At 43.2% G+C, this 64,704-nt stretch overlaps 1 protein-coding gene and 1 long non-coding RNA gene across 4 annotated transcripts; one reads left to right on the top strand and one right to left on the bottom strand.

The window, feature by feature from the left end:
- Positions 1–4,530: 4,530 nt before the first annotated feature.
- Positions 4,531–15,950, bottom strand: LOC135881443 (uncharacterized). Its single transcript, XR_010561542.1, has 3 exons — positions 15,921–15,950; positions 15,529–15,584; positions 4,531–4,614 (listed from the first exon to the last, which is right to left on the bottom strand). It is a non-coding gene; the product is annotated as an uncharacterized LOC135881443 (long non-coding RNA).
- Positions 15,951–16,084: 134 nt separating this feature from the next.
- CCDC51 (coiled-coil domain containing 51) lies at positions 16,085–47,506 on the top strand. Of its 3 annotated transcripts, none has more exons than XM_065408156.1 (4): positions 16,085–16,152; positions 26,069–26,415; positions 30,731–30,895; positions 46,143–47,506. In XM_065408156.1, the coding sequence occupies exons 2-4, from the start codon at positions 26,107–26,109 to the stop codon at positions 46,887–46,889; spliced, it is 1,221 nt and encodes a 406-aa protein (XP_065264228.1). In that variant the 5' UTR covers positions 16,085–16,152; positions 26,069–26,106; the 3' UTR covers positions 46,890–47,506. The 3 variants fall into 3 exon arrangements, with proteins under 3 accessions (XP_065264228.1, XP_065264227.1, XP_065264229.1); XM_065408155.1 differs by lacking the exon at positions 16,085–16,152 and adding an exon at positions 21,186–21,268; XM_065408157.1 differs by lacking the exons at positions 16,085–16,152; positions 26,069–26,415 and adding an exon at positions 29,987–29,999.
- Positions 47,507–64,704: the final 17,198 nt, after the last annotated feature.

Raw genomic sequence — 64,704 nt, 5'->3', positions numbered from 1 at the left:
CCCAACCCTACCCCCTAACCCTACCCTGACACCGAACCGTGACCCTAACCCCCACCCCCAAACCCTTAACCCTCACCCTAAACCCAAACCCAGCCCCCTAACACCTAGCCCACCCCCACCCTCCCCTAACCCTAAACCCAACCCTAACCCGTAACCCTCACTCCTAACCCCTCACCTCACTCTGACCCTAAACCCAACCCTACCCCTAACCCTAAGCCTGTATTGCAGTTATCCAACTAGAAGCTGGTTTGTGCCTTCTGTTGCACATTAGAGCTAAATTATTCAATATGCTTCAGCCCTCACCTGGCTGCTAGTCAGGTTCTCAAACTGTGCGTACCCTCAATGTCTTCTCCCTTGTTACTTGGTCTTAAAGTGCTCCTCAGACGGCAGTTCTACACTACAGGGGAAAGTTGATCTAAGTTACGCAATTTGAGTTATAGGAATAGCATAACTTAAGTCAACATAGCTTAAATCTACTTACCGCGGGGTCCACACTACGCTATGTCGACAGGAGATGCTCTCCCATCCACTCCCCTTACTCTTCTCATTCCGGTGGAGTACCGGCATGCGATCTGCAATCGATTTAGCAGGTCTTCACTAGACCCGCTAATCAACCCCCACTGGATCGATTGCCGCAGTGTGATCCACCAGTAAGTGGAGACAAACCCTGAGCATGGAGAGTCCTTAGGCTAAAGCACAGGTGCTCAAGTTAAGCCATCACCCTTATGTGCTGAACCATAAACCACTCCTTCAGTTGTACTTGACTTAAACTGTACTTAAACTGTTCTCCACTGCCGTCTGAGGAGCACTTTAAGACCATGCATTCACCCAAAACAGCTTCCAGTTTCCCTAACCCATTCCTTCCATGGTGCTCATTTTGTAAACTATTCCTGTCCCCAAGTGCTCACTCTGGACCCTTATCCTCGATCCGCACACACTAAAAACCTCCTCTTCTGTCTCCATCCTAAACTTTTTCTCCTGGTGTTTACTTAACCCCTCCTCCCCAGACACTTACCTTGAAGCATGCCCCAAAAGAGTGACATAAACCACTCTTTACATTTTATTCCTCACTTATCTGCTCCTCCCAGCATGCTTACTTACAAAGTGGCAGCCTGGGCATCCATCTTAAACCACTCGTCCCATATAGAAAAGACAAACTAGTCTTCCCTAGCTACTTGCATTAAGTGTCCTCTGGTTCCCAGTGCTCACAGCAAGTGGTCTCTCTCCCACCCCCCACATGCAAACCCTCAAACCCAACCCTAACCAGCTCCTCCCTTCATGCTCATCTTTAAATACTCCCTATGCTTCTGCTTTATAGTGGATTTTTTTAGCCTACTTAATACTTCAGGTATTAATCACTGGAAATTTTTATTAATTTAAAGAGTGTAACCAATCATAATAAATTTGTACAAGATACACAAATGTAATTTATTAAAATTAGAGCAAGACAAAGGTATTTCTTAGATAATACTCCATCCCTCTTCCACAAGCAAAGAGAGAACAGTGGGAATTTTTCAGGAAGCAGATGGGGAGGAACAGGGACCCTCAATGAGAAAGTCCGGTCACTAAAAATGTACATACAGGTATTCAAGCACCTCAGTCACAGCAGTACATGGGAGGCAGTCTCTCTGCTATCCAGGACTCAAGCACTGTAGAGCTGTATAAATCAGACACTTTGAATTGCATACAGGTATCAGCAGTGCAGAAGTTGAATAAGTTTGTTTCTGGAACTAAACACCACTACCCTATGGGCCAACTATAATTTCAAGTGGTCTTCAACTGTAGTCTCCTATGAAGTTCAAACCAGTAATGCATTTTGAAAGTCAGTCTACAGGGCAACACAGCGAGACACCACATCTTAACAAAACAATTTATTTTGACTGAGCAAAATGTACAAGGTGCTCAAATGACAGTGAATTTTCTTGACTACATGAATCTGCAGATCCATTGCATAGACAAGCAACCAATGGGAGCAGACTGCTTCTTCTACAGCATGTAACTACTTTTTGCCAGACTTCTTGATGCCACCACCAGCTGCCAAAAGAAAGAAAACCACAATACAGACATCTGAAGCCTATACAGAGGTTTAGTCCCACATGCCAATTTCTTCTACAACAACTTCCTTTATTACCACCTCCACTCAATCCCCCATCTAAGAACCTTCACCTCAACCACATTGTTTGTATTACATTTCACCTGACTTTGAGTTAATGTTTTTTGTATAGTTTATTACACTACTTTCTCAACTTCCTCATCAACACATGCTTTATTTTGCATTACAAGCTTTGCACTAAGACCCAATTCCTGTAACATCAGTTATGCACCTATTTTGTCAGCAGGACTATGTATCCAGAGACCTTTTGCATCCACTGAAGAAAATCCTCTACTTTGTCCTCTTATTACAGAAGATGTTAGCACTGTTTTGTGTGATGTACAACACTGAAAATCTGTTCATTCACCTCTCTGGCCCTGGTAACCACTGTGGGGTCACGTGGGTGTAACAGCAAAATTTGGCCCACTAAGTCAGAAAATATACTTGAAAGGCTTTGCCAACAGCTTTTTCAATAACAGATTTTTCTCCTCTCCCCCTCCCACACCATGTCCGGGGAGAAAAACTATACAGATTAACAAAAGTTCAGAAAGTTTGCTGATGAATTCTCAGAACAAATGAGCCCCCATCAATGGCTCCACTCCCTTGTCAAGGACCCTAATTAGTCTTGAGAAACCTTTTGGCAGAAGAGCAAATGCTATGTGGGTACAGCATGAGTGTCTCCTCATCCCACATAATCAAGGTGTATTTAAGGGTGTAAGAATACAGACAACAGCAACCTTCCAATAGCAACTAGAGGCCCCAGTCAGAATCAAGGCCTTGCTGTACTAAGAACTGGAAGGGGGGGGGGGGGCGGTGGCACATGGATCAGCATTCATGTCACACTTCCTATCAGTACCTGGCTGGGACCAAGGAAGCTAACGATCCAACCAGCAGACCAAATTCGGTGATGAATCCTGGTCATGTGCTACCTGAGGCATGTTGCGCATGCGCTAAGACTAAGTAATGTAGAAACATGAGAGATTGTAAGATCTTCAGGACAGGGACAATGTAGGGCAGACAGACAATAGAAGGTAGGGAGAAGAGACGGTGAATTTAAAAAAAAAAATGATTTTTTAAAAAAAGTCAACAAAATCATTTTTTGTATTTAAATACCATTTTTAAAAATAAACATTTAAAATTAAATTTGCAATTATGATAGATTACAGTATGTTTAGGCCTAAACATAGGCTATTAGAATCATGTACATTACATTAAAAAAAAAGCAGGACACGTTTGCTATCCAAGTATTAAAAAAAAGTCAAACCAATGAACTACTGGAAGTCAATGGTTAAGTACACAGAACCAGAGTTGGCTGAAGTGCTAAATTAGCTTTTCACAGCAGTAGCCACTTTCTGCAGATACAAGGAGAATAATTTTATCTCAATTTATTCATTCAGTTTAGTTCAACAACTAGTTAATTCAAAGTTAAGAAACTGATTGGTAGTTGAAAAAACTGGAAAGCTTGTTTCACTCTTCCAATCTGTGAGTAATAACATGGTGTGAGAGGATGAGACCTGGTAGTTCCAAAATCTTGAAGAACGTGGTGACCAGAAACAACCAGTTAAATTCACTAACTATAGCAAAACTGTTATATTAAAACAGTTTTAAATTCAAAACATGTTTGATGAACTTTTTCTTATGCATCCTGCACATTTAAGATAAAATTTTATTTTTATAATAAAACAGTGTTGGTGAGATGAAGTAGTAATGGGATTGTCAACGGGCACAGTTATTAGAATGGACTAGTTTGTGTCTGTCCAGGCAGACCAATGAATCTATTGAGCTAATTGATTGTAATAAGTTTAGTTATACTGAATATTGTAAATCACTCAGGACTGGTGCTCAAACAACTAAAACAGATGAAGTAAGAAATCTTAATTGAATCATTCTGGTTTCCATTTGTTGCTCACATATTCTTGTGTGTGTGTTTAATAACTTGAGTAATTTGCAATTAAAACCAGCTCACTTTGGAACGTAAAATAACGAAGGCTGTCAAGTGCAGGCATTAACTGCAATTAATTAACTGAAAGCAAAATTAATGCATTAACTTTTTTAACACATTAATTGCATACCTGGGGCAGGGTGGGAGACATTGGCGGCAGGGGGGCTGAAGCAGCCCCAACCCACAGCTTCCTGGGTGATGGGGGGGGACTGGAGCCCTGTGCCACAAACCCCATGGGTGGGAGAGGGAGACTGGAGCCCCCAGTCCCCAGCCCTGACCCTATATTTGAAAATATAGAAAACCCCCAAAAATATTTAAATAAATGGTATTCTTATATTGTTTAACAGTGCGATTAAAACGGCAATTAATCGCTTGACAGCCCTGAAAATAACCTAAAGTATAGTCCTTGTTATGTCAGTGTAGCAAAAAACCATAAAGATAATTCCTTAACTTTTCCTATCCTTAAGGCAAGCCAGTTATTGAGTGGGCCACTTACTAAGGGGGCCTTTCCCAGAAGCTTTTGTCTTCATCTCCTCAAGTTTCTTCTGCTCTTCCTTCTGTTTTTGCTTGAAGGCCAAATCTTCCTGAAGAAAAGTCAACATTTGTTAGCATCTTCCCTCCGACCACTGAAGTGAACTGACAAGGGTTTTGTGAAAAACAGTAAACTGGAGGTAAGCAACTGGAAATCGTAAAATTCCAGAAAACAAAGACCCCCAAAATTATAAATCTCTTCTAAAGAAAGATAGCCATAGAATCATAGAAATGTAAGACTGGAAGGGACCTCAATAGGTCATCTAGTCCAGTGGTTCTCAAACTAGGGCCGCCGCTTGTTCAGGGAAAGCCCCTGGCAGGCCGGGCCTGTTTGTTTACCTGCCGCGTCCACAGGTTCGGCCGATCGCGGCTTCCACGGGCTGCGGTTTGCCGCTCCAGGCCAATGGGGGCTGCAGGAAGCGGCGCAGGCCGAGGGACGTGCTGGCCGCCCTTCCTGCAGCCCCCATTGGCCTGGAGTGGCGAACCGCAGCCCGTGGAAGCCGCGATCGGCCGAACCAGCGGACGCGGCAGGTAAACAAACCGGCCCGGCCTGCCAGGGGCTTTCCCTGAACAAGTGGCAGCCCTAGTTTGAGAACCACTAATTTAGTCCATTCCCGTCACTCAAAGCAGGACTAAGTAGTAACTAGACCATTCCTGACAGGTGTTTGTCTAACCTGTTCTTAAAAACCTCCAATGACGGAGATTCCACAAACTCCCTAGGCCAACGGTTCTCAAACTGTGGGTCGGGACCCCAAAGTGGGTCACCACCACATTTTAATGGGGTCGCCAGGGCTGTTAAACTTGCTGGGGCCCGGGGCTGAAGCCAAAATCCAAGCCCCATGAAGTCCTCAAGCTTCGGCACCCCCCACGGTGGGGGGCTCAGGCTCCAGTCCCTCTCTCTGGGGTCTTGTAGTAATTTTTGTTGTCAGAAGGGGGTCGCGGTACAATGAAGTTTGAGAAACCCTGCCCTAGGCAATTTGTTCCAGTGGTTAACCACCCTGACAGTTAGGAGGTTTTTCCTAATGTCCAGCCTAAACCTCCTTTGCTGCAATTTAAGCCCATTGCTTCTTGTCCTATCCTCAGAGGTTAAGAACAATTCTTCTCCCTCCTCCTTGTAACACCCTTTTATATATTTGAAAATTGTTATCATGTGTGTGTCCCCCACCCCGCCAGTCTCTTCTCCATACTGAACAACCCCAATTTTTTTTTTTTTTCCCAATTTTCCCTCATGTCATGTTTTCTAGACCTTTAATCATTTTTGTTGCTCTCTTCTGGGCTTTTATTGGACACAGTACTCCAGTTGAGGTCTAATCAGTGCAGAGTGCAGCAGAATTACTTATTGTGTCTTGCTTACAACACTCCTGCTAATACATCCCAGAATTATGTTCCCTTTTTTGCAACAGCGTTATGCTGATGATTCATATTTAGCTTGGGATCCATTATGACCTCTAGATCCCTTTCCGTAGTACTCCTTCCTATGAAGTCATTTCTCATTTTGTATGTGTGCAATTGATTATTCCTTCCTAAATGGAGTGCTTTGCATTTGTCCTTATTGAATTTCATCCTATTAACTTCAGACCATTTCTCCAGTTTGTCCAGATCATTTTGAATTTTAATCCTATCCTCCAAAGCACTTGCAACCCCTCCCAGCTTGGTATCATCCACAAACTTCAGAAGTGTACTCTCTATGCCATTATCTAAATCATTGATGAAGATATTGAACAGAACTGGATCAGGACTGATCCCTGAGGGACCCTTGATATGCCCTTTCATATAATATTAAATACCCAAAAAGTAACAAAATTAAGGTTGCCCAGTGCTGCCATGAGCCCTACCAGAATATGGAGAGTGGCTAAACTAACCTCTGGAAACCAGGAAATAAGAAGTTAAATACGTACCAGACTCTCAATATAACCTTAACCCTGCCCTTTTTGAGCAATACCCAACATGCCAACAGCACACACAGCTCCTGTAAGGATGGAGTGCTGCTAAGGAACACTGTTACAGGTTGGCTAAAAAACAAACAAACAATCAATTTAACTTAAAAAAAATCCACCCCAAAGTGTTATTTTTAATTGAAATTAAATTACTTGTCCTTTTTAAAATAAAACCATTTTAAAATTAAATCTGAAGATATGACGACATATGTTAAGGGCTAAATATACTACAATCTATTAGAATCTTTTATATTAAATAGAAAGTATTGAACAGTATATGTCTGCTGCTTAAATGTTGAAGAACATCAGACTACTGAACTGGTAGAAGTCACCGATTAAGCATCTGGAATCAGAGTCTGTTGATGTGCTAAACAAAACTGACCGCACTAGCCTCTTCTGTAGGTGTAAAGAGAATATTTTTTTCTTTTCAGTTTATTCAACTAGTTCAGTTCAACAATTAGTTAATTGAAAGTTAAGAAACCGATTGGGAGCTGAAAGAGCTGGAAAGCTTGTTTTTCTCTTGCAGTCTATGAATGAAAAAAAAAAAATAGGTGTGAAAGGATGAGATCTACTAATTCTAAAATCTTGAAGGACATGAAGGCCAGAAACAGTCAGTTCAATTAACTAACTACAGTTACTACTTCCTTTGTTTAAAAAATCAGTTTGTTTTAAATGCAAATGCATGTTGTGTTAAACCTAAGAAAAAAGTATGTAGCCAGCACATTTAAGGTTGTTTGATTTAATATAAATGCATTTTAAAATGCAGTTTTTATGCATTTTAAAATAATTCTAATTTCCATCCAAATGCAGCTGGACACAACTCATGAGCACAAAATTAATAATCAAGTAAATGAGAAATGCATCATTTATGATTTCCTAGCATAATAAAAATGTAAAACTTAAGAATCTGAATAAATGCATATTAAGTTATGTAATTGCTTAAATAAGTCTGCATCAATAGTGTATCCTCCTTGTTAGCAAGAAGTATCAAGTTTAGCATAAAGGCAATACTTAGTTACAAATTAAAATCTTGTAATGGTTACCAACCAATGAGAATCAACTTTTTCTTTAGGAAAATAACCAAAACAACAAATGCAAAACAAAATTAAAATAAATTATTTAAATCAAGAATTCCTGCTTGCTGATTTAAACCACGATTAAAATCTGACTTGTACTGGTTTGATTTAAAACAATCCAACCTGAGAAGGGATGCAATATATTAGTAGAATGGTGGGTGACAAACATGTTAGTGATGCATTTTGTATTTTAAAATGATTATGCTCTTTAAAACAATCTCCATGACAGGACGACTCCTGGGCACCTCTATTGATGCAATCTATACAACTCAGCACTGAGAGGAGACATACCTGATCCCGCAAGACGCACATGCACTTCTCTTCACATCATAGCAACAACTCTGCCAAGATGCTCCAACTAATCATTCCACCATTTAATAGAGCTACACCTAACAGTGAACGCATGTGGAGTGAATGCAGATAAATGCTGGAATTCAAATTTGTGGAATACCACCAACCCAGTGGCACAGGCCATGTCTATACGTACAGCTGCACCACTGCAGCGCATCTGGTGAAGAAGCTCTATGACAGTGGCTCTCAAACTTTTTTACTGGTGACCCCTTTCACACAGCAAGCCTCTGAGTGTGACCCCCCCCTTATAAATTAAAAACACTTTAAAATATATTTAATACCATTATAAATGCTGGAGGCAAAGCGGGGTTTGAGGTGGAGGTTGACAGCTTGCAACCCCCCAATGTAATAACCTCACGACCCCCTGAGGGGTCCCAACCCCCAGTTTGAGAACCCCTGCTCTATGACAATGGAAGAGCTATCCTGTCGGCATAGTAAAATCACCTCCACAAATGGCAAAAGCTATGTCAGAAGGAGAAGCTCTCGTTCCACATATCTACCTATAGATTAACAGATTTTAAGCCCAGAAGCGAACCATTAAGTAGCCATAAAATGCTATTCATATCAGTGAAAATTCTGCTGCAAATCTGGATTAGAGTAGGGAGAGACCACTGTCCACAACTAAGGCTTGGTCTACAATACAAACTTATGTCAGTAAAACTACGTTGCTCAGGGTTGTGGATTTTCTACACCCTGAAACAACGTAGTTATATCAACCTAACCACTAGTGTAGACAGTACTACCACCTCTTGGAAAGGTGGAGTACCTATGCCAACGGGAAAGCTTCTTCATTCGCTGTAGCATCTTCACTAAGCGCTACAGCAGCACAGCTGCTGCAGTGCTCTAAACGTAGGCAAGCCCTGCTACAAGCTTGTCTACAAGAAGGCGACGTCGCAGACCAAAAAGTTAGTGAGTCTGGGATTTACAACAGCGGCAGCTGCTTAATGGCTCTATGCAGAGTCTCAGCACATTCCATTAGCCAGAGTTTCTCAAATGCGGCCACTGTGGCTGCATGCGGCCACAACAGCCTCCTGGGCAGAGATGGGGGAGGGGGCAAAGTAGTGGTCACTCCCTGCAGTACTGAGGGGCTCCGGGGCAAGCTTAACCCCCTTCTTCTCCCATCAGCCTTGGGGCTCTGGTGGCCGGCTCTGAGCTTCAGGCCCCACTCTCCCAGCTTCAGGGCTCTGGGCTTCACCCACCCCTGCTCCAGCCATAGGGCTCCAGCTCTGGGCTTCAGCCCAGGGTAGCAGGGTTTCAGCAGTGCCAGCCTTACCTGGTGCCGTGGTCAAGAGGCAAGCAGGGGGGTGAGAGGCCACAGAAGGGAGCTTGGGGTGACTGACTACGTATCTGTATTTCAATCGTGCTTACTCTGGGTGACACCCACAGCTAGCCTTTCTGGTACAAAAATGAAGAAGCCAGATGGTTTTGCTGATGGGCCATCAGCAAAGCCAATGGATCCTGGTAGAACTTAACCTTCCTGTGAAAGTTTTGGCCAGCCTGGAAGCAATGGCTGCTATAACACTGCAAGAGCATGTGACCAGACCACATGTCTCTGGATTCCATCTTGGGATGTCAGTATTTTTTCCACAAACCAGTCTGGGAATCAAGTTTTGAAACAAAGGGTTCCTGCCATATGCTAATGCTATATAAGGTAGGGACTGACATAGTCTGTTGTTCTTCACTCCCCACATAAGAAGACTCCTGGAAATACCTGAGGAACAAAGACCGAACTGGGGGAAGTGCTGGACCCAGGCTAACAGGATTTCTAGCCTGTATATCAGTGGTCACCAACCAGTCGATCGTGATCGTCTGGTCGATCCTAGAGGATCTCCCAGTTGATCGTGATCTCTGACAGCTCAGCAGGGCTGCCGCTAAGACAGGATCCCTGCCTGCCCCAACCCCACACCGCTCCCGGAAGTGGCCAGCGCAGCCCCGGGGGCAGGGGTCTCCCTCCACGCGCTGCTCCTGCCTGCAAGCGCTGCTCCCGCAGCTTCCATTGGCTGGGAACAGGGAGCTGCGGACAATGGGAGCTGCAGGGGTGGTACTTGCACAGAGCGGCAGTGCACAGAGCCACATGCCCCCCCGGCCGGGGCCGCAAGGGTGAGTTGGCCCCTTCTGGGAGCAGCGTGGGACCGGGGTAGACAGGGAGCCTGCCTTAGCAGCAGTCACGCTGGACCACCGACCGGGAGCTGCCGGAGGTAAGTGCTGCCCGGCAGGAGGCTGCACCCCAAACCCTGACCCCTCTCCCACAGCCAGCACCCCCACCCCCTTCCGCCCCCCAATACTCTGCCACAGCCTGGAGCCCTCTCCTGCACCTAAACTCCCTCCCAGAGCTTGCACCCCACTCACTCCTGCACCCCAACTCCCTGCCCCAGGCTCAGCCCAGAGCCCCCACCCACAGTGAACTCCTCAGCTCCAGCCCAGTGCCCACACCCCCTCCTGAACCCCAAACCCCTATCGCAGCCCGGTGAAAGTGAGTGAGGGTAGGGGACAGCAAGTAACGGGGGGGGGGGAATAGAGTGAGTGGGGTGGGGCTTTCGGTAATGGGTGGCGTAGATCCTGGGTTGCCCTTAAACTCAAAAAGTAACCTTGGGTGTAAAAAGGTTGGAGACCACTGCTGTATATGTAGACCTGAGAAACCCAAGCTCTAAAACTAATGCAGCTTGTGCCTTAAGAATCTAAGTCTGCCTGTACCATCAGTTAGGGTGAGAATCCGCTAATTCATATCCAATCAATTAAGCTTAATATACTAGATTGATGTGGGTTTTTTTTTATTTGCTAGGTAATCTGCTTTGATCTGTTTGCTATCCCTTATAATCACTTAAAATCTATCTTTTGTAGTTAATACACTTATTTTTGTTTTATCTAAACCAGTGAGGTTGAGTGAAATGCATGTGAAATCGTAGCTCAAGGGGAAAAGGCTGTTGCATATTCCTCTCCACATTGAGGGGGAGGTGAACTGGACAATAAATTCATAATGATTGGAGTTTGGACCACGGCAGGACAGTACAGCTCTGGGGTCCTAGGCTGGGAAGCTGGTGGTTATTTTGGCTGTAGCCTCTCTATTGTTGATTCACATGCAGTGGCTGGTCAGAGAACCTGCATGTAACTGCAGCTGGGTCGGTATGTCCCTGTGTGTATGCTGTTGGAAGTGTAAGACCGAGAGCGTGTCTGCAGCTTGTCACAGCAGCACAGTGTGAGAGGGAGCCAAGGCTGGTGGGTCAGAGGGCTCAGTGGCAACCCAGGGGGAACCCGTCACAGTGCATATTTGTTTTTCCTAAAGCTAAGCTCCTGGCCCTCAGAGACCATGTACGGGCTTTGGAGACCAGAGTGGCTGAACTGGAGGAGCTAATGGAGACAGAGAGGTACATAGATGAGACTTTCTGGGACACAGTAGATCGGTCCCACCCCTGGTCTGACAGCCTCTGTGCTGTTGAGGAGGATGAAAGTCTCAGGGAAGGAGAACATCCAACTGGAGCAGAGGGAAACGATCCCATAGTTGGGACCCAGATGATGATGTGGTATCCTCAGTGCACGAGGATACCTCTCGGGGGGAGGGAACTCCAGTTATTAGGAAGAGACAGGTAATGGTTATGGGGGATTCGATCATTAGAAATATAGATAGCTGGATTTGCGATGACCGGGAGAACCACATGGTGACTTGCCTGCCTGTGCAAAGGTTGCAGATCTCTCAAGACATCTAGAAGGACTTATGTGTAGTGCAGGGGAGGAGCCAGTGGTTGTGGTACATGTAGGTACCAGTGACATAGGGAAGGATAGGAGAGAGGTCCTGGAGGCCAAATTTAGGCTGCTAGGTAAGAGATTGAAGTCCAGAACCTCCATGGTAGCATTCTCTGAAATGCTTCCAGTTCCACGCGCAGGGCCAGTTAGACAAACAGAACTGCAGGGTCTCAATACGTGGATGAGACGATGGTGTAGGGAGGAGTTTAGATTAGGAACAGGGGAAACTTTTGGGAAAGGGGGAGCCTATACAGGAAAGATGGGCTCCACCTAAACCAAAATGGAATCCGACTGCTGGCACTTAAAATTAAAAAGATCAGAGAGAAGTTTTAAACTAAGGGCTGGGGGAAAGCCAACAGGTGCAGAGGAGCACATGGTTCAGACAGAGACATCCCTTAGGGGAGGATCTATTAATGGAGATTCTCTATGTCATAGTAAGGAGGAGAGGATGGAAGATGATAAAATACAGGTAGGATCTGATGAGAAACAGTCAAATGAAAAAAAGTCCCATTCAATTACATCATGTAATGGCAGACAGCTAAAAAGTGACAAGTTATTAAAGTGTTAATATACAAATACTAGAAGAATAAATAATAAGATGGGTGAACTAGAGTGCCTCATATTAAATGAGGATATTTATATAATAGGCATCACAGAAACTTGGTGAAATGAGAATAATCAATGGGACAAAGTAATATCAGGGGACAAAATATAGCAGAAGGACAGAACAGGTTGTGCTGGTTGGGGAGTGGCACTATATGTGAAAAAAAGCATAGAATCAAATGAAGTAAAAATCTTAAATGAACCAAAGTGTACCACAGAATCTCTATGGATAGTAATGCAATGTTCTAATAATAAGAATATAGTAGTAGGGCTATATTACTGACCACCTGACCACAATGGTGATAGTGACTTTGAAATGCTCAGGGAGATTAGAGAAGCTATAATAATGAAAAAAAAATTAAAAAACCCAAAAAAACAATAACAAAACTTGATAATAATGGGGGATTTCAACTATCCCCATAGTGACTAGGTGCATGTCAACTCAGGATGGGATGCAGAGATAAAATTTCTAGACACCACTAATGACTGCTTCTTGGAGCAGCTAGTCCTGGAACCCACAAAAGGAGAGGCAATTCTTGATTTAGTCCTAAATGGAGCACAGGAACTGGTCAAAGAGGTGAATATAGCAAGACCGCTTGGTAATAGTGACCATAATATAATTAGATTTAACATCCCGGTGGCGGGGAAAACACCACAACAGCCCAACACTGTAGCATTTAATTTCAGAAAGGGGGACTACACAAAAATGAGGAAGTTAGTTAAACAGAAATTAAAAGGTACAGTACCAAAAGTGAAATCCCTGCAAGCTGAATGGAAACTTTTTAAAGATGCCATAATAGAGGCTCAACTTAAATATATACCCCCAAATTAAAAAACATTGTAAGAGAACCAAAAAAGTGCCACCATGGCAAAACAAAAAAGTAAAAGAAGCAGTGAGACACAAAAAGTCATCCTTTAAAAAGTGGAAGTTAAATCCTAGTGAGGAAAATAGAAAGGAGTATAAACCCTGGCAAACGAAGTGTAAAAATATAATTAGGAAGGCCAAAAAATTTGAAGAAGAACAGCTAGCCAAAGACTCAAAAAGTAATAGCAAAAAAAAAATTTAAGTACAACAGAAGCAGAAATCCTGCTAAACAACCAGTGGAGCCACTGGATGATTGAGATGCTGAAGGAGTACTCAAGGATGATATGGCCATTGCAGAGTAATTAAATGAATTCTTTGCATCCGTCTTCACGGCTGAGGATGTGAGGGAGATTCCCAAACCTGAGCCATTCTTTTTAGGTGACAAATCTGAGGAACTGTCCCAGACTGAGGTGTCATTAGAGGTGGTTTTGGAACAAACTGATGAACTAAACAGTAATAAGTCACCAGGACCAGATGGTATTCATCCAAGAGTTCTGAAGGAACTCAAATGTGAAATTACAGAACTACTAACTGTAGTTTGTAACCTATCATTTAAATCAGCTTCTGTACCAAATGACTGGAGAATAGCTAAGTGATGCCATTTTTTAAAAAGGGCTCCAGAGATGATCCCTGCAATTACAGGCCAGTAAGCCTGACTTCAGTACCGGGCATGAACATGATTTGTTGGGGAAGAGTCAACATGACTTTTGTAAAGGGAAATCATTCCTCACCAATCTACTAGACTTCTTTGAGGGGGTCAACAAGCATGTGGATAAGGGGGATCCAGTGGATCTAGTATACTTAGATTGTCAGAAAGCCTTGTGACAAGGCCCCTCAACAAAGGCTCTTGTGCAAAGTAAGCTGTCATGGGATAAGAGGGAAGGTCCTCTCATGGACTGCTATCTGGTTAAAAGATAGGAAACAAAGGGTAGCAGTTTTCAGAATGGAGAGAGGTAAATAGTGGTGCCCCCCAGTGGTCTGTACTGGGACCAGTCCTAGTCAATATATTCATAAATGATCTGGAAAAAGGGGTAAACAGTGACATGGCAAAATATGCAGATGATACAAAAACTACTCAAGACAGTTAAGTCCCAGGCAGACTGTGAAGAACTACAGAAGGATCACTCAAAACTGGGTGACTGGGCAACAAAATGGCAGATGAAATTCAATGTTGGTAAATGAAAAGTAATGCGCATTGGAAAACATAATCCCAACTATACATATAAAATGATGAGGTCTAAATTAGCTGTTACCATTCAAGAAAGATCTTGGAGTCATTGTGGATAGTTCTCTGAAAACATCTACTCAATGGGCAGCTGTAGTCAATAAAGCAAACAGAACGTTGGGCATCATTAAGAAAGGGACAGATAATAAGACAGAAAATATCATATTGCCTCTATGTAAATCCATGTTACACCCACATCTTGAATATTCCATGCAGATGTGGTCGCCCCATCTCAAAAAAGATATATTGGAATTGGAAAATATTTAGAAAAGGGCAACAAAAATGATTAGGGGTATGAGTGTCTGCCATATGAGGAGAGATTAATAAGACTGGGACTTTTCAGCTTGGAAAAGAGATGACTAAGAGGGGATATGATAGTAGTCTATAAACTCAAAACTGGTGTGGAGAAAGTAAATAGGGAAGTGTTAATTACTTCTTCTCATAACACGAACTAGGGGTCACCAAATAAAATTAATAGGCAGTAGGTTTAAAACAAACAAAAGGAAGTGTTTTTTCACACAATGCACAATCAACCTGTAGAACTCCTTGCCAGAGGATGTTGTGAAGACCAAGACTATAACAGGGTTCAAAAAAGAACTAGATAAGTTCACAGAGAATAGGTCCATCAATAGCTATTAGCCAGGATGAGCTGGGATGGTGTCCCTAGCTTCTGGTAAAGAGAGGCTGGAAATGGGAAACACAGGATTCATCACTTGATGATGACCTGTTCTGTTCATTCCCTCTGGGGCACCTGGCATTGGCCAATGCCAGAAGATACTGGGCTAGATGGCCCTTAGGCCATACTGGGTCGGACCATTCTCATGCTTGCAGGGAGCCGCTGGAGGTGAGCACCCCCGCATCTGGCACCACAAGCTCCTCCTGCACCCCAACCCCCTGCCCCAAGCATTTCAGGAAAATTTGTCAGACCAGCCACCAATAAGAGTTGGTGGCTGCACTCTGAGGCCACCAAAAATTTTGTTGTGAGAACCCCTGCATTAGACCACAGCCTCACTATGACCACTTTACCAGTCAAATTTATCTCCACAAAACCCAGTTACAGGTGCCACTGCTCCCCCCAACCCTATTCCAAGGTGAGCAAAGTCCCCTCCCGGTAGCCAGACCCTCAGCCCGCCCACGAAGGGAAGAGCTCAGCACTGACTCCCACCTCGTCCATGTCCTTTGCCTGTTTCTTCGGTTGCTTCAGAGGTTTCTTCTTACCACCTACACCAAAGGAAAAGGAAACAGTGAGGCGCAGAGCCGGGTGTTCGCATGCGAACCCCCCACCCCCGGACCCTTTACGGGAGGAGGGAGAAAAGAGGCGAGCTGCACTCGCCCCGGAGCCCTCACGGGGAGAAAGGGAAAAGAGGGGGGGAGCGCGAGCGGCGCCCACTCCAGAGCCACGCACGAAGGGACGGCGGGAACACAAAACCCACAAGTCTCTGTTTCCTCTGGGACCGATCCGGGAAATGGGACGGGCTCAGCCTTTAGCCGCATTAAAGCGAACCCTAAGGGCCGGCAGGAGAAAAGGGAACACTAGCTTTCTAGAGACCCCGTTACCGTCTCTGCCCGACATAGCGTGGCTCAAGTCTCAGCACCCTCACAAGCACAGCGCTATCCCGGAAGTACAAGCCCGTCGGCTTATCACTTCCGTCTGACTTTATGCGGCCACCATACGGTTTCAGGTGCCCGCTTCCGAGTTCACCCGAGAGTGGTCAGCACTGCGCGTGCCCGAGATAGGCGAGACAAGGGTGTGGAACCGCGGCACGCGCAGAGAAGGGGAGCCGGGCAGGTACCGACGAGGGGTTGCAGGGAGATGGGTGGAACGCGCGGGGAGAATTGGAGGGAGGGGTGAGCCGGGGGGCGTAGAGGGAGTATTGGAGGGAGGCACGGAGGGGGTAGAGGGAGTATTGGGGGAAATGCTTATGAGATTAATCTCAATGGTCTGCATTATGCAAGAGTTCAGACTAGTTTGTCATGAATTACATGGAGATTTACATGTAAATCTCTTAGTTTAGAAATTGTATAAATATCAATAATTGCCTTTCTTTGAATTCTTTTTTGAGGTGAGCCCAGTCTTTTGACTCCTTCTGGCACAGTAGTTTTTAAGGTTTCAAAGTTGAAAATGGATTGAATATTAATTTATATCATGGTTTTTGTAAAATCTAAAGTCCTATTTGACATAACATGTGAAGATGAGCAACTGAATATTGCAACATGTGCAAGTGCTTATGTACAAGTGCTAGAAGTCTAAATACGAAGATTAGGGGTTAGGCCCCATCCGGAAGAGGCGGGGCCTCTCAAGATTTAAAGGGCCCGGAGCTCCTGTCACTGCAGGGAGCCCCGAGCCCTTTAAATCCCAGCCCAAGCCCGGCCGCCGGCTCTTGCTGGTACGCCGTACCAGATCGTACTGGCTTACTTTCACCTCTGACGAAGATGGGTGAAATGAGAGTAGTGATAATAAAGGCATCTTGGTAGAATGAGGATAATCAATGGGACATGGTCATACAGTAAAAGCTTTTTTAACTGGCATGCTGGGGGAACGAGGGGTTCTGGTAAATTAAAAATGCCAGTTAACTCAGAGGGAGGGGTTTGGGGTGGACTTGTGCATGGGAGGGGCTGCGTGGGAGGGAGTTTGGGTCCGGGAAGGGGGGGTGCTCACCTCCGGCAGCTCCCCGTCCCTGCTGCTCCTGGCGGAGGCACGGCCAGGCAGCTCTGCAAGCAGGTACACTGTCTCCATCTGCAGGCGCCACCCCCTGCAGCTCCCATTGGCTGCGGTTCCCGGCCAATGGGCTGGGAGCTGTGGAGTCAGCGCTCAGGGAGGGGGGGACAGTGGCAGAGTGCCTGCAGAGCCACCTGGCCGCACCTCCACCAGGAGCAGCAGGGACAGGGAGCTGCTTGCAGGGAGCCGCTGGAGGTGAGTGCCCCCCCTCATCCAGCACCCCAAGCCCTTCCTGTGCCCCAACCCCCTGCCCCAAGCCCCCTCCCGGACCCAAACTCCCTCCCAGAGCACGCCCCGCAGCCCCTCCCACACCCCAGCCCCCTGCCGGCCCCGCACCAACCACACTATAAACCGGACTTTCAGTGCAGATCAGAAATGCCAGTTTATAGAGGTTGCCAGTTGGTGAAGTGTCAGATAAAAAAGCTTTTACTGTCCCAGGGTACAAAATATGTAGGAATGACAGAGTAGGGTGCACTGGTGAGGGAGTGGCACTGTATGTGAAAGAAAGCATAGATTCAAATAAAGTAAAAATCTTAAATGAATCAAATTGTACCCTAAAATCTCTATGGATAGAAATTCCATGCTTGAACAATCATAGTATTGCAGTAGGAGTATACTATGGACCACCTGACCAGGATGATGATTGTGAAATGCTCAGGGAGATTAGAGTGGCTGCAAATGCAGGAAATGCAATAATGCAGGATTTCAACTATTCTCATGTTGACTAGGTACACTTGGAGCAGCCTGTCTTGGATACCACAATAGGAGAGGCAGTTCTTAATGTAGTCCTAAGTTTAGCATAGCATCTGGTCCAGGGGGTGACTATAGCTGAACTGCTTGGGGAAAAATGCCTAAGAAACCTACCACAGTAGCATTTAACTTCAAAAAGGGGAACACAAAAAAAAAAAAAAAAGTGAGTTAAATGGAAATGAAAAGGAACCATCACAACGGTGAAGTGCTTGCAAACTGCATGGAGACTATTTAAAAACACCATAACAGAGACTCAAACTAAATATATACACCAAAAAAACCAGTAAGAGAACCACAAAATGCCACCATGGCTACACAGCAGAGTAAAAGAGTCAGTTAGAAGCTGTGATGGGATGCCCGGTGTGCAACCTGGGACTATGGGACTACTCTGCTCCTTAACTCACCAATCTGAGTTGTCTCTCACAATGCATTACTGGTGACAAACAGCAAATCCCTCCAGGTGCTGTTATCACTCAGTACAACTCCATCCAGCCAGATTGCATGAATGCTCCCAGAGCCATTCACAAATTACACAGAGAAAGGCACCAGCCAAATCCCCCCAGCTGCCAGCCTTATACCACAGGGATGTACCGTCTTGCACCGCTCAAGATCCTTTCTTGTTCAACACTCGCCTTGGCATTGATTACCTCCCTTGTTGTCGTCTCTGGGGAACTAATATCTGGTCGATCTCCAACTCACAGCATATTTTAGTGACAACCGTACAACACAATCTCATAACTTCATATGTACTAAATGATATACATATTTAGATAGAACAATGGCTTTCAGCAGATCATAACCTTTCCCATGATACCTTACACATCATGGTTTATATGAAATATCACATTTATATACAAATGATGAATATGGAGGTTACAGGGTGCTCCCCCGAGGTATAGAGTGTCACAGAAGCAAAAAGGCATCCTTTCAAAATTGGAAGTCAAATCCTAGTGATGAACATAGAAAAGAGCATAAACTCTTAAGTACATCAGAAGCAGGAAGCGTTCCAAACAGTCAGTGGGGCCACTGGACGATCCAAGTGCTAAAGAAGCACTCAAGAAAGACAAGGCCATCTCTTGTTATTAGTTTAGCCAGACTGAGAAGATTGGATCACCATCTATTGAGGTGAAGGCTATCCAAATTCTACAGCCTCCTTTCCCTGTAGAAGGTGGACCAATGTTTGACAAAACCAAAACACTCTACCTTACCCCACTTACCTAGCCAGAGGTTCACTTCCAGAATCTTCTGTCTTCCTTTGCTCATGGGACAGGAAGAATCCGAGAGAAGATCACTTGGACATTTTTCTTCTTCAGCACGCTTTCAAGTTCCCTGAAGTAATCTATTATCTGTGAAATAGTCCATGACACAGTGTCATTACTGCCAATGGATCCCTTCCCATCGACTCAAAAACCTATCCAGTCTTAGAGTACCGAATCCCTAGCCAGGATCATCTGTCTTCCTTGGACGGTTGGAGAAATCTTTGTGGACAAGCTTGATTTTTCTTACAGGTTAGGCTGAGCTGCCATCCACAGAGATGTCCTGTGCATCTCTGAATTCCCTTGGACTATTTGTATCTAAAGAGGTATCTTCCATAATTTCTACACTGAGGACCTGGTATCAATTGGAAACTTCTAGCTGTGTGGAGTTCCTCCCTGTCCTCTTCTTTCTTGTAGCCACAGCCGCACATCCTTGACTGTCTCCCGCCATTTAAAATGCCACCTTGACCTACTGCCTCCGGTGGTTACGAACTGCGAGGCCACTTCTCTGAATTAGTCTCTCCCTGACTCCTTTGGTGGCCAACTCCTGGGAGCAGCTGGATGAATTAACAGGCTACACTCACCTCTGTAGCATTTCCCTGTCTGCCTGTATATATGTAGATGCACACACAGAGCTCCTGGCATTTGGGGGGAGAATGGGAGATCCTGGGATAGAAGGAGGAGAAAATGGGGGGCACACACAGCCCCTGGCATGGTGAGGGGGAGAGAATGGAGGACTGTTTTGGGAGAGGTTAGAATGGAGATCCCGCTTACAGAGGAGTGGGGGAAACAGGGAACACACAGAAACCTTGGCATGAGGGAGGCTGTGTGTAAAAAGAACCGAAAATACTCCTACTTTAAACGTTTGGGTTATTCAGTACTCCTTGAGTGAGATTAAAATAAGTACCCATCTATATTTGTCTCCTATTTGGGTATACTACGTTGTTTTTAAATTTTTACAGTTTACTACCTATGTAATGCCAATAACAAACAATTTGCATCTGCAATGGCTGAGTGACAATCTAAACACAGTCAATGTGAAACTCCTGAGTACAAAAGGCATCTGCAAGCTAATGTGTGTAACACAATCAACCATGCTATGGAAACTTTGCCCGGATGTGAAAAGAGATTGGCATTGCAGAGAGAACGTCAGTTAAATTACTATACGATGAAAACTGGGCTAGAGCCTTAATTACAATTGCAAGCAGGCCACGGTGGATAAAAATCATATTTTTTTTAAAAATAAAAAAAATCTGATTTTTTAAATTTAAATCAGATTTTTTTTGATAATGGTTTTTGAGGGAAAAAACCTATCTAAAATAGTTTTAATTAAGATACATTATAGCTCAAAGATATCTCATCACGGAATAGGGATTATAAATTCTAATTCTATACTATGAGACAATATATTCATGTAATGCTTAAGAAAAGTTTTGTAAATGAGTTCCAATAGTTCATGGATTAGGGACCCAATTTTATGGGGCTCCAGGGGCTTCTGTATAGATTATTTAGGTTAATCTTTTGGGACTCAGTCTAGAAGATACCATCAGAGATGCTTAGTTTTGCAGTTCTCAAACTGTGGATTTGTGTCTCCAGAGATAACGTGCTTGTTAACAGCAAAAATGTTTTTAGATAAATAAATAATATGTCGCGGTGAGAAATAACAGACCTCAACTCTATTGTCCCTCTGCAAATTTGTGTACACAGAGTCAATCCCTTACCTCTCTCTAAAGTGCAAAGTTTCAAAAAGTTCAGTGAATAGAAGATTGTTGGGGCCGGAATAGATCTGGACAAGGAGAAAAAGTCTGGAGATAAATGTGAGAAGAGAGGAACAGGCAGTAGAAACAAAAGTGTAACTGTTTGAGCAGCATATTCCAGAAGTCTTGAGGTCTTTCTGAGTGTAGCCTTCATTGATTTGACATCTTCCATACTATTCTCTCACTAGAAGGGAAAACCTATAATGGCAGCAGGCCGTAAAAGAGACCCAGTTTGGGAATATTTTAATGAAGTTCTTCTACCTGTGCGTAAGACAGGCATGTGTGCAAAATGCAAACAGTGCAATAAAAAAATGGAAGGCCTGGTTGCCCGAATGAAACAACATCATGAGAAGTGTTTCTTCTCAGGCGGAAGCTGTGTTGAAGATGATGAAAGGAACATGTCTGAACATGCAGGATCTTCAGGTTGGTAAACTTTTTTTATTTCATACTTCTTTCTTAAGGACTGCCTGTCTTCCTTCTGGACTATTCTTGAATTCTCATGTTTGAGCAAAAAATACAGCTATTACTCTATGGTACTATCATTTTAGATGCAGTTGTGATAAAAAATAAACAGCTGAAATAAGCAGATCTTCCTTTTACAATTTCACCTTTAAAGTAGTACTGAGTATCAGTGACTGCAATGAGGAATACTAAATGAGCCGTATGGTAATAATAATTAAATAACTTCATTGACTTCTTTTGTTTAGGAGAATCCATCCTTAACATACAGTATTCTGAAGAATATCCAGCTTCAAGATCACCATCATTTTCTATAGTTTCAGAGTTATCTGCCAATGATAGTGTTTCAGTCACATCATGTATGTCACATAGCCACAGTATATCACCTGTAGCAAAAAGAAAAAAAATCTCCCTCATCCAGAAACAACCATAGATAAGTTTGTGATAAGAACCATCAGATTACAAAAAGAGGTAATTGATGAAAAAAATGCCCAGTTTGTTTATGCAACAAACTCTCCTTTCCACGTGGTTGAGAACCCACACTTCATTAACATGGTTCAGTCATTAAGAGCAGGATACAGTCCACCCAACAGAGCAGATGTTGCAGGCAAATTGCTGGATAAAGTGTATGAAAGAGAAATTGAGCAGTGTGCAAAAGGTCTAGAGGGTGAAATTGTTAACCTGAGTTTTGATGGGCGGAGCAGTGTCCACAATGATCCTGTGTTATGTGCTTGTGTGACAACAGAAGAAGGGAATGTCTTCCTTACAGAAACAATTGATACATCAGAAAATGCACACACATCAGAATACTTAAAAGAAGTAGCAGTAAAAGCTATAACAAACTGAAAAAAAATTCAAATATCTAGTACGCAGCTTGGTCACAGACAATGCAGCAAATGTATCCAAGATGAGAAGAAATTTAGAAGAGAGTGAAGAGAGTCCCAAGCTAATAACATACAGTTGCAATTCTCATTTGATGCACCTCCTAGCCAAAGACTTCAGTGTTCCAGAAATAAAGGCTAATGTTGAAATTGCAAAATACTTTCATAACAACCACTTTGCAGCAGCTGCTCTGAAAAAAGGGGGAGGAACCAAGCTAACACTCCCACAAGATGTGCGATGGAACTCAGTAGTGGGCTGTTTTGAGCATTATATCAAGAACTGGCCTAATCTGATGACAGTTTGTGAACAAAATTGTGAAAAAATAGATGGCACTGTCACAGCCAAAGTTCTCCACATTGGGCTTAAGAGAAATGTTGAACACATGCTAAGTACCCGGAAGCCTGTTTCTGTGGCCTTGAACAAAATGCAGGGAAATAGCTGTTTTATTGCTGATGCTGTTGAAATTTGGAAGGAACTAAGTGAGATCTTAAAAAGAGAAATATGCAATGATGGAGTTAAATTACAAGCATTAAAAAATGAATGGGACAAGCACTATCTCTAGCTCATTTTCTTGCAAATATTCTCAATACTCGGTACCAGGGTCAAACCTTAACTGCTGAAGAAAAAGAGTTGGCTATGACGTGGACATCCATAGAATCATAGAATATCAGGCTTGGAAGGGACCTCAGGAAGTCATCTAGTCCAACCCCCTGCTCAAAGCAGGACCAATTCCCAACTAAATCATCCCAGCCAGGGCTTTGTCAAGCCTGACCTTAAAAACCTTGAATCATCCCTCCATAATGCCAACTATAATGAACTTCAGAGCTAAGGGTGAACCATTCAAGAAATATATGTTTGCTGATGATGATTTAAAGAAAGTCACACCAGTGAACTGGTGGACGTCACTTAAGCACTTGGTTTCAGAGACTGTTGAAGGGATAATCTCACTTTTAACAGCAGTAGCTTCTTCTGCTGGTGTAGAAAGAATATTTTCTTCCTTTGGACTAATTCATTCCAAATTGAGAAATCGTTTGGGACCTGAAAAAGCAGGACAGCTTGTGTTTCTTTTCCAGATTATGAACAAACAGGAAAATGAAGGTGAAGACGACTGAGTTAGCTGCAGAAGCCAATATTTTAAGTTGATCTGGCTGACCCAGTCGCTTTAATTTTTGTTGTTGTTTTTTTTTAAATATTTCATTTAACTATTTTAGGTAAAAACAATTTTAACAAAAAACAAACCTGATTTTAAAAAACTTGAATGTTTAACTAAATTCAAAAATTCATATGCTTGTTTTGTTAAAATATTATATGTTTGCTGTTGAAGAAAAACATCCAGAATACATAACGTTGTTGTTTTTTTTAGTTAAATAAAACAATTTAAATGTCTATCTGGTGATGTTCTCCTCCTAATACAGCATGGCAAGAAATCCTCCAAATATTAATGATTAACCTGTTGAATTGGAGGTAGTTCACCTCCCAATGACTTCATAAATATCTGCTTCAATTACCTTTGGTAAATGAAATAACCAAACAATCATTCATTTTCTGATATAGCTGTAAAAGTTATAGCTAATCTGAAAAGTTTTCAAAATAAATCTCTTTAAAAATGTATAGTGTGTACCTTCTAAAAATGAAACCTACATCTATCTCTGAGTTGTGAAGAATATGTATTAAAGTTATAACAACCAACAAGAATGCACTTTTGTGTAGAAATCCATGATTAAATCGAGTCTTCCTGACTAATGATTTTAAATCAAATCCACCCTGAAGTAGACAGACGTAATCAAGATGATGATTGTTCTCTCTTTGATAAGCATCAAAAATCTCTAACATGGAATGAATGTGACAATTGTGATGAGAGATTTATAGGGGCTGTTGTAGCTGATGACACTTGTAACTGACATAGAAAGTATAGAAATGCAATTAAATATTTTTTTCTGCTGAAAGTAACATGGATCCTGGCCCACAGCCTCCTGAACTATGTACTCTAACTTTGGTTAAAGAACAGCGGATTGCTAGAGTACACCCTGTAGTATGTGTACAGAATTCTGTGTACAGAATTCTTGGCCAATGGTTTGGTTATAGTTAAGGCTACGATTTAGTCACGGAGGTCATGGCAGTCATGGATTCCGTTACTTTACCGGACCTTCGTGATTTGCAGCTGGGGCTGTGCGCCCCTGTCACACAGCTTGTACACTTATTTTTAGTAAAGGTCATGGACAGGTCATGGGCTCCATGAATTTTTGTTTATTGCCCGTGACCTGTCCACGACTTTTACTAAAAATAACCATGACAAAATCTTAGCCTTCGTTATAATGAACAGGTGATCAGCTTTCCACAGGCTGTCAACATTGTAGCAAGGTGTCTTCTACATTCATTGAACTCACTGCCTTCAGTGGTTATGTTGCATCACAATACAGTGGATGGACAGGTGAGCCTTTGCCTCCACTTGAGCCAGTCCAGCCCTCTGTTTTCACTTAAACTGGATAACACAGAGCTCAGCCTACTTGAGCAATGAAACTTGTGACCCTCTAGTTAGTGTTTGCACTGGTGTGAGGAAATATATTTGAAAAAATCTTAACTCTAAGTTAATTAAACGAGGTGTGTTTGTGTGGCAGTTTATCAGCAGTCCCATGCAAAAAGCTTGTATTAATTTCCTAGGGTTTAAAAAAAAAAAAAGCTTAACTGGGGGCAGTCCTGTGGTGGATGGAAGTGCAGCTGCTGATGAGAATGTTTTATTGTTAAGCAGTTCTACATGACTGCTTCTCCATTGTAGGATAAAATCTGACCAAAAAAAAAAAAAGTGCAGCTTCTGATTGAGAAGGTTTTATCTATACACACCCAGCCTCATCAATCAGCTAAAAGGAATCCTAAATCCTATTTAACTACCTGTTGCACCAGATCTACTTGGGACCCAACTTGCTACCAAGTTTTCTGTAGAGAGTCAATGTTTTTGTAAGATTTCTGTCAACAATGAAAACTAAAATGGCTATGGATAAATTTCAGCCAAAGTCCAATTTAAAAGATTTCCAATTAAAAATTGTAAAGTGAAGCCAAACAAAAATTCAAAAGGCATAGAAATTAATACTGAAATTTCACAATAATAGGGTATCTACTTTTGGAGGGGGAGTGGGGAACAATGTATACACCTTTCTAGCCTATTTCAGAAAGCAACCCTTTCTGTGGAGCCACTACTAGCTACTTTGATGATCTTGGTGGTTCATGTCTAGATTTTAGTTTTCCAGATACTCACATGTGGAAAAATTATGATGAATACTACATTTGGCACTCCCACTATTTTACCTCTGCCCCTTGTGTATTTGTCTTTCCCCACCCCAGTATTTAATTTCTCTTGGGGGAAGGTGTCTTTCCCCCCCCCCCCTTCACTGTTCTTTTTTTGTCTTTCCCTTTTTTCCCTCTGCTTCCCCCCACCTCGTCCCAGGATCAGTAGCAGGAATGGAATAGTGCTAAGCTCAAGTGTGGAAGTGTATAGTAGACAGATCCATAGGTAAATTACTTCTGTGCTTGAGTGCTATGCTTCTTTGTGGCAGTTGCTATTGCTTCCAATTCTGCAAAAGTCCACTACTCAAGGTCCCTTGAGTAAATTAGTAATCAGGAGGCATTATGGCAATATTTATGAATAGCAGGAAGGCAAGAATATATGACAGAACTGCCATACGTAAACATTTTGATGAAAACCATGGAAAGTATCCTAGTGCAGCCTAGGTAAGTAATGGTTGTGGAGCCATCATTAGTGTTAATTTATTGATTTTTAACAAGCACATACGTATCTTTTTACAGCCTTATGTAACTTAGATTTAAGAGGTATGTATTCATTTCTTTTTCATTTGGTGACTCTTCTTTGCTTCTTTATCCTTGCAGTGGTTTTAATCAGTGATTGGATTCAAGATTTAGATCTCATGAGGTGTAATGGTACCATATCCTCAGTGTGGTATGGCATGCAATATCGCCATTCGTTTATACCGAGGAGCCAAAGAATGAATTTACATGTACTGAGGACTTACTGCTCCCCAGTACCTAAGAGGCCTGAGACTAAGACTGCAGTGGAAATGGCCATGATACTTTTTCATCGGATGACAGAAGTAGGGAAAGTTTTGGGAAGAAACTCGCTCAAAAGAATCTCTACAACAGTCAAAAGTTGGTGGGATAGATATGAAGAGTTTGTTGGTCTTAATGAAGTTCGAGATGCTCAAGGAAAAGTGACAGAGGTAATCCTTTGCATTGTTAACATACAGAGACAATGTGGAAGGCTACAAGTGATGAGTTGTCTTGTTAAAACATAAGTTCTAGCTTTGAAATATAAAGGAAAACTGTTACACTTCTCTGGTGCACCCAGGGTTGGGAGGCTTCTCACCAGCACCTGCCTTTAGCATGAGGAAGTCTTGTCTATCCTTGCTGTGGTTCAGTTCCCCAATATCACCAGCCTGTGGTTACACAAACACTGCCTTCCAGGGCTCCGCGGGCCCTGCTGTTTCCTTACAGGTTAATGATAGGTACACTCCAAACCCCAAGTCTTCCACGTATCCCTCTGGAGTGCCCAGCCCCTGTTCCACTGGATGCTTCCAGAATTAACAGATACTCTATTTCCAAAAGAATAGTACACACCAACTTATTAGTTTCACCTCAGGATCACCACTCTGCTCAACACACAGTCCTTAAATACGTTTTTAATGACAACAAGAAATTTATTTAATGCCGAGCAAAGATTCAAATAATAACAAGTAGATGGAAGTATTGGAAATAAAGGATTATATATAAAATAAAATCATAACACTCATTCTAGAACCTACTAATACCCACCAGCGTTTTTCAGCCAGATAGGCTGCCATGCTCTCAGCTTGTCCCCTCAGTAAAATATTCAGAGTGTAGCTCTGTACCTATAGTTACAGTTATACTAGTTCAAAAATCCATGGTCTTCACTTGTAAACAGGACTTTTCCCCCTGCTGGTTTATTTCTTCCGTAAATTCCCTCTCAGAATGTAAATGGATGCCCATTGTGAACCAATACTCAATTTCCATGTAATCAGACATATAGATAAACGTCTCTTGCCTGAAGAAACCTGTTTTCTCACCTTCTGGTGACCAGACCAAAGACATAGACCTTAAGAGCATAGTTTTCAGTATATACATGTAACTCCTTATATGTTAGCAGTACTTTCACAATTATTATGTAGACGAGTGTGACACAGGCTTTCAGTAAAGACCTCACATGACCCTCTTTGGTGAACTACTATGTAGATACCAGATCTAGGGGATTCCTGTGAGCTAGGACTCAAGTGATTAACTCAAAAAAATTAATTGCAATTAAAAAAATTAATCGCAGTTTTAATCACACTTTTAAACAATAGAATATCAATTGAAATTTATTAACTATTTTGGATGTTTTTCTACATTTTCAAATATATTTATTTCACTTACAACACAGAATACAAAGTGTACATATTCACTTTATATTATTTTTATTACAAATATTTGCACTGTAAAAATGATAAACAAAAGAAATAGTATTTTTCAGTTCACCTCCTACAAGTACCGTAGTGCAATCTCTTTATCGGGAAAGTGCAACTTACAAGTGTAGATTTTGTTTGTTTGTTACATAACTGCACTCAAAAACAAAACAATGTAAAACTTTAGAGCCTACAAGTCCACTCAGTCCTACTTCTTGTGCAGCCAATTGCCAAGAGAAACAAGTTTATTTACATTTACAGGAGATAATGCTGCCTACTTCTTATTAACAATGTCACTTGAAAGCGAGAACAGACGTTTGCATGGGACTTTTGTAACCGGCATTGCAAGGTATTTACGTGCCAGATATGCTAAACATTCGTATGGCCCTTCATGCTTTGGCTACCATTCCAGAGGACATGCTTCCATGCTGATGACTCTTGTTAAAAAAATAATGCGTTAATTAAATTTGTGACTGAACTCCTTTGGGGAAAATTATATGTCTCCTGCCTCTGTGTTTTACCCGCATTCTACCATATATTTCATGTTATAGCAGTCTCGGATGATGACCCAGCATGTTGTTCGTTTTAAGAACACTTTCACTGCAGATTTGGCAAAACACAAAGAGGGTACCAATGTGAGATTTCTAAAGATAGCTACAGCACTCGACCCAAAATTTAAGAATCTGAAGTGCCTTCCAAAATCTGAGAGGGACGGGGTGTGGCGCATGCTTTCAGAAGTCTTAAAAGAGCAACACACTGATGCAGAAACTACAGAACCTGAACCACCAAAAGAGAAAATCAACCTTCTGCTGGTGGCATCTGACTCAGATAATGAAAATGAACATGCGTCGGTCTGCACTGCTTTGGATCGTTATCGAGCAGAACACGTCATCAGTATGGACGCATGTCCTCTGGAATGGTGATTGAAGCATGAAGGGACATATGAATCTTTAGCGCATCTGGCACGTAAATATCTCGCAACGCTAGCTACAACATGTCATGGAGTCCCCAGGCGATGCTCTGGAACTGCTCCCTACAAAGCCAGTCAGGACTCTGGTGAAGTCTCCTCTCTGTGAGCAGACTGTCTTCAGGGCAAGAAGCTCACACGGCTTCACCTTCCTGGGTCTGACCGTGGAGCATTCAGCATCCTCTGCCCCTCCGTGCGCTTCCCACAGCGAGTCTGCCCAGGCGGAGTCCTGGGGAAGCCAGAGGGTCCTGCACCCCAACTTTGCAGTCAGACATGATGCTTAGCCAGCCAGTAAAACAGAGGTTTATTAGATGACAGGAACACAGTCTAAAACAGAGCTTGTAGGTACAGAGAACAGGACCCCTCAGCCGGGTCCATTTTTGGGGGGCAGTGAGCCAGACACTTACGTCTGCACTCACTCCACGTCCCCAGCCAGCCCCAAACTGAAAAACTCTCCAGCCCCTCCTCCTTTGGGCTTTGTCTCTTTCCCGGGCCAGGAAGTCACCTGAGCTCTTTGTTCTCCAACACCTTCAGCTGGCACCTTTGTAGAGGAGGGGCCCAGGTCATTAGTTGCCAGGAGACAGAGTGTCAGCCATTTTCTGTCCAGCCAGCATCACATCTGCCCTCTAGGGCTCTGCAACAATCACACCCCCTTCTCCCACCACCTAGATACTTAAGAACTGCATAGGGGAAACTGAGGCACCCACACAGTATTCAGAGAAAACATTATGAACATTCCCACTTCGTCACACAACAGTGCCATGCAAACACCTGTTCTCACTTTCAGGTGACTTTGTGAACAAGAAGCGGGCAACATTATCTCCTACAAATGTAAACAAACTTGTTTGTCTGAGCAATTGGATGAACAAGAAGTAGAACTGAGTGGACTTGTAGGCTCTAAAGTTTTACATTGTTTTATTTTTGAATGCAGTTATTTTTGTTATGATTCCTGATGTCAGATTTGTGTCCATTAATTCTTTTGCGTAGAGACTGTCCGGTTTGGCCAATGTACGTGGCAGAGGGGCATTGCTGGCACATGATGGCATATATCATAATGTGATATATGCCATCATGTGCCAGCAATGCCCCTCTGCCATGTACACTGGCAAAACCAGTCACTACGCAAAAGGATTAATAGACACAAATCTGACATCAGGAATCATAACATTCAAAAACCAGTAGGAGAACACTTTAACCTGTCTGGTCACTCAGTTACAGACCTGAGGGTGGCAATTTTGCAACAGAAAAGCTTCAAAAACAGACTCCAACGAGAAACTGCTGAACTTGAATTGATATGCAAACTAGATACAATCAACTTTGGCTTGAATAGAGACTGGGAATCGCTGAGCCATTACAAACATTGAATCTATCTCCCCATGTAAGTATTCTCACATTTCTTATCAAACTGTCTGTACTGGGCTATCTTGATTATCACTTCAAAAGTTTTTTCTCTTACTTAATTGGCCTCTCAGAGTTGGTAAGACAACTCCCACCTTTTCATGCTCTCTGTATGTGTATATATATCTCCTCAATATATGTTCCATTCTATGCATCCGAAGAAGTGGGCTGTAGCCCACGAAAGCTTATGCTCAAATAAATTTGTTAGTCTCTAAGGTGCCACAAGTACTGTTGTTCTTTTTGCGGATACAGACTAACACGGCTGCTACTCTGAAACTTGAAAAATACTATTTCTTTTATTTTTACATTGCAAATATTTACAATAAAAAATAAAGTGAGCACTGTACACTTTGTATTCGCGCAATTAATTTTTTAAATCATGTGACAGCCCTACTGTAAACCTTATTCATCCCTGTACCCCCTGCTAGTTGACACCGAGGTCTCTGGGTCACAAAGACTGCAGATACAGTACTCAGTTCACCAGTAGAAAGGAGATTCCTTCACTGAACTTCGGAAAAAGAACAACTATATATCTTTGCTGGAAATGAACTGAGGAATGAATTAATATTATGAATGTGGTCAAGCCTAGTAGCTTGTCTTCTGGACTTTGTTAACTGAGAAATCTCCCTTCTCCAAATTCACATCCATGAAGTCAGCAATTTAGACCTACTCAGTGATAAACAGGAACTTGTTTGCATTCGCTCTTTTCAGGCTGAAAAAGTGTTTATGGTAGCTCGAGGGATCGTACGAGAAGCTCGTGAGAGCATAGAAGCCCATCAAATCAAACTGAAGGAAGTTCGCGATCGTTTGGATCGAGTATCCCGGGAAGACACCCAGTACTTAGAACTGGCTACCCTGGAACACAGATTGCTGCAGGTAAGGGATATGCCAAGAGTTGGAGCTTGGGGACAGTGGGTCCCTTGTTTTTACCTCTACTGATCGTTATTGCAAATAGCCAATCCTATTTCTAAAATTGAAACCTAAATTAATCTCTAGTGCCATTGACTTGGGATGAATTTGGTACACTACACGTTAGAGAGATGGATCATATAGGTTAGGGCTGGAATATGCTAGTAAAGCTGTGGAAGAAAACCCAAGATTAAGTGAACATTGAGAATAAATTGTCTGCCTAAGGAGGCAGGGGTAGTTGGGACAGTGTTCCCTGTAAAACTGGAATTCAATAAGAAAGTCTAGAATTGAATACATTTTTAAAGGCAAAATTTAGTTCATGAGCAGCTAATCTGCTTGACAGGACTGGCTCTAGGTAAAATAATATCTGCATGGCCCCATGCATCTTCCTCCCCACTTACGATGTTGTCCATTCCCACCTGGGTGTCCATGATAACCACACCTGCTGCCGCCTGTCTGATTGCAGAACTCCTTAACCTTATTAAAGGCTGTGCAGACTCAAAAATAAGTGGCACTTCTACTTGGATCAGAATGCCACTAGGTGGAGCTGACATGCAGCTTTCCAAGCAATGATGTGAGAAGGGCTTCCACTAATTCTGGCACCAGAGTTCGAAAGGACAAGAGAAAGAATCAAGGATAGCACTCTAGCTGATGGGTCAGGTCAGTGTGTTATGAGACCCCTGGAAGAACAGGGCCTCATGTGACTGCATACATTACATAGGGCTAACGCTGTCACCACTGTCTAGGTCAAGGCTAAGATATAGTTTGTTGTTATCCCCATTGTACAAGTGGTGAAGTAGAGGCTCTGAGAGAGTGACTCATAGAGGGTTTCACAGGAAGTTGATATCAGAACCAGTCTCATGATTTCCAAGTTTATGTCTCATCCATTAAGACCAAAGTGTCTGCTGAGTAAGTATTTTAACTTTTACATCCCTATTTTCTGCATGTGTACCATGTGGCATCATACTGGATGCTGCTGACCCTACCCTTGTCACTGTACACATTTTCCTCCTCAGTGAATGCATTCACACACACACAGTCTTAATGGTCTGATAGTTAATCGTCTTTTATGTTGTGAGATTGTGCCTCCTTAATCAACCTCCTTAATCAACAAATTAGTGGGATAGACAGTTAAGGCAAGATCTGTGAAGTAGCTAAATTCTGGGCTGCACTCAGCCTAGAGCTGGAGGCCAGGGCTGCGTAGCCAGAGCCAGGGGGGTCAGTACCCGCTGCCCCACGGTCAGAGCCCGGGGCCACACGGCCAGGTTCCTTAGGTCCCACCGCTGGAGCCTGCTGCTCAAACCCCCTCCCCCCGATGTGGGTCAAGAACTCACCTTGCTCCTGCAGCATTGTGCCCCACCTCTCTCCAGAGGCAGTGCAGGGCAGCGTATCCAGGAGCAAAAAGGAGGAAGTGGGAGGGGCCGATGCTTTGCCCCCCACCCATCACCACCCAGGAGGCTGTCGTGGCTGCACAAAAAGCCCCTGGTGGCCGCATTAGAGAAATGTTGCTCTAGTGGACCTCCTAAGGCAGGGGTTCTCAAACTGGGGGTTGGGGCCCCTCAGGGGGTCACCAGATTATTACCTGGGAGGTCGCGAGCTGTCAGCCTCCACCCCAAATCCCGCTTTGCCTCCAGCATTTATAATGGTGTTAAATATATTAAAAAGTGTTTTTAATTTATTAGGGGGGTAGCACTCAGAGGCTTGCTATGTGAAAGGGGTCACCAGTACAAAAGTTTGAGAACCACTGTCCTAAGGTGTGTGAAACAGTTTTCTGGAAGTGTCTCTTGTTCTGGAGATGTCTAGATAAGTAATTGAAGATCATGGCATTTACATGCACTTGTTGGGGCCAGGATGTAGGTGGCCAGCTCTAGTGGTTGGAGCACAAGTTGGAGTTGGGCATCAGGTCAAGGATCGGAATCAGGGTCAGAGCCAGAATCAGATTTGGGGAATCAAGCCAAGGGTTGGAGCCAGAGTTGGAGACCAGAGGTAAGGAACCAGGAACAGATCAGGAAAGCAGGAACAAAGAGCAAAGGAGGGAAACAGGATTCAGGAGTGAGGTGAGAAGGCAGGATCTGATATAGCAGCCAGGTAGAGCCCAGTTGTGGAGACAGCTTCCTGAGCCTCTCTTTGGTCAGGGCTTCCTATTTAAATCCAGTCAGAGGTCCTGGTGTTCCTACAATCAGGACCCAGAGGAGCCTCCCAATGTAGCTTCAGGTTTCATCATCTCTTTGGTCAATCAGTTAGTAGTGAGCTGCTGGGTGGGAGCAGGGAGCTGACAGCCAACTGGGAACCCAGCAGACCCAGGTTCAAGACCCATGGGGTCATGACAGTACCCTTTCCCCTAGGGGTATCCTGGGGGGGTGCTGGACTGGGTTTCTCTGTGGTTTTTGTGGAACACCTTGAGTAGAGGCATAAATGTTTTCTGCCAGTTCCCACATACGCACCTTTGGGCCATACCCTTCCCAGTTGAATAGGTACCAGAGTTTGTCCTACTTAAACTTGGAATCGAGGACCTCATCAATGATGTACTCTTCATGGCCTTGCACGCATACCAGTGGAGGAAGTGGTTGCTCCCACTGAGGGAAGGGGTTTTCTGTATATGTTTTCGCATTGAAACATGGAAAAGCAGATGGATCCTGAGGGTTGAGGCAGGTGGAGCTCAAAGGTGACTGGGTTGATTTGTCATCAGATTCGATAGGGACCCAGGAACTAGGAATCTAGTTTGCAGGAAGGTCTGTCTGTACAAAGATGTTTTGTTGAGAGCTATACCTTATCCCATACTGAATAAGGGGGACTTGGTTGACTGTGCTGGTCTGCATGCCTTTTATAATCCAGTTGTGTTTTTTCAAGATGGCCCTTCAGTCTCTCCTGAGTCTGATGGATCTGTTGAATTCAATCTGATGCTGCTGGATTGGATGAGGATACAGGTAATTTTGGGTGGAACTTGTAGTTTGCGAAGAAAGGGCTCTGACCTGTGGAAGCATGTTCTGCGTATGGTAATAGTGAGGACCAATCATCCAAATGGTAGTTGGTGTAGCATCATAGATACTGTTCCAAGATTTTGTTTACTTACTCTGTTTGACCATTGGTCTGAGGATGTTATGCAGAGGAGAGGCATATATGGACCCCCAGAATTTGCAGTGCCTCCCACCAGAACCAAAAGATGAATTGCATCCCTCAATCAGAGATAACGTTATTTGGGAGACCATGGATATGGACAAACATGGGTTATCCATAGCTGGACTGTTTCTTTGGATACAGGGAACAAAATGGGCCATTTTTGTAAGGTGGTCTGCAACTGTGAGGATGATTGTAAACCCACTGGACCCTGGCAGTTCTATAATAAAATCTAATGCGATAGTTGCTGAAGCCCTTGTTGGGGTTTATCATGTGGTGTCTTGGCAGGAGCACACATGTTGCAGGAAGCAACAAACAACTATGTTGTAGAATATATTTGGAGCCACCAGAAGAAACAGGATACCAAACATGGGGTTTTAAGGTGCCCCAGATGTTCCACTAGCAGGAAGTCATGGCACACTTGTAGTGCCTCCACATGTAGGGGACCAAGGGGAACGTAGATATGACCCTTCAGAAACATGACTCTCTCCTGAGTGTCATGTGGTTCTTTGTTTAGTGTGGCTAACTCATCAGAAGGTATTCTCAAAGCAGAGGCAGAATGGATTATAGAAAATAAATCCTGTGGGGTGGCAACATTCAGGAAATTATGGGGTTTAAGTATGTGAGATATTTCCTGGCTCAGACCCTTTTGATTGGGGGGTAATATTCTCCCTTTTGGGATAAGGTAGCAGCTTTGGCATTTTTAAGTCTTTGCCAGGATGGTAGGAGATAATGAAGTTGAACCGTGAAAAAGACATCCCCTCGAGGGGATGATGCCATTCTTTGAAGGCTTTTTTGATTACTAGAAGTGCTTTGTCCAGGATTTCACATTTCTTCTCTGCAAGATTGAGTTTCTGGGAATAATAAGCACAGGGTGTAAAATCTGCTCTGCCCCTTGTCTTTGTGAAAGTACTGCTTCAATCACCATACTGGAGGTGTCTGCTTCTACAACAAACAACTGCATGGTGTCCGGGTGAACCAGTATAGGAGCAGTAGTAAAGGCTAGCCTTAATTGTTTGAAAGCAGTTTGGACCTCATGAGGCCAATGGAACTGAACATTCTTGTGGAGTAGGGCTGTGAGAGGTGTGATTTGCTTTGAGATGTTTGGGATGAACTGACGATAAAAGTTGGAAAAGCCTAAGAAGAGCATTGCAGGTCATGTACATTTTGAGGCACAACCCAAGTGCAAACACCTGTACCTTGCACGGATTCATCTTGATTCCTTCAGGAGACAGGATAAAACTCAGGAACTCTATAGTGGTTTGATTAAAAGCAAATTTTTCTAATTTAGTATGAAGGCCATATTGACATAGTCTCTCTAAGATGTCGTGACATGGAAATTATGCTGCTCTAGGTTGTCAGAAAAAATTAATATATTGTCGAGAGAGACTACAGCATATTTGTTTAATATATCCTGTAACACATTACTGAAGAAATGTTAGAAAATGCCCCAAGCGTTTGTTAGACCAAATGGCATTACTGAATACTTGATGTGGCCATAACAGAGACTAAATGCTGTTTTCCATTCATTTCCCACTGTAATACACATGAGGCTGTAGGCCCCTGAAGGCCTAGCTTTGTAAATGTTCAGGCAGCCCCCACGTGATCTAGCAACTTGGGAATTAGGGGCAGCAGTATTGATTCCTGATTGTGATTTGATTCAAGGTTTGGTAATCTAGGCAGAGCCAGAGGTTCAGTGCTTTGGGTTCTGACATAGCATAGATTTGCTCAAATGAGACCTGCACTCCTGGTTGCAAATCTATTGGGTAATCACAAGTATAGGATATTAATTGAGAAACTGTGTCATAATGTGTATACACAAGAGGGCAGAATTAAGATTGTGCAGACAATCTTAACTCTGACTTTTTCTGACGTTAGTGTTTTTTGGTACAGTCTTATTGGTTGTTTGGTGGAATCATATGAAAATGTTGGGTTCCAGAGAGGAAACAGCAACATATGAAGCTGGAGGCCCTTATGTGAGAAACTCTACACCCACTAGAGTGTTTTAACAGTCTGCATGAAAGGGACTGCAAGATTATGGAATGACACAGGAGAAAAAACACTTATAATCAGCCAAGTCTCTACCTCAAGGATTAATGCTTGTAACAACCCCCCCCCCAAAAAAAAAGTAAAATAATGTAATATAATCAGAAAGTTAACAATAAAACTCCCCAGGTAAGAGGTTCAGCAAAGTCTTTCTAGCCCTGGGGGTGGAACCTTCCCTTTTTGAAGGTATTCTCTTGCCTCTGCCTCCCAAGCAAGCCATATTTATAGTCTTCCCTTCTCAGCCCCTGTGTAAAGAGAAGGGGAAGTTGGGTGAAAGTTAACTTCTGATTTACTGATCATATCTTTGCGTCCCATTACACAGATGTATAAATCTTAATAATACTAAAGCCACAGAGTTGTTTTATCTGTGTAAAGAGTAGTATTTCTTTATTTTTGTAGGCTATGCTTGTTCGTATGATGCTTGTCTATGCTTGTGCTGATGGAGGTCAATTGCCAGATCTAAAAGTATCTGTATCACTTGGGCTGGAAATATGTCATGGCAATTTAAAGACAAAGTTTGCTCTCTTTTCCTATCTGCCGGCACATGGACACTGCTCAACCTATTTTCCCTCTTATCCTCCTCTCTGCCCTGGCTGCTGGGAAGGGGCTTTCTATCCTCCTTTACACAGCCTTGGCTGCTGGGACGTGGGATTAATGGGGTTGGGGATGGAGAAGAAGACAAAGGGAGTATCAAAGAGACTTGAATCGCAACGCATAGTGCATAAAAGAGGAAATATAAGAAGACAGAAGTATAGCTGTGAAGATTCTTAAAGGCCAACACAAAGAATGTGAATTGATGTGGTAAAACGTAGGGCATCAATGAAGTATCTTGACGGGGGGGAGATACTGTTGGAGGCTTTCCACTCTTTCCTCCATTTCCCTCCATCCTCTGACAAGGGAAGTGGGTATCTCTGTAGCTTTCTCCTTGTTCATATGTAACCCAGCTCCACTTCTCCATCTCTTTATGTGATGGGGGAATTACAACTCTAATAGCATCCCAGTGCCAGAGGGGAAGGAACTCACCGGTATCAGGTAAGGAGTGACCAATTCAATGTACCCCAACTCACTATGCTTATAATGTGTATCTAAAAGTTGTCATGTAAATATATCATTGGAAAATTAATAACTCACTCATTAATATTCTTGCATGGTGCGTGCCCAGGGATGTACAAACAATTATAAATATGTGCTAGAATTATATTCTTAAAATGTGTTTGGCAAGCAATGCATAAACACAGGCTGCCTTAGACAAAGCAATATGTATTTGCTTCTCTGTCCAGCCCAGTCATCAGGCAGAGACAAAGAAAGTCTAATTACAAATTAGGTAAACAAAGATATCAAGCTAACAAGTGGGGGAGGAGACAGCATGGCATCTAACCTGCAGCGGGAGAGAGTAGCTTGGTCTGAGTTTTACTTTTAAAATAATACATTGCAAAGGTTTACTGGTCTATAAAGACTGGGGGGCTGAATCCTAAATGAAAGGCAATTGAATCAACTGTTTGTATACAATATTACTGTATTATAAAAGTGTATCAAGTAAGGTATTTTCTGGAAGCTAATGACACGCTTGTGATTAATTTTGTTGTAAATTGTCTGCATTAACACTACATAAGGAGCTATGGATACCCATTAATATTATGCTTTACAGTCTTTGACCAAGCCAAGGAGGAAATGGTTCCCTCCCATATAGGAGGGAAGTACCTATCTCCCTGAAGAAGATCTCTGCGTAGCTCAAAAGCCTGTAACTTCCACCAACAGAAGTTGGTCCAATAAAAGATATTAGCTCCCCTACTTTCTCTCTCTCATATCTCATACCCATACAGCTACAACAACACTGCAAACAGGAAGTTAACCTGTTAAATTTAGTCTCTAGAAAGTGTTAAAATTTTGTCTCATACATAACCGTTTGTTCCCAATATTCTTACTCACTATTACTAGAATCTTTGACAATAAACTTACTCTTGTTTTCATTATAAATATATCCCAGGCTAACGGAGTTTTATCTCACCCAAAGTTCTCTTCAGTGTTTTCAACCTAGGCTAGCTGAGACCCCTTATTCATTTTTATACTTTCTCAGTGAAGGGTGCTTGGGAGTCTTCTCTGCCCCCAAATATAGTTAAGAAAACTTTTGAAGTGTGCCCACCAGATAGGGTTTCCCCCCTCCTGCTTTTCTCTTCCTGAAGGCCTCACAATCCTTTATCTGCATTCAGCTCAGACTGGTGGTAAGAAGCCCATCCTGAATGAGGCAATACTCTGTTTACTTGTGAACAGATAGATGAATAAACATCTATCATCTGACAGAAAACCAGTTTTCACCTTTGCTGGTGACCAGTACCTACAGACTTTTAAAGAACATATTTTCAGTATGTATACATAACTCCTTACCTAGTATTTGTATATACATTTTACAATGATTTTGATGACCAGAGTGACACAGACCTCACATGATAGTCTCTCTGGTGAACTAAAATGTATACAGCAGGCCCATGTGAGGCCTGTAACCCCTCTGCACCTCCTTGTCAATTGGCATTAAGAAGTTCTTGGGTCACAGGCAGTGATTACAATTACTTTATTGGGGACTGTTTTAGTGGAATGGAGAGGATCTAGGAGACAGTTGTAAAAGCTGAGGCATCAGAAATGCATAGTATGCTCAAGTTTCAAGATGAAATCTGGTTACATTTGTAACTTCATTTGGAGTTTATAGGATAGGTATTAGAGCTTTATTTAGACTTGGAAGGATTTTAATAGCCCTGTGTGTGTGTTTTTTTTTATATATCTATACACACACACACTCACACACACACACACACACACACACACACTATATCTCTAAAAAACATACACACACACATTATATATATATATATATAAAAAAAACATACACACACACACACGTGTGTGTGTGTGTATGTGTGTATATAATTATATATACACAAAAGCTATGATTAAAAAGTTATTTAGGTTGCAAAGTCACTGAAATATTAGGAAATCCTATATTTAACCTTGTCTTTGCCAACCTATATTTGCCCCCTTGTGCATATGCACGATACAGTCTTTAGTTATATGATCACATACTATTTTTCCATAGGACTCTTGCTTTATTCAGTGCACATAATGGATGGTGCTCGGGGAATCTTCATTCAGTGTGTGGTCCCATACCTCACATGCAATCTTAAAAGAATATTAAGGTTGAAAAGCCGAGCACTCAAAAGTTAGGAAATATTATAATCAAGGTTACTTCTTCCCCCGTGTGCATGTGCATTATGTATGTGATCTTGCATCTTGGCAGGGGGTTAGACCAGATGACACTTGCGGTCCCTTCTAACCCTATGATTCGGTGATCACATACAATTTTTTCACAGGTCCACTTCTTCATGCTATGCTCAAAGTGGACAGTGCTCAGTGAATGATTCAGGGTAGTGTACTGAATGAGACTAGCTGTTGTCTGTAGGGCCCCTGCCTCATTTGCTGCCCAAGTTGGAAGGTGTGTAGTGAATAAGGAAGGGGACTGTAAGAAGGAAGAATGATCTTGTATCTAAGGCAGTTAATTGCACGTCAGTATGCCTGGATCTGCTGCTAGGCAAGTCACTTAAACCAGAATGTTTGCAGTTCTTGTTATCTCTGTTTTACAGATAGTGAAACACATGCTCCAGAAGAGCAAGTGACTCATCCAAGGTTTCATAGCAAGTTGGTGTTGGAACCAGTCCCCTGACTTCCAGATTTAACTCTAATCCACTAGCCTATAGTGTCAGCTGGGAAATGACTCATAGAAAGATTAAGGGCCGAAGTTGCATAAGTATCCACTAATTTTAGATGTATCAATGATTGGGTGCCCAGCTTCAAACTGTCAGCCTTGTTTTTAGAATTGTTGAGCATTCAGAAGTGCAACTGAAGTTAGTGGGTGCCATGGATACCCATCACTTCTGAAAAATTGGTCCAAATTGCCTCAAATATGGCAATGTGTCCTAGCAGATAGAGTACTGGACTGGGACTTAGGAGACCTGGATTCTACTCCCAGCTCTGCCATTGGCCTACTGGACAAGTCAGTTCACCTCTCCAACTCAGTTTCACCATGTGTAAAATGGAATAATGATACTTCCTTTATAAAGCACTTTGAAACCCATGGATGAAAAGCACTATATAAGGTACTATTATTATTTTCAAGTTGTGCATCCACTTACTGAGTGTCCATGCAAATTTGGCCTTAATCCTTTTTTGCCTAAGTTCCCCTTCTGTTACATGGTGCTAATAATACCTCCCTATGTCACAAAGATGTGAAGATAAACTCTGTATTTCTCATATTCAGATATATGGTGATAACAGAGAAAGGTCTGTGAGTAAATTAATAATTCTGTATTTAGCAGAGAAAGTATTGAATTTAAAAAGAAATATTGAACACTTTCCTTCATTTGCTGAGCCGTGTCCTTTCTGGGCACAGAATGAGGTAGAGGTCCGGTGGAAAATCTAGAATGTGGATCTTGTCATTAAAGACCGTATGTACTAGGGGGCCTGTGATAGGGTGTACCAGGCCTTTGTGGCCCCTGCTAGAGGCACTACTGCGCTGCTACACCCCCAGGAAGCAGCGAGGTTGAAGGAAAAGAGCAGCAAAGGTGAGTCCTCCAGGCCTGCTTAGAGAGACTTCACTGGAGCAGCTGTCTCGAAAGCTAGAGAGAACTGGTCCTTCAAGGGCTAGAAGGGCTAGCGACAGCCAGTCAGAGCCCAGCAGGCTCAGATAAAAGGAGCTACAGGGCCTTAGCAGTTCTGTTCCTGGCTGCAGGGCCGGTGCAACCCATTAGGCGACCTAGGCGGTCGCCTAGGCACTAGCATTTGGGGGGCGGCATTTTGGGTCCTTCGGCGGCGACCGTGGCGGCCGGATCTTTGGCTGCCCCGGTCGTCGTCGGCATTTAGGCGGAGGGAGCTGGGGCTGGGGGGCGTGGGGAGGGCCGCCTGCAGCAAGTAAGGGGGGGGTGGCACACAGGGGAACTCCCCGCCCCAGCTCACCTCTGCTCCGCCTCCTCCCCTGAGCATGCCGCCCCGCTCTGCTTCTCTCCCTCCCAGTCTTGCGGTGCCAAACAGCTGATTGGCGCCGCAAGCCTGGGCGGCGGGAGAAGTGGAGCAGCGACGGCTGCTCGGGGAGGAGGCGGAGCAGAGGTGAGCTGGGGCGGGGAGCTGCCGCATGGCTCCCCAGGCCAGGGGGAGCTGCTGCAGGGGGGGCGCCTCAGGGTGGAGGGGGGAAGCTGCTGCTGGGGGGTGGCACCTCAGGGCGGAGGGGGGGTGGGGAGCTGCCGCGTGGGGGGGGCGCCTTAGGGCGGATGGGGGGGCGGAGAGCTGCCACAGGGCTCGGGTGGGGGGTCGGGGGGGGGGGCGCAAGGTGGAAGTTTCGCGAAACATCCTTGCACCCGCCCTGCCTGGCTGACACCAGAAGGGCAAGGAACGGTGCTCTTCTCTGGCCAAAGGAATTTGAGGGATAGCCAGAGTTTTGCTTTCTGACTGCATTTTGAAATCTGCGTTTGCAGAGAGAGAGAGAGAGAGGATGTAAGAACCTTAATCCTGAGATAAGGGTGAAGCTAAAAGGGCCAGGTAGGAAAAGGCCCCGGGAAGCAGCAGCAACAAATTGAATCAATAGTATGTGTCGGCTGTTTGTAGGGTCCCTGGTTTGGAACCTAGAGTAGTGGACAGGCACAGGTTCCCCTACTGGCCCCGGTGTAAACCCTAAGAAGGGGACAACCCTTATTTGGGAGCCTGAACAAAGGGCTGATTTTAAAGGGCTCAGAGCTAGGGCTGAAGACCTCAGTGAGGGCAAATAGACTGTTTCATTATTGGACTCTTTAATACTCCAGAAGGAGTTCATTTGGCTTTTGTGACTTGCCAGAGGGCCGGGCCACTGAAGAACTGCTAAGGTTAGCTGGCAGCCTACAAGGGGTTCCAAGGATGAGAAAAGGACTGTGGTATACCACCCAGACACTATGAGGTGCTCAAGAGGTGAGGTGTTTTTTAACTTCTGATTGCTTGACTTTGAAACTTTAACCATTTCTTTTTAACGTAAGGAATTTTTTTGTATTTCATTTGCAGATCACATTATTGTAGTACCCAGAGGCCGCAGTTAGGAACAGGGCTTCTCTGTGCTAGATGTTGTACAAATACAAAGGCTGACATGGCAGCCTAGGAACACAAGTGATATATGTAGGCTGGGGAAGAAGGAGATAATCAAGTATTCCAAATGTGTATATGCATTTAAAATGTTATAGTTTTTTAATTGCTTAAATGTTGACTCTTTAGCTTAGTCATTAAATGTTGGGTGACTCGTAGGCCACACAGCAGAAATGGGTCTTGAAAAGGAATATGAAGGAGAGGGTAGTAGTCTTATGGGTGTGTTCAGGGAGGGCTTTCCATTCACTTCAATTTGAGTGACATATGCTAAAAGTCTCATGCTGCCTGTACTAAAACATCCTTGGAATTTCAAAACATTATAAATGACAATTTCCTAATGCCACAAGTGTTGTTGCCAACACAGGAACACTATATTAGACCTTATCCTAACAGATAAAGAAGAACTTATCACAGAATTAGAAGTTAATGGTAGTTTAGGTACAAGTGATCATGATCACATTTATAATGTGCAAGTAGAATAAAGTCTAGACCAGTAATATACAGTTGGTGCTTTAATAGGACCAATTTCACAAAGCTGAAAACAGTTATGAGCCAAGGCAACTGGGAGGAAGAATTTAATCAGAAAAATCTGAATGATAATTGGCCATCATCTAAGAACACCTTACTAGATGCCAAAAAAGCCTGAATCCCACAACTGAGGAAGAAAGCTGTGCTGGTTAAAAAACCAACCTGGTTTAGAGAGGACGTGAAGGGAGCTGTGTGTCTGTCAAGAGAGAGATGTATGTATGAAAATTGATAAGAGAAGCCAAGGGACACAAGGAGAAATCTATGGCCTGCAGAGTTAAGGACAATAAAGAGGAGTTTGTTAAATTATATTGGGAACAAAAAGAATCCTGACAATGGTAGTGGTCCATTAATAGATGAAAATGGTAGAGTTATCAATCATAATGCAGAAAAGGCAGAAGTGTTCAGTAAATATTCCTGTTCTATATTTGGGTAAAAGCAGATGATGCAGTCTTGACATCTGGTGATAACACTCCTTCCATTCCACTAGTATTTATGGAGGATGTAAAACAGAAGCTACTAAAGTTAGATATTTTTAAATCAGCAGGTCCAGATAATTTGGATCCAGAAGTTTTAGAAGAGCTGGCTGAGGAGCTCGCTGGCCCATTAATGCTGATTTTCAATAAATCTTGGGGCACTGGGGAAGTTTCAGATGACTGGAAGAAAGCTAATGTTATGACAATTTTTAAAAAGCGTAAATAGGATGACCTGGATAATTATAGGCCTGTCAGCACAATGCCAATCCTAGGCAAGATAATGAAGCATCTGATATAGGACTCAATTAATAAAGAACCTGAAGGAGGGTAATTTAATAAATGAAAATCAACATGGATTTATGGAAAATAGATCCTGTCAAGCTATCTTCATATTTGTTTTACATTATGAAATTACAAGTTTGGTTGATAAAGGTAATAGTGTTGATGTAATATACTTAGAGAAGTCGAAGGCATTTGACTTGGTACTGCACAACATTTTGAATAAGGACTGGAATAATATAAAATTAACATGGCACACATTAAGTGGATTAAAAACTGGCGAACTGAAAGATCTCAAAATGTAACTGTAAACAGGGAATCGTCACTGAGTGAGTCTATTTCTAGTGGGGTCCTGCAGAGACTGGTTCTTGGCCCTACACTATTTAACATCTTTATCAATAAATTGGAAGAAAACATAAAATCATTGCTGATGAAGTTTGCAGATTACATAAAAATTGTGGGAGTGGCAGATAATGAAGAGGACAGGTCACTGATTGAGAATGATCTGGATCACTTGGTAAAATGGGCACAAGCAAACATTATGCATTTTAATTTGACTAAATGTAAATATATACGTCTAGGAATAAAGAATGTAGGCCATACTTACAGGATGGAGGACTCTATCCTGGTAAGCTGTGACTCTGAAAAAGATTTGGGGTTCATGGTGGCTAATAAGCTGAACATGAGCTCCCAGTGCAAAGCTGTGGCCAAAAGAGCTAATGTGATCCTGGGATGCATAACGGGGGAATCTCAAGCAGGAATAGAAAGGTTATTTTACATCGGTATGTGGCTTTGGTGTGACCACTGCTGGAATACTGTGTCCAGTTCTGGTGGCCACAATTCAAGAAGGATGTTGATAAATTAGAGAGCGTTCAGAGGAGAGTCATGAGAGAGATTAAAGGATTAGAAAACATGCTTTACAGTGATAGACTCAAGCAGCTTAATCTATTTATCTTAACAAAGAGAAGGTTAAGGGGTGACTTGATTGTCTATAAGAACATACATAGGGAACAAATATTTAATAATGGGCTCTTTAGTCTAGCAGAGAAAGCTATAACATGATCCAGTGGCTGGAAATTAAAGCTAGACAAATTCAGACTAGAAATAAGGCATACATTTTTAATGGCAAGAGTAATTAACTAATGGAACAATTTACCAAGGATCGTGATGGATTCTCCGTCACGGACAATTTTTAAAACAAGATTGGATGTTTTTTTTTAAAGATCTGCTGTAAGAATTATTTTGTTGAAGTTCTCTGGCCTGTGCTATACAGAATATCAGACTAGATTATCATAATGGTCCCTTCTGGGATTAAAATTTATGAATCTATGTATAAGAAGCAGAGTAGAAGAAAGTTTGCAGATTCTTGTTTGAGAAGCAAACATATGGGTGGTTGAAGCTAGCATTGTAAGTGGGCTACAGGGTAAAGCAGTAAGAGAACAGCAGTGGATAAGTACACAGGGGCAGAGCTGTGAAGGGCTTGCTGGTGAGGAGAAAACATTGGAACTTGATATAATTTTGGGGGGGGGGGGTACAGGTTGTTTATTGCACAGCCTCAGAGTGAGCCCACGGCATAGCCACTAGACACGCTCAGCGCAGCGAGCCCAGCCAGGCACCACGGGGCTGGGGGAAGAGCAGCCGCTCATGCCAGCCCCCAAACCCTGGTTTCATTGTGGAAGAGGGGAAACCAGTGGAGTGATTCAAAGGGAAATTAAGTGATTGTAGTCAGTGAAGATCAAGGAAGATGATCAATTAGCTGTGTTTTGATTGGGTCAGGTAATGTAGATGGGTCAGTTTGAGTCAGACAATGTATCATGGAAGGCCAGAGAGGAGGCAATTTTGGTAATCCAGATTTGGGAGATGAGGGCCTGGACAAGTTTTAGCAATGTAGAAAAAAGAAAAGAGAATGGACTCTCAAAATATTCTGGTCAAGATACAGACCAAGCCTGGGTATTTTGTGTGAGAGAGGGAGAACTGGAAGAGGACTTTCAGGTTATGGTATTATTTGACAGGAAAAGATGATGGTGTCAGTGTTGACAGAATGAAAGTAAGGAGAGAGAATTTTGGAGGAAAGCGCAGTGCAGGTTTGGCCACATTATTTTCAGATTGCTTGTGAGACATCCAGGAGGTGTCATCAGAGGAACAGACTGAGATGCAGGACTGAATGGAGGCAGACATCAAGAGTGGAAAGGTAGATTTGTGAGTCATTGGTGTAAAGATGGTAATTTAAAGCAATGGGAGCACATAAGATGATCCACAGATAGATTGTAAAGAGAGAAGAGGAGGCTACCAAGGACAGACCTATATGTGACAAATCTCTGCACAGCAAAGCTTAAAGTGTAATTCTTGATCATCATTTTTAGTCTTTAATTTTCACTGGAAATTACATCTCAGATTGTTATAACTAGATTTGACTAAGGAAATCTACAATAAAATAAGACATTTCTGAGATAGAAATGATTCCAGGACACAGCTGAGGTATATTAAATTCCACTATAGTTCTGTGCATAGAGGAAAACGTATGTATACACCAAACCAAGTATTTAATTTGTAGATGTAGACTTCAATGTGATTTTATAATTGCACATCACATCTTCTTCAATATGTTGTGTTTTTTGCAGGAAGAGAAGAGGTACCGAACTGCCTATTTAAGTGCAGAGGAATCTGAGCGGGAAAAATTCTCTCTCTTCTCTGCAGCTGTGAGGGAAAGCCATGAAAAAGAGAGAACAAGAGCAGAAAAAACGAAGAACTGGTCCATTATTGGTTCTGTACTAGGAGCTATTATCGGTGTCCTTGGTTCCACATATATCAACCGAGTAAGGCTGCAAGAATTAAAAGCCTTAGTTCTCGAAGCACAGAAGGGACCGATAAGCTTACAGGAGGCCATCAAAGAACAGGCGTCCAGCCACTACATACAACAGAAGGATCTCAGTGACCTCATTGACACCCTGAGAAACATGTTGGAAGCTGGGACTGGGACAGAAGGCATGAGTGCATCATTAAAAATAGACCCTCTTTTAGTTTCTTTAAAAGAACATCTAAACTACTCTAAACAAGTCAGTTCCTGCATGGGGAGTTTACAACAGCAGCTTAGCACCCTGGAAGAAAATTTAGGACAAATGACTGCTGAGGTACAAAATGTTAAACATGCAGTTCATTCTAGACCTGTGGAAAGAGTGGTCCTTGGCTCTTCAGCTGAGGTAAAGGGCCAGGCCTTAGCCATGCAGGATGTGATTCTAGAATTGTGTGGTGCAGAGCGGAGACTGGAAACACAAATCAAGAGAAATTCAATCTTCAGCACTGCACTAACCTGCACTGTGTTTGCTGTTACTCTTCCTGTGCTATACCTTTTATTGAAAGGAAATTAGTTTCCAATGGAGAGAAACATAATTTACTAGGTTAATAAAATTACATTTGCACCCTAAACACTCGGAGTTAGTGCTAGTCAAAAATCTGTATTAACAGTTTCTAATCTTGCTTTCTCCATAATTCATAGAAATGGAAAATACATTTGAACATTTAGTCCTTCCCCCCCTGGGCAGGCTTACTTTTTGCAGTATTTTTTTTTTTTACCTCTAGTGATTTGTACAGTCGAGTTTAAATGTCTCAAGCAATGAGAGTTCCACAACTTCATTTTGGTAGATTCTTCTGCCATAGTCTTTTCTAGTTTATTCTGCAATCCTGTAGAGCTTACTCTGAGAGACTGTTCCTCATGTTCAAATTATTATTATTATTTTTTTTTACTTTTAATTATTTGTGTTTATACCCTTTGGCTTCCATATATAATTCTCCCCCATTCAAGCTTATTACTTATCCTATTGATTTTTCAATTTGTCCATACCCAAAACTCTGCTGGGCAATTTACCAAACAAATAAAAATGTCTACCATGAAGATTTTTATCTAAATTTTAAATAGGGTACAGTGAGTGGAAGTGACAAACAATAGGGATGGGATGTCCAAGGAAGGATGAAGGTTACAGCAATATGATCTTGTGATTACCCATTCAAGGTGTGTGTACAGCTTGAGGGTGCAATTAAAATATTTTTGGTAACTTACTGACTCACTTCTATTACTAATTATTTATATAGTGTCTCAAAAGTGTGCTTGATGCTTTAGCTGCCTAATTATAGACTGTTCCCAGTCCCAAAGAGTTTAGAGCCTAAACAGATGATAGATAACTAAATGATGAAAGGACAGGTGGACGAGCACAAGTCCATGGGACCAGATGCGCTGCATCCGAGGGTGCTAAAGGAGTTGGCGGATGTGATTGCAGAGCCATTGGCTATTATCTTTGAAAACTCATGGCGATCGGGGGAGGTCCCGGATGACTGGAAAAAGGCTAATGTAGTGCCCATCTTTAAAAAAAGGGAAGAAGGAGGATCCGGGGAACTACAGGCCAGTCAGCCTTACCTCAGTCCCTGGAAAAATCATGGAGCAGGTCCTCAAGGAATCAATTCTGAAGCACTTAGAGGAGAGGAAAATGATCAGGAACAGTCAGCATGGATTCACCAAGGGCAAGTTATGCCTGACTAACCTAATTGCCTTCTATGAGGAGATAACTGGGTCTGGGGTTGAGGGGAAAGCAGTGGATGTGTTATTCCTTGACTTTAGCAAAGCTTTTGATACGGTCTCCCACAATATTCTTGCCAGCAAGTTAAAGAAGTATGGGCTGGATGAATGGACTATAAGGTGGATAGAAAGCTGGCTAGATTGTCGGGCTCAACGGGTAGTGATCAACGGCTCCATGTCTAGTTGGCAGCCGGTTTCAAGCGGAGTGCCCCAAGGGTCGGTCCTGGGGCCGGTTTTGTTCAATATCTTCATTGATGATCTGGAGGATGGCGTGGACTGCACTCTCAGCAAGTTTGCAGATGACACTAAACTGGGAGGAGTGGTAGATACGCTGGAGGGTAGGGATAGGATATAGAGAGACCTAGAGGATTGGGCCAAAAGAAACCTGATGAGGTTCAACAAGGACAAGTGCAGAGTCCTGCACTTAGGACGGAAGAATCCCATTCACTGCTACAGACTAGGGACCAAGTGGCTAGGCAGCAGTTCTGCAGAAAAGGACCTAGGGGTTACAGTGGACGAGAAGCTGGATATGAGTCAACAGTGTGCCCTTGTTGCCAAGAAGGCTAACTGCATTTTGGGCTGTATAAGTAGGGGCATTGCCGGCAGATCGAGGGATGTGATAGTTCCCCTCTATTCGACATTGGTGAGGCCCCACCTGGAGTACTGTGACCAGTTTTGGGCACCACACTACAAGAAGGATGTGGAAAAATTGGAAAGAGTCCAGCGGAGGGCAACAAAAATGATTAGGGGGCTGGAGCACATGACTTATGAGGAGAGGCTGAGGGAACTGGGATTGTTTAGTCTGCAGAAGAGAAGAATGAGGGCGGATTTGATAGCTGCTTTCAACTACCTGAAAGGGGGTTCCAAAGAGGATGGATCTAGACTGTTCTCAGTGGTAGCAGATGACAGAACAAGGAGTAATGGTCTCAAGTTGCAGTGGGGGAGGTTTAGGTTGGATATCAGGAAAAACTTTTTCACTAGGAGGGTGGTGAAGCACTGGAATGGGTTACCTAAGGAGGTGGTGGAATCTCCTTCCTTAGAGGTTTTTAAGGTCAGGCTTGACAAAGCCCTGGCTGGGATGATTTAGTTGGGATTAGGTCCTGCTTTGAGCAGGGGGTTGGACTAGATGACCTCCTGAGGTCCCTTCCAACCCTGATATTCTATGATTCTAGGTGCAGATATACAAATGTGATTGAGATGATTGGCACATGACTGTTGCATCCCCTTTTGCTGATTCAAGTCTATCCCATGCTTTCCCTGCAGCCCTTATCCATCACTTGCTACCCTAGGACAGGTCTACACTATAAAGTTTTGCTGGCATTGCTTTGTGAGTCAGGGGTGTGAAAAAAAACCACACTCTTGATAACATTGCTATGCTGGCAAATCCCCTAGTGTAGAGACAGCTATGGAGACAGAGGCCTTGGCTACACTGGCGCTGTACAGCGCTGCAACTTGCTGCACTCAGGGGTGTGAAAACGCCCCCCCCTGAGCGCAGCGAGTACAGCGCTGTAAAGCGCCAGTGTAATCAGAGCCTGCAGCGCTGCACGCAGTGCTGTGAAGTCCCGAGTATAGCCAAGGCCAGAATAGTGTTTCGGCATCATAGGTGCCGACTCCGTGGGTGCTCCAGGGCTGGAGCATTTGTCCTCCTGTTGTAATTGATTGCCAATTGCTTGTTAAGTGATTGTAAATGCTAATCTAGACTTCGCAAAGTATCAGGACATGGTGGCTCAGCCTCAGGCAAACCACAAAACTTTGTGTCCAAGAACAAACATTTGTGGAGAACTTCAGTTATCAACACAATTAGCATTTACAATCTATTAGCTCAAATTATAACAGGACCATCAACTCTAGTCTAGACAAAGCCAAAGCATGAGTCCCCCAGGCTAGGCAGGACCTGGATTTTTAATATAAAAGGAGACAACATAAATGTGTCTTCCCTCCCCAAAACAAACAAAAACAAAACACCTAAGCTCCCAAATCGTCATGCCTTCTTTACACATCAGAAGAAAATCAAACAAAGGCACAGTCTCAGTTATTGCCCCTTTACAGATCACCTTTAAAAATGAAATTATCCTTTACATTCCTAATTCCCCAAAATCAAGGTAACTGCTGACTTTGTGGGCCTGAAAGACTGGATCTGGGTGTGAAAATTTGTCCCTTTCCACCATTGCAAGTACATATAGAACAGAGTGCTGGGAGCACAACAGCATAGGTTAGGGTAAGAGAAAGCTGATTAGGCGAAAGAGGGCCTCCAAAAAATCTTGTCTTGAAAATAGCCACAGGGTTGGTTTAGTTGTCAAGATTTTTGAGGTCATTTAAGTGAGATACAGTCCTACTAAAATAATCATGTGATATCCAAATTTTACACTTCTTCTAACCTTTTTTTTCTTTTTCCCCCCACATGCTTGGGGCTCAAACTATGGCTCTGATCCTGATATTACTCTCTCGGGATCAATTTTGGATAATTTCCACCACCCACTTCCCTTTTGGGGCAGCAATAATTAAAAAGCTATTTATGGACTGGGGTAGAATTTATGGTGCAAATTTAGTTAATTTGATCAAGAAGTTCCCAATACATGTCCTCCCCCCGCATTATGAGCATCTATTAATTTTCAGGTTTCAGAGTGTTAGTCTGTATCAGCAAAAAGAACGAGTACTCGTTGGAGTCTGTTTTTGAAGTTTTTTTGTCGAAGAATTGCGACTTTTAGGTCTAACTGAGTCTCCAGGGAGGTTGAAGTGTTCTCTGACTGATTTTTGAATGTTATAATTCTTGACGTCTGATTTGTGTCCATTTATTCTTTTGCGTAGAAACTTCAAAAACAGACTCCAATGAGAAACTGCAGAACTGGAATTAATTGCAAACTGGACACCATTAAATTAGGCTTGAATAAAGACTGGGAGTGGATGGGTCATTACACAAACTAAAGACTATTTCCCCATGCTAATTTCCCCTCCCTCCCCCCCCCCCCCCCCGCTGTTACTCACACCTTCTTGTCAACTGTTTGAAATGGGCCACCCTGATTATCACTACAAAAGTTTTTTTCTCCTGCTGAGAATAGCCCACCTTAATTGATTTGTTAATTAGAGTTGGTATGGCAACCCCCATCTTTTCATGTTCTCTGTATATATATATATATATATATATCTTCCTACTGTATTTTCCACTCCATGCATCTGACGAAGTGGGTTTTAGCCCACGAAAGCTTATGCCCAAATAAATTTGTTAGTCTCTAAAGTGCCACAAGTACTCCTCGTTATTTTTAATTTTCAAAGTACTCTAAAATCCACATGCATAATGAGATTATCTAGGATATTGGTATGCCCCAACAGGGGCAATGGTGCAAGTTTGGAATAATTTGGTTCAGCTGTTCCTCAGATACTGTTCCTCCCCCCCCCCCCCATAAGAAGATGATTTTAATATCCTAGTTGCTCTAAAACTGACATGCATAGTGAGATTACCTTGAACAATGGTATTCCACAACTGAAATTGAGGTAGAGGGGAACTCCCATTGAGATGAATGGGTCATTTCACACCACCCGGAGCTATTGTGTTATACTGTTAATCTCTTTGGAGAATCCTAATTCATCTGAGCACACCCCACTGAGGTGAATGGGCCATGCCACACATCAACAGCACTTCTGTACTGCAGAGGGCTGTGCAGAGCCCCTTCCTTTGCACTAGCTCCCTGAAGTAGATACAGCTATTCATCTTGCTGCCTCCAACTGGTAGATGTGCTCGTCACAGCCCATCAGTTACCATCTTCCTTTCTTCCCATGGCCCTTCCAGCCCTCCAAGGGGCGTGGGGGGGCCAGGAGGCAGACAGAGCTGGTAGCTAAAGTGGCAGATCATTCCACTCCCATAGGTGCCCTCCAATCATGCCTCCTCACTAATACTTCTTTCTCAAGAAACAAGGGAAATTACCTGCCCAAAAACATGGTTAATGCAGGTCTTGTTTACACTACAGCACCTTTGCCAGTATAGCTATGCTGGCTAGACTCTTAGTACCTTCTTCAACTCAAGAAGTGTGTTTCAGATTCCTGCTGGCACTGCCAGTCTGACGTGCTTTCTCTGGCTTGTCAGATTGGGTTTATATCTGCTGGTGAACCACAGTGCCACTCATCAGACTGCTTCCCAGGCTGGTGAACCACCTGTGGGTCATTAATTTTATATCAGTGTAACTCCACTGATTTCACTGGAGTTGCTCCTGAGTTACACTGCTACAAGCGAGGAGAGAAGAGGTGTTAGTGTAGCTGGCGTTGCAAGGTATTTGCATGCCTGTAAGCGTGCGGATTCACCCCTGCGGCGCCTCCTGCTGGTGTCTTGAGAATTAGCTCGTTTCCAGCTAATTGGAGCGCCCTCTGCAGGCCGCTGTCCCACTACCACTAGGCCCCCCGCGTCCCTCCCTGGACTCCGGTGCCCTGTTATCTGGGGTGCTGCCCCCTAGCAGTAACCCCACGGTCTCGGGGTCTCCCCACCCAGGGGAACCCCCCTATCCCCACCTTGCCTCAGTGTAAGGCTACTGCCAGTCACCAACTAGCCCCCGTTCCCTGGGGTAGACTGCAGTGTATGCCACTCATCACTGGCAAGGGGACTTTGGACCTGCTGCCTTCCTCTACCACCCAGTACCTTTTTGGCCTTATACTAGGCCACAGCCTGGGGGGTTTCCAGGCCAGAGCTCCCCAGCTCCCTTGGCCTTCCCCCAGCCCTGCTCCACTCCCGTTACCTTGTCTCTAGCTCCCTACAGCCAGGCCCGTCTCCCTCTACAGCTAGAGAGAGACTGTTTGGGTTCCTGGCTCGCAGCCTCTTATAGGGGCCAGCTGGGCTCTGTTTGGGGCATGGCCGCAGCTCTGCCTGCTTCCCCCAATCAGCCCAGTGGCTGCTTTCTGTTGCCACAGCCCTTTCCTAGGGCTCTTTTAAGCCCCTCAGGGCAGGAGCAGGTGTCCACCACACTACAGTGCCAGATATGCTAAACATTCGTATGCAGGGCTGGCGCTTCGACTAGGTGACCCTAGGCGGTCGCCTAGGGCGGCAGGATTTGGGGGGGGGCGGCATTTTGCCGTCCTCGGCGGAAATTCGGCGGCGGGGGGTCCTTCTGCTCCAGGTCTTCGGCGGAAATTCGGCAGCGGGTCTTTCACTCTCTCCGGGACCCGCCGCCAAAGTGCCCCGAAGATGCGGAGCGGAAGGACCCCCACCACCGAATGCTCAGAGGAGGAGCACTGCTGCCTAGGGCGACAAAAACCCTGGCGCCGCTCCTGTTCGTATGGCCCTTCATTCTTCGGCCACCATTCCAGAGGACGTGCTTCCATGCTGATGATGCTTGTTAAAAAAAAAAAATGCGTTAATTAAATTTGTGACTGAACTCTTTGGGGGAGAATTGTATGTCTCCTGTTCTGTTTTACCCGCATTCTGCCATACATTTCCTGTTATAGCAGTCTCTAATGATGACCCAGCACATGTTGTTTGTTTTAAGAACACTTTCACTGCAGAGCTGACAAAATGCAAAGAAGGTACCAATGTGAGATTTCTAAAAATAGCTACAGCACTTGACCCAAGGTTTAAGAATCTGAAGTGCTGTCCAAAATCTGAGAGGGACGAAGTGTGGAGCATGCTTTCAGAAGTCTTAAAAGAGCAACACTCGGATGCAGAACCTACAGAACCCGAACCACCAAAAAAGAAAATCAACCTTCTGCTGGTGGCATCTGACTCAGATGATGAAAATGAACATGTGTCAGTCCACTCTGCTTTGGAGCGTTATCAAGCAGAACCCGTCATCAGCATGGACGCATGTCCTCTGGAATGGTGGTTGAAGCATGAAGGGACATATGAATCTTTAGCGCATCTGGCATGTAAATATCTTGCGGCACCAGCTACAACAGTGCCATGTGAACACCTGTTCTTGTTTACAATGTCACCTGAAAGTGAGAAGTGGGCAGCATTATCTCCTGCAAATGTAAACAAACTTGTTTGTCTGAGCAACTGGCTGAAGTAGAACTGAGTGGCCTTGCAAGATCTAAAATTTTACATTGTTTTATTTTGTAATGCTTTTTTTTTTTTTTACATAATTCTACATTTTTAAGTTCACCTTTCATGATAAAGAGATTGCACTACAGTACTTGTATTAGGTGAATTGAAAAATACTATTTCTTTTGTTTTTTTACAGTCCAAATACTTGTAATCAAAAATAAATATAAAGTGAGCACTGTACACTTTGTATTCTGTGTTGTAATTGAAATCAATATATTTGAAAATGTAGAAAATATCCAAAAATATTTAAATAAATGTTATTCTATTATTAACAATGCAATTAATCGCAATTAATTTTTTTAATCGCTTGACAGCCCTAATAATTATGCAAACAAAACCTGCAGTGTAGACTCAGCTATGCTGACAGAAGAGTACATCTGTCAGTATAGCTAACATAGTTCGGCGGGAGGTAGTGTTCCTACAGCAGCAGAGCTCCCTTTTTTCTCCCAACATATGCTGTGTCTTCACTAGGAGGCTCTGAGGGCATAACTATGCTGGCATAGGCAATATTGTGTAGACATAGCCTGAAATAAGTGGGCTCAATTTCTAAGAGGCTGTGTTGCAGGTGATCAGTACCTTTGAAAATCAGACTGCTTATGTGGGTATCTGAATATGGATATGGATTTAAATGCCTGACTTTAGGTGTCCAAGTTATATTATGGTAACATTTGTAGTAATACATACCAGGATGGGAGTAACTGAATCTCATGTGTCATGCCATAACCTGATCATCGGGTCAGGAAAGGAGCATAATTAGCCTGTAGAACTCACTGCAATAAGCTCATGGAGGCCAAGACCTTAACAGACTAAAAAGAGTTTGCACATTTATATGGATGAGAACATCCACAGTTATACAGATTATAAACATTTTAAAGGACATAAACCCTCACATTTCATAGTAAAATAAATATTTTAAAAATGTATTTCTCATTATTAGCACTGCATTTGCTATCTAACATGGCAAAGAATAGAAAGTTCTGTGGTATGAAACCCCAACTCCTAATATACAACAAATTCAGGATCTGTTTCAAGGAACTTGCTTAATGGCCCTGTATCGCAGTGTGACAATAGACCTGGACAGGCCAGCATTGCAGGCAGTAAAAGTTTGAGGTTATACTTTATTAGCATTCATGGGCTGATTTCCAACATGCTTCCTAGAGAGAAAATTGACCTCACCTCATGAGCTCTAATTATCTATTTAGCTTGTGCCTCCTTTCCAAACTTGCAGCATTTGATCTCCAAGGCAACTGCTTGAAAACAATCAGCCTTAAAACTAGTCTGCATAAAGGAGAAAATGGATTTTCTTTAGATGTTCTTTCAGGTTATGTAGCCATTTATGTTGTATCTTGAGGTCCAAGGTCATAATTTCCATGTGACTAAGACCTCTATGAACAGAACACAAAGAGAGCCTGCTCGTTAGCATTTGGCTCTAGTTCTATACAAGCTTCCAATAGGTACATAGCATTGCTCTGTGCAGGGGCATCAAATTTTATCTCTTTTCTACAAAACCCAAGTGCTGGAAAAGATTCTATATCAAGCTATATAATATTTGTTGTCTGATGGCTTTTTCTTTTTTATTGTAATGTTTTGCTTTAAGTGAAATTAAATTAGGAAAATGTGTTCCCAGATGGCTATAATGAAGGAACTGACTAATTTCCTTACCTAATTTGGGGGGTTTCTATACCAGGAGATGAGGGAGGTTGTGTGGTCTCTGGAAGGCTGGAACTCCTATCATACCAAATTGTTTGCTTCTCCCCCCTAGTACTTTTGTCCTCACTCCAATGTCACCCCCTTACATGTGGAGCTTCCGCCTCCAATCAGTTTATGCCACTGCTGCACTGTCTCCCTTCAGATTCCCTTTAAGGCCCACTCACACCACAACCACGAGAGGACGGATGATCCAGTGGTTAGGATATTAGCTTAGGTCCTCCACTGACTTCCTGTCTGATCTTGGGCAAAACTCTTAAAGTAAAATTTTCAAAAGTTCTTGATTAAGAATTTGTCTCATTGAAAGTCAATGGAATTTAGACACCTAAGGCACTTGGTTGCCTCTGAAAATATTACCCTTAAACTGTCTCTCAATTTCCCATCTGTAAAATGGGAATAATAGCACTGCCCTGCCTCACAGGTGTGATGCAATGATAAATACACTAATTAAAGAATATGAGGCACTCACATGATGGGAATGGATGCCATATAAGTACATTGGACAGCTGGCCATGGTAAACTGCCTCTTAGGGTGTTACCCACACACAATTCTCTGTTACTTGCACACTCTAGAGGTGGGGCACCCACCTTTACCCAGTTCTGGGCTCAAGGCATAACCCTCTTAATTTAGGCACCCACCCTTATCCCGTTCCTAGGGCTCAGGGCATAACCTTTAGGGCACCCACCTTTACCCTTCTATGGGCTCAGAACGTAACCTTACATTCTGCGGGTTTGCAGGGTCTTTTACCAGTGAAAGAGCCTTACACAATAATATCCTACTTTACCTCTATTTATTAACAATCACCAAAACAGAATGCACACGCTAAGCATACAATGCTCACCTCTCCCAATAAGGCAGATTAACTTTTCTTGATGGCCAGTCAGGATCAGGTCATCTGGGTGACCTCAGCTACTGCACGGTGTGGTTGGCACGGTGTTGAGGTCTGGCAGCGCTGATCTTGGGGCTGTGTCCTGGAGTTGGGTTCAAAGAACTTCCTTTTGGACCCCAGTTTATATAGCGAAACTTGAGTCTTGCTTAGCTGTACCTTAACCAATCATTTTACTAAAATATTACTAAACAATTTTCTAACCAATTCTAACATTGTAAAACAATTCTTTAACCAATCATACCCCACCACATTAATTGATTTACACCAAGCAAAATTAGAGGATTGGGCCAAAAGAAATCTGATGAGGTTCAACAAGGACAAGTGCAGAGTCCTGCACTTAGGACGGAAGAATCCCATTCACTGTTACAGACTAGGGACCGAGTGGCTAGGCAGCAGTTCTGCAGAAAAGGACCTAGGGGTTACAGTGGACGAGAAGCTGGATATGAGTCAACAGTGTGCCCTTGTTGCCAAGAAGGCTAACTGCATTTTGGGCTGTATAAGTAGGGGCATTGCCAGCAGATCGAGGGACGTGATAGTTCCCCTCTATTCGACATTGGTGAGGCCCCACCTGGAGTACTGTGTCCAGTTTTGGGCCCCACACGACAAGAAGGATGTGGAAAAATTGGAAAGAGTCCAGCGGAGGGCAACAAAAATGATTAGGGGGCTGGAGCACATGACTTATGAGGAGAGGCTGAGGGAACTGGGATTGTTTAGTCTGCAGAAGAGAAGAATGAAGGGGGATTTGATAGCTGCTTTCAACTACCTGAAAGGGGGTTCCAAAGAGGATGGATCTAGACTGTTCTCAGTGGTAGCAGATGACAGAACAAGGAGTAATGGTCTCAAGTTGGGGGAGGTTTAGGTTGGATATTAGGAAAAACTTTTTCACTAGGAGAGTGGTGAAGCACTGGAATGGGTTACCTAGGGAGGTGGTGGAATCTTCTTCCCTAGAGGTTTTTAAGGTCAGGCTTGACAAAGCCCTGGCTGGGATGATTTAGTTGGGAATTGATCCTGCTTTGAGCAGGGGGTTGGACTAGATGACCTCCTGAGGTCCCTTCCAACCCTGATATTCTATGATTCTATGAAAATTAGTATGCAACAGACAAAGTTTTCTTTAACATTCTTAAGGATCTGTTTCTGTCTGGTGATAGTGGGTACTATTAAGACAGGATCACCTTCTTAACAGCTTGATATTACATTGTTTTAATGTAATTTAGATGGAATGTGAGGATGTGACTTCCTGTTTCTTAGTTCATGGCTGCACCTTTCCTAATATGACTGCAGACAAAGGCCTCAGACCTTACAATATGGCTACAGGAAAAGGCCTTATCCATACAAGGGCATGAGCTGGCCTCTTTAAGGGAGTTTGGGCACAGTTCCACCCATGCCTAGGGCCAGATGAACGCAGGAGCTTTAGGGGGGGCCCAAAGCGTTACTGTAGAGAGAGGGTTTCATTCTATGGAGGTGTTTATAATATGTGTGTCATCATAGATTACTGAAAAGCACTTTCAATGGGGCTAGAGAGACAAGGTAGGTGAGGTAATATCTTTTATTGGACCAACTTCTGTTGGTGAAAGAGACAAGCTTTTGAGCTACACAGAGTTTTTCTTCAGGTCTGGGAAAGGTACTCTAAGCATCACAGCTAAATTCAAGGTGGAACAGATAGTTTAGCATAAGTAAGGGACCATTCAAAATATATTGGCTTGGTAACACCTCTGCAGTTACAGTACAAAAAGAGGGGTTAGTGGGTTACAGATTGTTGTAATAAGCCATAAATCCAGTGTCTCTGTTCAGTCCATGATTTTTAGTGTCTAACAGAGTTATGAAGTTAAGCTCCAAGGCTCATCTTTTGAAAATGTTGTGCAGGTTTCCCTTAAGAACAAGGACTGATAGGTCAGACATAGTGTGGTGAAGGTGGTTTTGAGTGTAAGATGTATATTCTGGATTTTCTCCTTGGAGCATATTCTGTGATATCTGAGTGTCTGGCTGTAGATAACGGATTTCTTGGTGTGTTTGGGGTGGTTACTGGGTCTATGAAGGTAGATGTGGTGAGCTGTGGGCTTCTTGTATAGGGTTGTCTGTAGAGGTCCATTGTTGAAGTTGATTATGATGTCCAGGAAGTTAATGCTAGTGTGGGAGTGTTCCACAGAGAGTTTTATGGATGGGTGGTGGTACCCAGGGGGGAGGGATAGCTCAGTGGTTTGAACATTGGCCTGCTAAACCCAGCGTTGTGAGTTCAATCCTTGAGAGGGCCACTTAGGGATCTGGGGCAAAATCAGTACTTGGTCCTGCTAGTGAAGGCAGGGGCTGGACTCAATGACCTTTTGGGGTCCCTTCCAGTTCTAGGAGATAGGATATCTCCATATATTATATTATTTATTATAATGGACGGGTGGTGGTTGTTGAAGTTGTGATGGAAATCTATGAAGGAGTTTAAGCCATCTGTCCAGAGGATGAAAATAGCATTGACATATCTCAGTTATATCATTGATTTCATGGTACATTTGTCCAGAAATTCTTCTTCAAGGTGGCCTATGGCGAAGAGGTTGGCATGTTGGGGAGCCATCCTAGTACCCAAGGCTGCATACTTAAATGGGGCTACACATTTACATTATTATGAAGCATAATCTAATAAACACAAATACTTTGATTTGTAACAGTTAGTGTCATACAGTTCTTGTATACAGTAGATTGCAAGGCTGCTACTATCAGGTCAGGCTCCTGTACCAGATATGGACTGAATACAGAGCTTTCATCATAGAGAGAGGTCTAGAGCAGTGATACTCAGACTGAGGCTTAGGAGCCACAAGTGGCTCTTTAATCTGTCTCCTGGGGCTCTTTGCAGCACATGTTATTACAACACTGTGTGATTTAATTATTAATCAATCTAAGTTATTAACCATTCAGGATGCTTTTACTCTGTTATTAACCAATTGTAGAATACTTGGTCAGTCATTTTGCTGTGAGAATTAATATATATATATATATATGAGAGAGAGTAAATGAAACAATGACTTCACACTAGTGTAGCTCTTTTGGGTAATGTTGATCGCTAATTTGACTCCTGAACCACTGAGGTCTGAGTATCACTGTACTAGATTATGTTCTCTGTGGGATACTTTATGCACTGCCTGGTATGGTTGTTACCAGCTAAGGTAAGTTATGTTACATATGTAATACCTAATAGCTTAACAGTATACTACAGTTTTAGCATTCCATTGCATCTCCCCCTTTAAGTTTTAAATTCCTATCAATTAAAAAATTTACACTTTGAAGTTCAGTACTATTAGTCTGTTAAGTGTCTCTGAATCATACCAGTGTTTTAATTACTCGACCTGAACGTATAACAACTTGGTCAGCTGTCTATTATTGTCAATGACTGTCTCAAGTCATTTTGGAATCTTTGAGTTGTCTCCTTCTTATTCTTCCATCTGTAGAATTTGTTCTGTTGCTATTTCATTCTAAGGAACAAACAGAAGATGTTGATGGTTTCTACTGAACAGTCCACTGTCTACGTCAATCACATATGATCTGGGTGCTGAAGTCTTTTTCTTTATGACAGCTAGAGTTCTCCATCCTTTATCTCCATCCAGTTTGACACAAATATGGTCATGAGTTTATAGACCCGGTAGTTCTCTGACTGATGTCTGTGTGTGTTCATAAGCTCCTTTTGATTTTTTTTTTATCCAGTTTGGCTACTCTCTTCATGTCTACCACTTTGGAAATAGATTCTTTGCCAATGTCAGAAAAGTAGTTCTGAGTTGTCTTCCCATCAGGAATTGTGCTGGACTGTATCCAGTAGCAGTTATCAGTGTTAATCAATAGCTCAAAAGAGCAAGGAGTGGATTTTCCTGCTGCAGGATTTTGCTGTCTGTCTGTAGAGCTCTCTCAGCTTCTTCATTCACTTGTGGGTATGTTTCAGCCACGGGGGGTTGGGGCTGCAAGGTGGGGGGAGTCAGGGCTCTGGGTGAAGCTGGGGGGGGCTTTAGACCTGGGAGAGTGCTGGGGCTTCAGCCCCTCAGCTCCGTTCCTGACATCACCACCTTTACCTGCTCCAGCTAAATCCCAAACACCAGCTGGGGTGAAACAGGATTGGAATTTAATAACAACAACAGTTCCAGCCCATCTCAATGAATGTCTCATTTCCCCAACAGGACAGTTATTGGCATCTATTTGTCAAACAAGGATTTTTTTCCTACTAAAAACCCTCTGCAGCTAAAGGGAAGGGGAACAAGGGATGTTAATATTAAAGCCTTGCTTTATACTTTAAATTTAAATTGTGTTAACTGTTTTTCTCCCTCTTTTCTTCATTGTTAATAAAAGGTTACAAAGATTTTTAATGTTATGTTTGCTGTGGTGCTAAAAAGGCTGTGGTCTCTGTATATCAGACCCTGAACCTTTTTTAACATTGTTTAATATTGGACAGTGACTTGATTATGTTAGCACCCTTGGCCCATATATGCCCTCTAAATTAATACAACAGTTCCCATAGCCAAGAAGTGTTGGACTTTAAAGGTTAATTCAGTGGTTTTGTCACTGTAGAAAGGTCTTGTAGCTATCAACCAAGGTAATTTACCATCCCCAGTACATGTCTTAGTTCTGGTGTATTCGCTCGTGGATTTGTAACTCTTCCACCAGGTGGAGTCGACAGCAACAAGGGCTGGGTTCAGTATCTAGGGGTTCCTCTTAACAATACAAAACAGAACTGGCTTGAGCCCCCACCCAGTAAACTGGGAAAGCTTAGCACCACCCCTGGGCAGCTTTAAGAGTCAATATTTCCCCTCTCGCATGCACTGAGTCTGTGTAACAAAAGAAAACTTTTAATAAAAAAGAAAGGGCACCAAGTAGGGTGACCAGACAGCAAGTGTGAAAAATCAGGACGGGGGTGGGGGGTAATCAGACTCTATATAAGACAAAGCCCCAAATATCGGGACTGTCCCTATAAAATCGGGACGTCTGGTCACCCTAGCACCAAGCAATAGTTTGAGAAAATACCACAACCACATTCAAAAGCATGCAGCCATAAGCAAAAACCCAACCCCACAGTGCACTGGGCATTGGCCTTTGCCTCAGTTTCCCACCTTAAGGGCATGTCTACACTACAAAGTTGTCGATTTTATGTAAGTCGACATTGAGCCTCCGATTTAAGCAAGTTGATGTTGCGTGTCCCCACTATGCTCATTGTGTCGATGGAGCGCATCCTCACTAGCAGGGCTTGCATCGAAGCACAGAACGCTGCACTGTGGGTAGCTATCCCATAGTACATTGAGCCGAGTGGAATTTTAGGTTGGGCTTGCAATTCCTTATGGACCAAAACGTTTGTGCGAGTGGTTATGGGAACATGGCATTAGCCTCCCATGATGCACTTACCTACCTACCTCCCTTCCTGAAATCAATGGCAAAGAAATCAAGCCTTTTTCACCCCTTTTTTCCTAAGCCTGGGTTACCTGCATAAGGCTTCTGCTTCCACTTCCAACAAGTACCAAAAAAACAACACATATCTCTGTTTCATCAAACTTGCCCTTGGGCACAAAACTTCAATGGTAGTCTCAGATTCTCTTGTGTCAACAGATGGGTACATGCGGCTTTCAGATGTTCCATACATCTTGGAAGTTACTCTGCCTTAACGTTGGTGAGGTCACTGCTAAGGTTTTGCACTAGAGTGCTAGTCACTGGAGGTCTAGCAGATCACTTGATATTGGCTGCTCTTTGGTTCAGCTCTTTCAATGCCTGTAGAAAGAGCTGGAAACAAGAAGGAATTAACAAAGTTGTCTTCACTGGAGACTGATGCTATGTGAAGGAAAATGTGAGCCACCCTTGGTGAATGAGTTCTTTGGCAGGACTGGAGCTGCCCTCCACTATCATGAGTTACTAGAGGGAGAGAAATGTCCAGTGGGGAAGGCAACCAACTGTCTGGGCAGTACGTTCAGGGGGATAGACAGCCAGACAGCACGTGCTGGATAGTAGAAGAATCAAACAGTTGGGCAATATACACAAAGGAGCAGGGAGTCAGGTCTCTGGGATGCCTGGGCAAGGGAACAGGGAGAAAGTAACCAGGGGGCTGGGCAGCAGGGCAGGCAAGGGAGAAGAACTGAACACCTGTGTGGATGGATGAAATTAAGAACAAAGGTCAGTGTAGTGTGGTTTTGGTTTCTTGTTTTTTCCTCCCAACCGTCGATGTATTCTTTTGCCATGGCCAGCACACTGTTATGTGAGCTTCCCAGATTATTAAGGGTAACATGAGAATCTCTCCTTCCCTTTCTGCAGGGACTCTGTTTTTTGAATATGGGGTCTTGGTGAGTTATGGAGGAAACAGTGAGTGAAGTGAGTTTTATATTTAATGCTGAAGATGCTGGTGTCTGTAAGCACTGTGGCCTGCAAGGACAAAATGTACCTAATTAAAGTCAGTTAAAAATAAAGTTTCCTGACATGATTTGTTCCATGTAAACAGTTTCTGTAGCTGTCACAAGGATGTTGGGTGCTCACTAATGGGCCTGTGAATGAGGATGGGGGAGTGGAAGTGTCCACCTCATTGCTTTACCAAGATGCAGTCCCCATGATAAAACCGCATAAGACCCCCTGTGCAATCCTCCCCTGCTTTATGTATTCTTAGCTCTCTGATTTCCCCCTCTTGTCCCTTTTCTCTTCTCCCACTTCCTCTCCTCTCACTTCTTGTCTGTCTTCTCCTCTCTTCTTATAAAGTAACCTCTCTCGTGTCTGTTCTGTTCACAATTCTTAGCCCCCCCTTCTTCTCCCCTCTGTCTCCTTTCACACCCTCCCCCCACCTCAGTTCCCTTCTCAGCCTCTCTCAGTTTCTCTGGTTCAGTCTGCACCCAAGCCTGGCAGCCTCTGAATGGAGAGCAGTGTTTGCGGATGAATGCTCTGGACTGTGACAGACAGGCAGTCCCTCTTACTGAAAGCCCTGTCTCTACACTGCTCCAAAGATACAGAACATACAAACACAGTTCTCCACTCCAGACCGAGCTTGGGACAGGAAGAAAGGCTACTCTTTTCCAATTCTCTTTCATGTTTTTCTTCTCTGCTCTTTAAATGAAGCTTGCAGAAGCTCTGTACCAGACTGAAGGGGCTGCAGGTTTGGACTGGCTCTGGAGGAGAGGTACAAAGGGGATTAGTGTTTAAAGTCATGAATGGATTGGAGAAAAGTGAAAATGTTTCTTGCTCTGTTTCCTAGTTACCAGTTTGGATTTTTGTGAAAGTAAACTTGCGTTTAGATACAACGCCTCTCTGATTAGAGAAAATGTCTTTGTGACAGAGTCCCCGTAAAACAGACACAATCCTAGTCAGAGCAGCATTTTCTGTGAGAAAGACCGTAGAAGTAGAATGTATGTCTGTGTGGGTGTGGTTGAAAGGCAGATGTAGAGGAGCAGCTAGAGTGTAGTGAATCTTGTTTGAAGGGCTTTGCTGGGCTCAGGCTATATGGACATAAGCGACTCTTCAGCACTAACAAAACTCCAGGAAACTTGACCCAGAGATTGTTACCAGCCCTCCTCTCCTAACACTCATACTTTGTAAGGGCCACTGAGAGACTGTCAGATGCTAAATCAAGTAGCAGTCACTAAACTGTTTTTCCCTTCACATCCCTATGGCTGTTGAGAGAGGAGGCACAGGCAGAGTGGTGAACAGGGAGGAGAATAGATATTTGGTGACATTTCAAGAAATGGGACTTCTACCAGCTATAGTCCTTTGAAATGTCAGAAATATGTGTAAGAGGCCTCACAAACCTATAGAAGGGCACCATGTCTCTAACATAGTGGAAGGCAAGCCGGACATTCAGCTGCATCAGAGGAAGGAAAGTTGATGGGCATCCTGGGCAGAAGGCTAATTCTGTATTTTACTAGAATTCAGTCCAGCCTTTTTTTGCTTTCCTAATAGCTCATTCTAATCATGTTACTGCTGCTTTTAATGTATAGACTTAGGCTAAATTAACAGGAAAGATCAAGAGTCAACTTACATTAGATACTTTTACCTCTGAA

This window comes from Emys orbicularis, chromosome 7, assembly GCF_028017835.1.
Source record: "Emys orbicularis isolate rEmyOrb1 chromosome 7, rEmyOrb1.hap1, whole genome shotgun sequence".
NCBI classification, from domain to species: Eukaryota; Metazoa; Chordata; order Testudines; family Emydidae; genus Emys; species Emys orbicularis.
This window is presented reverse-complemented; position numbering and strand designations above follow the sequence as displayed.

Bases quoted from the DNA above. Each gene is read 5' to 3' on its own strand.
- CCDC51 (XM_065408155.1), top strand. From the start codon at position 21,244: ATGTCTGAACATGCAGGATCTTCAG. The intron at 21,269-26,068 runs GTTGGTAAACTT...TTATCCTTGCAG, and splicing joins TGAACATGCAGGATCTTCAG to TGGTTTTAATCAGTGATTGG. The intron at 26,416-30,730 runs GTAATCCTTTGC...CGCTCTTTTCAG, and splicing joins CTCAAGGAAAAGTGACAGAG to GCTGAAAAAGTGTTTATGGT.